The sequence below is a fragment of the Pseudorasbora parva genome, chromosome 16, assembly GCF_024679245.1.
Source record: "Pseudorasbora parva isolate DD20220531a chromosome 16, ASM2467924v1, whole genome shotgun sequence".
Taxonomy (NCBI): domain Eukaryota; kingdom Metazoa; phylum Chordata; class Actinopteri; order Cypriniformes; family Gobionidae; genus Pseudorasbora; species Pseudorasbora parva.
This window is the reverse complement of record NC_090187.1, coordinates 17,187,433-17,259,236: the sequence shown is the minus strand read 5'-3', so window position 1 is coordinate 17,259,236 and position 71,804 is coordinate 17,187,433. Positions and strand designations below refer to the sequence as shown.

At 41.8% G+C, this 71,804-nt stretch overlaps 4 protein-coding genes across 4 annotated transcripts in view; 2 read left to right on the top strand and 2 right to left on the bottom strand.

The window, feature by feature from the left end:
* LOC137043228 (extracellular calcium-sensing receptor-like) overlaps positions 1-4,265 on the bottom strand; it is an 11,293-nt gene extending 7,028 nt beyond the window's left edge. Inside the window, exons 1-5 of the mRNA XM_067419416.1 lie at positions 4,057-4,265; positions 3,603-3,891; positions 2,759-3,514; positions 2,438-2,665; positions 116-239 (exon numbers count right to left, since the gene is read on the bottom strand). Coding sequence (XP_067275517.1) covers positions 116-239; positions 2,438-2,665; positions 2,759-3,514; positions 3,603-3,891; positions 4,057-4,265 — 1,606 coding nt within the window. The remainder of the gene's footprint in view (positions 1-115; positions 240-2,437; positions 2,666-2,758; positions 3,515-3,602; positions 3,892-4,056) is intronic.
* Positions 4,266-17,231: 12,966 nt separating this feature from the next.
* LOC137043227 (extracellular calcium-sensing receptor-like) lies at positions 17,232-20,713 on the bottom strand. Its single transcript, XM_067419414.1, has 6 exons — positions 20,580-20,713; positions 20,082-20,370; positions 19,249-20,004; positions 18,934-19,155; positions 18,261-18,384; positions 17,232-18,145 (listed from the first exon to the last, which is right to left on the bottom strand). The coding sequence occupies exons 1-6, from the start codon at positions 20,711-20,713 to the stop codon at positions 17,232-17,234; spliced, it is 2,439 nt and encodes an 812-aa protein (XP_067275515.1).
* A 6,724-nt stretch (positions 20,714-27,437) lies between these two features.
* Positions 27,438-30,704, top strand: LOC137043555 (extracellular calcium-sensing receptor-like). Its single transcript, XM_067419854.1, has 6 exons — positions 27,438-27,646; positions 27,910-28,198; positions 28,275-29,027; positions 29,129-29,356; positions 29,556-29,679; positions 29,791-30,704. Exons 1-6 carry the CDS (start codon positions 27,438-27,440, stop codon positions 30,702-30,704), a joined length of 2,517 nt encoding a protein of 838 aa, XP_067275955.1.
* Positions 30,705-49,851: 19,147 nt separating this feature from the next.
* LOC137043226 (extracellular calcium-sensing receptor-like) lies at positions 49,852-53,448 on the top strand. Its single transcript, XM_067419413.1, has 6 exons — positions 49,852-50,060; positions 50,368-50,656; positions 50,815-51,570; positions 51,790-52,017; positions 52,258-52,381; positions 52,535-53,448. The coding sequence occupies exons 1-6, from the start codon at positions 49,852-49,854 to the stop codon at positions 53,446-53,448; spliced, it is 2,520 nt and encodes an 839-aa protein (XP_067275514.1).
* The last annotated feature ends 18,356 nt before the right edge of the window (positions 53,449-71,804 follow it).

Sequence of the window (71,804 nt, the reverse complement as noted above, 5' to 3'; positions counted from 1 at the left end):
TTACTCGCAGAATTCAGGCTAAGATCTCGAAGATAATTGGCTTCTAAGTGAAACCCCCATTCGTCAATCACTGACTTTACTCGGAGTGACTGAACAAAAGGGAACTAAATATTACCTGTCTCATTGCTGATTTCTCCATCTGCACATGGAATACAGTCATAGCAGCAGACAGGTCTACCGTTCTGTGCAGCCTTTCTTGTGCCTGGAGGACAGCTCTCACTGCACACAGACCTTGGCTTCTGCATTACAAAATGTACCTTGATATATGTATACATTTAATAGTAAATATTTATTTATTAGTAATAGTGATTACAGAAATGTGTGACTTATGATAATGTTTTGTGAGCTAGTGTATTTTGAATGCTGTGGAAGTTCTATTGTAGAAGTTGAGCACACACACTCACACACACACACACACACACACACACACACACACACACACACACACACATACACACACACACACACACACCCACACACACACACCCACACACACACACACACACACACACACACACACACACACACACACACACACACACACACTTACACACATTGTTGTGCCCATTAAGTTATTTAAATTTGTTTATTCTCTTTAACTCCAATTGTCATGACAAGTTTTGGATTTTGAACACAAGTTTATAAGTTTTCAAAAAATAAACTTAAAGTAATACATTGCCTTGGATATTTGTGAGTTGAAGGTTATCTTCAAGTTGAGTTTACTAATGTTTTTAAGGCAGCAAGCCAACTTTAGTTTTTTAAAATGAACTAATTGGAAATGTTTTACAGGCTTGGTTTCACAGACATGGTTTAGATTAAGCCAGGATTAGGCCTTAGTTCAATAAGGACAATTAAGTACTTGTGTTTAACCCTGTCTATCAGAAATTGATGTAATGCTAATTTTCATATTGATTCAGCATCATTCTACAATAAGCTTTACATTAGTTGATGCATTTAGGTATCATTAGGCATTAATACATTTTTAACATTTTAATACATAAATGTAATAAAGTTAAAATTAAGTTTAGTTAATGCATTATGAACAAACAATAAAATAATAATAAATAAACAGTAAATGCTATTTAAAATATTACTTATTTTATATATTGTAAGGTGTTGCTCAAAAATGTGACTCACATGTGTCAGTTAATTTCTTTCAAACCAAATTACATGGAAACAATATACAGACACAAATTTGAATAGTTTTGTGTGGTGGAAGCAGGCCTGCAGTACCCCTCTCAGAAACTGAAGCTTTAGCGCCTGAATCCCCCCCCCCCCCCACCCCCCAGTGAAAAGTCCCAGTATTGCCACCCCACTGTGTTTTCTAATGGACGCGAGGCAAACTAAACAATAAAATTACACCTCAAATATTTTTCCCCCAAAGTTAGTTTGTCATTGAAATCAGTTATCATCACGATGATTTAATTTCAAGTGTTCGTTTTTAAAATAAGTTTAGTTTTAGTAAGTTATCTGATCCTATAAATACGGAGGGTGTGACGTCATGATTGACAGCTGAGATTGACGTCTTCTCTGAGTGAAGTTTTCACTGAGGCACTAACAGACTTTTTTCAGGATTTTTGGGAGCAGATTGGAGCTTTAGCTTTAATTTCTACATTTCCATAACTGTTTATTTCACACGAACATAATTAATTATTCTGCATCTGTGAGAGTGTGGGGGGGCTTTTAATATCTCAGCTGTTCTTCTTGCTCTACTTCCTGCTCTCTACTACGCCACTCCGGTCCCAAAATCGCTACTGTGCAGACTCGGCCCCAAGATGTCAGTGCCGTGTAGGTCGCCTGAAAGCTTCAACTCGGGCAAGCGGAAACGGATGATGTCAAGTCGTCCATATTTTTTAACCATCTATGGGTGGAAGTTTTGGCATTATCTGTCCCAAACTTTCAGTGCAGAGTGCAGAGCTTTGAGCATGTTTTGACCTTTTTTTAGTTTTTCTTATTATATTTCCTTAGTTTAAACCACTTAACTGTCACTGTCCCAATAGTGAGGAACTTGGCACTCTTTTTATTTATAGCCTTTTTTCATATCACATATTTTAGTAATTAATCATACTTTTTTATTTTAATTTTTTTAATCTTTATAAAAGATCATAAAGAAGTTATGATTATAAAGAAGAATACATTTTGTGATATAAAACATTATAAACAAATAAAATTTAGATGTGATCAGTCACTAGAAAATTTTCAATTGGAGACCTGATTTTATTTTATTTTTTTACAGTGTGGTGTAATGTTTTATATTACAAAATGTATTTTAACTTCTTTATAATCAAAACTTCTTTATAATCTTTTCTAATCTTGACAAACCATATTAGAAAAGTCTCAAGGTTTAATATTTTTGTTAGATGTGATACTTGGACAGAAATGTATTAAAATAACTTTAAAAGAAACCCTGTTGGACAAACAGATTACTTGCATTTACCTCTCCCTGTCCTCCAGCCCAGATTATGTTCTCAGTGTTAAGCACAACACGTTGGTCAGGGGGCAACAAGGCATCATAGTATCCCACTGATTTAAATTGTATTGATCCATCTGAGTCCTGCTGCCAGTTAACAACTTCAAATTGTGCTACTGTGCCACCAGTGCTGTCAAACCACACACGATCTCCTGTCTTTATGGTGAAATTCACAATTTTAAGAGCCTCAACAACCTAGCAGAAAAAGGCAATTACATTATTACTGAGGCATTTTAATACATTGTTCCCTCATTTTCTCCATTTTATTTAACTCTTATAATAATTTACCTGCTGTGGTTGTATTGTCAGGCCTTTTTCACATCCTTCTTGTTCTTTGCATTTAAGAAGACTGTGTAGTGAATGAGCCACAGCATAAACTGCTTTGTAGACATTGCTTACATATCTTTGTTCAGGCACATCTTCATTGTAATTTTTTAGCAAAAGTAGATCTTCATATCTGCTGCAATTTAAGGCATATTGAGAATAATTTCCCTTACTCTGTGAACATGGTAAAGCTGTCTTCCAAAATTCTTTTATGACATATTCTGCAAACCCTTCAACATTGATTTTTCTCTCTGCAAATCCCAGTGATCCTCCAAGCACACGGAAACTGTTTGGAGTTGTCAAACTCTTTACAGTTGTCCATGACCTCACACCAATGATTTGGAGGCCTGTAATGTTCTGAATACTTAACTGATCAATAAGTAAGCCCATCTCAGGAAATGAAGCAAATGCAACAATCACTTTTGCAGTGCTCTTTTTTATTTTGTCCACCACTTTCTGTAGTTTTTCTGTCTCTGTTCGGTAGAATTTTACAGAGTACTCAACACAAATCCCCTCCTCCTTTGCTTTTTTCAGAAATATGGCCATTCCATAGTTTCCATAGTCATTGTCACTGTTCACAGCTCCCACCCAAGACCAGCCAAAGTGCTTGACTATGTATACAAGTCCTATGCTCTGATGGTAATCACTAGAAATAGTCTTGAAAAACGAGGGATGATCTTTCCTATTACTCAGACATTCACATGAGGCTGTATGACTTATCTGAGAAAAACAAAAAGGAAAATAGGAAACAGTGAAACAGTCATCAGTATGATAATTATGTCAAACATTTGGTGTTATTGCTCCTTACCACTGGAATCTTAAAAGGTCCTGTAGTTCTAGACAGAATTACTGTCGCAGAAGACTCTGTTTCTCCTATGATAGCATGTATAGGAAACTGTCCATTGCATCTGTGTCCAGGTACAAACTCCTGACCATTCATCAGTCCCATAATAGCACTCATGGTAGAGAGTCTTGAACCACAGGTATCATATATTCGATAACCAATAGAGACATTTGGGAGCAAACTTTCACTTCTGTTAATCTCCTCAATGGCAAAGATCATAATTTGTGCCATTCGAAAATCTCTCAGATACACACTGTGAAATCAAAAATTAAAAATGATTTAAAAAAAAACATTATGCTTGAAATGGCATTAATAAGTTATTCTAATAAAATTAATATATGGATATAATATATTTTAATGTTAAATGTGTTTTTGCTTTAAATACATAATCTTCTCTAATATTTCTAATACAACAAACCTGGAGCATGACAGCAGTTGTGGTTTTTTCGTAAAGTCAAATGAAGGTAATGTTTCTATGCTGTGGACTGGAAAAAGTGCTCCAATTGTTATGTCGCCATCCTTGAAAAGCAGTGGATACTGAGGATCTCCCATTATTCGGCAAACAGTTTTTCCTGCCTTCGTATGAAGTTGATGGAAGAGCAGGAGTGTGTAAAGAAAAAGAAGCATCCCAAAAATTTAAATCAGATGTGAATACCAAATACAAATGACCTGATACAGTATTTGCTCTTTTATAGACATAATTAGTATGGATGAATGATTAAGAAAACAGCCCCTAATATCATAAGTCAGAAAATCATTTCAAGGAGGGGTTGAACAAAGTCAGGCTAATTAGTCTGATTTTCTAACATTGTCAGATGGTAATATATTGTGAATATTAAAATTTTTGAGATTAGCTAATATTCAGCAAATCCTACTCAAATTATATTTTATATATGTTGCCAGTTGGCAAAATAAATAAATTGATCGTTTTACATTTGCTACATATATTTATTCAAGCTTTGTTGTTATATTCATTGATTTGAAATAAAAGGTTCAACAAACAGATAATATTCAGTATCACTCAATTTTCATCAAATGTTACACTACTCAAGTTTACCACACAGGGTCACTATAACTGTGAAAAAAACTAAAAATGAAAACTCCTTTCCATTGTCATTCTCAGAATTTCTCATTGTTACTAGTGTTAGAGCACACTTTCAAGTGAAAAACAAAATCACACAAACACGGTAATGGCACCCTACACAAAACCACTGTCAGCATTCTTATAATGTGGATTCAAAAACTATTTCACGATAGTATCCATGTCATTCACATACGTGATGAACATACAGGTCTTTCTAAAAAAAATAGCATATTGTGATAAAGTTCGTTATTTTCCATAATGTAATGATAAAAATTAAACTTTCATATATTTTAGATTCATTGCACACCAACTGAAATATTTCAGGTCTTTTATTGTTTTAATACTAATGATTTTGGCATACAGCTCATGAAAACCCAACAGATTTGCACTCTTGTTCGTAGATTTTGCATATAATCATGAAGTTTGTATGAGTCAGGGATGAAGTACGACATGTCTACCATCTAGTGGAGGGGAGGTTGAATGAAATTTGACACCATATTTGACAAAATCGCCTATTTTATTCAGTGTTTTTAATTTCAAAAGTATTTCTGAATTCAGTTAAAATAACAAAATGTAAAAAAAATGTTTTTGCCACCATGCAAAATGGTATTAATGCTTGAATAACACACCAATGTCTCCTTTCCATTAAAAATAATGGCTAGTGCGGTGGCGTGGCATCATTTTTGGAATTGCTTGAACATGTTAAACACATCTAATTATTTCTGTAATACATTTTAATTTTAATTTTGCAACTTATATAAAGTATTAGCCTACAATATACAATTTATGTTTAAATTTTATGTTAAAACTAGTGTAGGAAATAGCAAATGTAAATTATATTATTCAATTTGAATTATTATTTTGCTCCAAATGTTGCACACATGGCATGGCAAATGTAAAAGTAAATTTTGAAATGCATTGCCATTTTACATATTGCATTGCAAATTTTATATCGCTACACTTCAGCTTCCATAAATAGGGGTGAGCACAAATATATTTGATATGTAATTATTGTTCGAAAAATAAAAATAATATTGAAATTTTACTATATTGCTTCACTGGCCTAAATGCAGTGAATCCATTATAAATCCCTCTAAATCTCGCAGTTATAACTAAATCCAATGGGTGGTGCTGTGGAGCGGGTAAATAACTCGACTGTGTTTGATCACTAATGTCGTCTGCCTCGTGATGTTTGGAATTACTTAGATGAAAATGATCTTACAAAATGGAGTTACTTTTAATAAATGAATTAATGAAAGTGAGTTAAAAAAAAAAACACATCCAAACACCAGTCGAATGAGGACAGCTGTCCATCACCGCATTCACGAGTGCAGGTGAGCACAGATGTTCACTGAGTGAGAGCGCAATAACACATCATAGTAAAATGCATTTCATGGAAATCGTGATTGAGACAAGGCTTCCTTTAAGTTTTGTTGAGGGATTAAGAACAGAAAACACAAAGTGCTGTCAGAAACTTAACTTGACACCGTTATCTTTGTGTCTCTGCGTCTGTCATCGTTGCTTCTAGTTGCCAACTAACAGTACTTCAGCGAGCATTTGATTCAATGAGCGAGCCCATGGCGTGAATCACAGAATGTGACGTTGGAATCAGAACGTAAACGTTCTTGGGTGGAGGGAATATCTATATCTTACCCAGATACAGCAAATCTATTTTATGATTGGCTGTTCGGTCTCTATTTTTATTAGATTAACTGGTGCGTGGCAGGGCCGTCAGAACTCTATGGGGAACTCGCTTGATTCCTCTAATAGCGCGCAACTTAGTGTGTGTTACCCTGGCGATTTATCTGCGTGAGAAATACAAGGTGTGGCGTGTGAGCGCGTGAACGGGTTGAAATGCGTGTGTCTCACGCCCAATACGTGAGACTTGAGAGCTCTGGCAATGCTACTCCACATAGCTTTTAGCATTGTATATTTTCTGTCAGATTTTTTGACCCGAAGCTACATGAGATCACATATTGTTATATAAAACACTCGACTTATAAATTATAAAGTTATATGAAGCAAGTTTTGAATAAAACATGATTTTAATCGTATAAATTGTTGTTTTGCTGGTGTGCTAAGCTAACATGCTAGCTTGCCCTAGATGCACCTGCCACTGAGTAAATACTTAATTTTTATGAACATTTTCTAAATGTAAAACTACTGAAATGCTTATTTGGACGAAATGCATTCGATAGAGTCTCAGTGAGGGTTAAGTTTGATTTAGAAATGAGGTTTGAATAGAACAGTTTGAATAGAGAGTCGTTAGTAATTATAATGCAGACAAAAGAATAATTCGGAGTTTTTGATTGATCATCTTCAGATCTGAAATATAACATGGTCATACTTGTGGCTTTAGCTGTAGTGCATTTCTAGATTGTTACAAGGCCAACTTCAATTTTATTTTCATAAATATATTTCATACAAATAAATTTCTAATAACTTTTCAAAACTTTGAAGCTTATTATAGCTTTTGATTATAAAAAAATATTATCATTTTGACTTTACAGTAAACTGCCAGGTGTCTGCTTTCAAATGAGACCATACTTATGCTTTTAGTTCAAAGGATTCACAAACTATATTTGTTTTAGTCTGAGTATGCATTTCTTAGGATTTTTTCAAAAGTTGGAATTCAGCTTAACAGGTTAAAGAACATAGTGTAGGTGGAAAGGAGTTGCAAGAAGAAGTATGCAGTCTGAAGCAGCAAGTGTTTACTATGCAAACTTCTCTTGATGTCCTTATGCAGAGAAGCCTTCAACTTGACAGTAAGATAGTTGAACGGGAGGATGTTGCTCCTGCTCCTTCTCAGGTATGTTTAGGTTCAGCTGCACCATGCATTACTGGGGATTTGGTCAGTCAGGTTTCTGTTCCATCTAATTTGACTTGTGGCCGTGTCCTGCCTATTAAGATGATTTTCCCTCCTTTGGGGGGGTACAGGATGAGCCCGATCCACTAGTTTACTTAGAAAGATGTAAAGACTTCTTGGCTCTCAGACCAATGTCAAATAGTGAAATTCTTGCAACAATGCGTAGTGTTTTGCATGCTTCTGCCCTTGATTGGTGGGAGACGGTGAGATTCAAAATTGATACTTGGGAATGTTTTCAGCAAGCTTTTTTAGCGTTTTTTTTTGCCAGAAGATTATCAAGACGTGTTGGAGGATCAAGTACGAAATCGGTTTCAAGGGGCAAATGAAAGTGTTCGTGATTTTACCTTCTCATTTCAAGATTTGTTTAAGTGTTGGAAAAAGGAAGCTGCTGAGGATGAAGTTTTAAAAGCCCTGTTAAAAGCTATGAACCCTTGTTCCCTTTCAGTCGGTCACGTTCGACGTACGTCAGAACTGAACCGACGAATGGGATCTTACTTTAGAGACCAATCCTACTTCGAGCATCTAACACCGAGCCAATGAAATATGGCATGCGATCCACGCATTCCATGCTCCGCCCCGCGGCGCGGGTATAAAACAGGAAGTGGAATGGTAGATCAGAGATGAGAGATGAGAGTCTGCTAGTGCGGGTGATACGGCGCGTTAGTGAGAGACCGTCTGATCAGTGATCAAAAAGAGCTTGTTGGTTCGCTGAGCGTTTCCCATCCAAAACTGTTGGTTCGCTGGGCGTTACACATACACATACACATACACATACACATCACTGAGAGCTCACACAGGCTTGCAGTACGAACTGTGTGGAGCCGCGGTCATCTCCCTGAGTGCTTCAGCACACTAAAAGAGCAGCTTTCCATTCACAAAAGAGCAACACGGTTTGACCCTGCGTCTTTTTCAAGATGCCATTCAAACCGTGTGTTTCTGGGTGCGGTCGATTTTTGTCTCCGCTTGATGGGCACGTTCGTTGTCTCACTTGTCTGGGCGCACAGCACACTAAGGCTGCGTTCGTGGATGAGGCATGTTCCCATTGCGGGAATATGTCCATCGCAGTGTTACGGTCCAGACTCCAGTACCTCAGAAGAGGTGGAGCGCCATCGTGCATCCCCCGATCTAGCGGTCCTCCAGCTGCAAAGCAGAGGGCTGCTACTTTGGCTGATGACCTTGGTGGGGACCTGAGGGTGACGGTCAGGGCAAACCCGACAGGTCTCACGGCTCCTCGGGCCCCTCCCCCCTCCACTGTGCCAGTGGAGTTTTCGGAAGGGCGTGCTGACCTCCCACGTGGAGCGCCAGTCGTCTCTTTCGGGGCTCCGGCGGAGGACCAGATGTCGGTCGCTGCATCGGGGAATGACCTAATGGGCTCCGAGGATGAAGATTCGGCTGTGCTGCCCCCTTCGGGTGTTGCCCGAGTCCGACCCGGAGCTTACGGCTATGCTCACGAGGTCGTGGGTGGTGCCGTATAGCGCTCGCCTGCGATCGACTGACTCCTCCATCCTCACTACCCTCGATGGTGGTGCGGCTAAGGGCTACGAGGGGATCCCTCCAGTTGAGCGGTCGGTTGCGATGCACCTGTGTCCTAAGACCGCTGCGGACTGGAGGCTCGCCCCGCGTCTCCCCTCCCGGGCGTGTAAGTTCTCGTCCGGCTTGACGGGCTTATACAGCCTGTGGAGAGGTCCACCAGGCCAAGGCGCTCATGGAGCTGCACGAGGGTAGTTCTGACCAGGGCGTTATGCAGGAACTGCGTGCGGCGACGGACCTCGCCCTCAGGGCGGCGAAAGTCACTGCACGCTCCCTGGGTCGGGCGATGTCCACTCTGGTGGTCCAGGAATGCCACCTGTTGCTGAACCTCTGTCAGGCCGGCCTCTTTGGCCACGCCATCGAGGACTTTGCCCAGCAGTTCTTGGTGGCCAAGAAGCAGACGGAGGCCATAAAGAACATCCTGCCCCGGCGGCCCGCTTCTGCCTCCACCCAGTCGCCCAGGGCAGCCTCCCAGTCTGCTCGTCGCCGAGGGCGTCCCCCGGCGTCCGCCTCCGCCCCTGCCAAGCCCAAGCAGCAGCCTCCACCCGCAAAGCAGGGTGCCGGATGCAAGGGGGCCGCCCAACCCGTCCAGGGTCCTGCTAAGCCGGCCGGCAAGCGCAAGGGGAAGCGGCCCTGAGACGGGCAGCCCAGGGAGAAGCGGAGCTGCTCTGAGGGAGATGATGTCCGCAACCCCCCCTGAGGAGGAAAATCCTCTTCACCTCTGTGCGAAGCAGCGATGCTCATGTCTTGAGGTCAGAGATCGAGGTCCTACTGGCGAAGGACGCGATCGAGCCGGTTCCTCCAGCCGATATGAAGAAGGGGTTTTACAGCCCCTACTTCATTGTGCCCAAGAAAGGGGGTGGGTTACGACCAATCCTGGACCTGCGAGTTCTGAATCGGGCCCTGCACAAGCTCCCGTTCAGAATGTTGACGCAGAAACGCATTTGTTGTTGAAACGCAGGCTGTCCCTGTCGCCCCACGTCTTTACGAAGGTCGCGGAGGCAGCCATTGTTCCACTCAGAGAACGCGGCGTTCGGATTCTCAACTACCTCGACGATTGGCTGATTCTAGCCCAGTCGAAGGACCAGTTGTGCGAAGACAGGGACCTGGTGCTCAGTCACCTCAGCCAGTTGGGCCTTCGGGTCAACCGAGAGAAGAGCAAACTCTGTCCTACACAAAGGCTCTCTTATCTCGGCATGGAGCTGGACTCGGTCAACCGGACGGCGCGCCTCACCGAGGAGCGAGTCCAGTCGGTGTTGAACTGCTTGAATATGTTCAAGAGCAGGACAGCGGTCCCACTGAAATTCTTTCAGAGGCTCCTGGGGCATATGGCATCTGCAGCCGCGGTTACGCGCGGTTAAGCTCGGATTGCTTCATATGAGACTGCTTCAACGCTGGCTCAATGGCCGAGTCCCGAGGTGGGCGTGGCAGAGCGGTCAGTACCGGGTCCCAGTGACTCCTTACTGCCACCAAACCTTCAGCCTGTGGTCCAGCACTTCGTTTTTCCGGGCTGGGGTGCCCCTAGAACAAGTGTCCAGGCATGCTGTGCTATTCACGGATGCCTCCGCCACCGGCTGGGGGGCCACGTACAACGGGCATGCAGTTGCTGGTCTGTGGACGGGGCCGCAATTACATTGGCACATCAATTGCCTCGAGTTACTGGCAGTACACTTGCCACTCCGCCGCCTCAAGGGGGCGCTGCGTGGCAAGCATGTACTGGTCCGTAAGGACAGCACCACAGCCGTTGCGTACATCAACCGTCAGGGTGGTCTACGCTCCCTTTGTCTGCTCCAACTCGCCCGCCACCTCCTCCTGTGGAGTCAGAAGCAGCTGAGGTCGCTTCGGGCCATTCATGTCCCTGGTGCGCTGAACCAGACAGCCGACGAGCTCTCTCGTCAGCCGACACCTCCGGGAGAGTTGCGACTCCACCCCCAGGCGGTCCAGCTGATATGGGACCAGTTCGGAGCCGCACAGTTAGACCTGTTTGCCTCTCCGGACTCGACCCATTGCCAGTGGTACTATTCCCTGACCGGGGGTACCCTCGGCTCGAATGCACTGGTGCACAGCTGGCCCCGGGACCTACGCAAGTATGCGTTTCCCCCAGTGAGCCTTCTTGCACAGACTCTGTGCAAGGTCAGGGAGGTCGAGGAGCAGGTCTTGTTAGTTGCGCCGTATTGGCCCAACCGGACCTGGTTCCCAGAACTTACACTCCTCGCGACAGCCCCTCCTTGGCCGATTCCCCTGAGGAAGGACCTTCTTTCTCAGGGACGGGGCACTCTATGGCACCCGCGTCCAGACCTCTGGAATCTTCATGTCTGGTCCCTGGACGGGACGCGGAGGTTTTAGATGGACTACCACAAGCTGTCGTAGATACCATCGCTTATGCTGTCGCTGATACCACCCCTCTACGAGGCGCCTCTATGCTCTGAAGTGGAACCTGTTCGTTGAGTGGTGCGCTTCCCACCGGGAAGACCCCCGAAAGTGTTTGATTAGTGTCGTGTTTTCCTTCCTGCAAGACGGGTTGGAGCGAAGGCTGTCTCCCTCCACCCTCAAGGTATATGCTGCTGCAATAGCGGCGTACCATGATGTAGTAGAAGGTAAGTCCGTGGGGAAGCACGACCTAATCGTCAGGTTCCTCAGAGGTGCGAGGAGACTAAATCCTCCTCGTCCTACCTCGATACCCTCTTAGGTCTTGGCTCTAGTGCTCAGAGCACTTCAGAGCCCCCCGTTCGAGCCTTTGGCGTCTTGTGAGCCTAAAATCTTGTTGATGAAGACAGTGCTCCTGACGGCATTGGCCTCGATCAAGAGGGTAGGGGACCTTCATGCACTTTCGGTCAACTAATCTTGCCTAGAATTCGGGCCCGGTAACTCTCACGTTGTCCTGAGACCCCGGCCCGGATATGTGTCCAAGGTTCCTACCACTCCCTTCCGAGATCAGTTAGTGAACCTGCAAGCGCTAGTGCCAGGTTAGTGCTTATGTGTATTCCGACAACTCTCCTTCCCTGAAGGACGTGGCCCCGCAGCGTACCCTCTCTCCGAGGTAGGCACGCTTTCCCAGCGTTATCCAATAGTCATTCTGAGTGGGTCTTGCAGAAACAGCAGTGACTGTACTCCCTGCTTGGAGCGCTGACTTCCGTACCATACTAGACGGTGCAGTGTGCTCAAGCAGGACGCTGGAAGGGCCAGCATCCTGGCATTTTCCATAGGGATCCCATTCGTCGGTTCAGTTCTGAAGTACGTCGAACGTGACCAACTGAAAGGGAACGTCTCGGTTACGTATGTAACCCTCGTTCCCTGAAGGAGAGGAAACGGAGACGTACGTCCCGTCGCCAGGTGCTGTGCTTCCGCTGGGAGTCCGGTCACCTCTCGGCTCCTCAGCAGGAAAAGCGCTGATCTACCATTCCACTTCCTGTTTTATACCCGCGCCGCGGGGCAGAGCATGGAATGCGTGGATCGCATGCCAAATTTCATTGGCTCGTTGTTAGATGCTCGAAGTAGGATTGATCTCTAAAGTAAGATCCCATTCGTCGGTTCAGTTCTGACGTACGTCTCCGTTCCCTCCTTCAGGGAACGAGGGTTACATACGTAACCGAGACGTTTTGCAAGTCAGCTTTGAGGTTGTGCACAGACTGTTGAGGAACTAGTGAGGTTGGGAACTCAAATAGAAAGGTATTATAATCAGCAGAGAAAGTATAATCAGCTTCAGTTGTCTAAGAGCACTACATTTGACCAGAATTCACAGACTAGAAAAATAAAAGAGGTAGAACAAAAAGATATCTTGCCTTCAGAGCAACGAAACCCAAGCTTGATGTGTTGGAGGTGTCATGAAAATCATTCTCCAGGTTCTTGTCCTAATTTCAAGGTGGCTTTGAGTGGAAAACACTCTGGACGGCATACACAGGGTGGTAAAGAATCCCAGGGTCGTAGTCATCAACGAGGGGTAGTGTCCGCTTATGATGTGCAACGACTTGTAAAGAAAGATCCAACTAGTAGCGGACAGGACAAGCAAGTTGGCCCAGTTGTTCTTAAACAGTTGGTTGTTCCCTTAACTGTGAGGAACTGTACTGGGAAAGTGCTTGTAGATACAGGGGCAACCTACACATTATTGCATTTTGATTTATGGAATAAGATGAAAGGACCTAAAGAGCAACTTGATGCATGGCATGAAGGACCTCTTTATCTGGCTAATGGTGCTGCTACTATGCCTCTTGGTCAGAAAATGCTTGATTTTTATTTGCATGATTTGCATTTCCAAGTTCCTACAGTTGTCCTTCCAGCTCAGAAACTTGTATATTTGATGGTTCTGGGGTTAGATTTCATAGCGTTGACTGGTTTGCAGCTTAATATTAAAGATCAGTTGTACAGTTTCTCAGGGGACCTGGAAAATCGTGTTTTCCCCTTTCAGCCACCAATTACCTCAGGGGAATCTTGGAGGTTTTGTAAACCACCTGTGGATTGTAAGCCTACTGCTTCTCTTTATTCCGCTGTTCCTCTTGTCCAACTTGAGTGGTCAGTGAGTGAGTACATGGAGAACTATGTGCAGGAAAAAACTGGAGTGGAACTTGTTGAGCTTGTACAAACCAAAGTCAATGAGAGTAATTTATCAGACAAAGAGTCTCATGTTCTTTTTACTCTCTTGTATGATCACCCTGAAGTATGTACTCCTTCTCTTGGTAGGACTCATCTAGTTCAGCATAAGATCGCTGTCCGTACAGATGTGGTTGTTGCGCAAAAGCCATATAGGTTACCAGTACATAAAAAGGAAATGGTAAAGGATCAAATTGATGATATGCTTTCACGAGACATTATTCAGCCATCTCATTCTCCTTGGGCATCTCCTATTGTGCTGGTACCTAAAAAAGATGGAGGTCAGCGATTTTGTATCGATTATCAACGATTAAATGCTGTGAGCGAAAGTGATGCATTCCCTCTCCCTACTGTGGGTGAAATCTTGGAGTCACTTGCTGGAGCCAGTGTGTTTAGTACTCTTGATCTTAACAGTGGGTACTGGCAAGTGTCAATGGACCCAGACAGCATGGCTAAAACTGCCTTTGTGTCCCCTTTTGGGTTGTTTGAGTTCAAGGTTTTACCTTTTGGTTTAAAGAATGCGCCCGCCACATTTCAAAGGCTCATGAATAGGGTGTTGGCTGAATGTTTAGGACAGTGTTGTTTGGTTTATCTAGATGACAGTCATTTATTCATCAAATTTCAGTCAGAATGTACAAGATCTCCAAAGGGGTTTGAGGTGTTTGCAATAGGCTTCAATAAATTGAGGACCTCTGTCCGACAACAAAAAATTTGGAACACCCCACCTCGTCAATACTTCCTTCCTCAGCGTCTGTGCAATTGTCACAGCAGTAGCTTCTGAAATTTTGCAGGAACTGTGTAGCAGGTGGGGAGTGGTGCAAAAATTGACAACAGCATACCATCCCCAAAACAACTTCACAGAACGGGTGAATCGGACCGTTAAGGGGATGATAGCATCTTACGTGTTTGGTGAACATAATCATTGGGATCATTATTTGCCAGAGCTGAGGTATGCTATTAATTCTGCTGTTCAGGAGAGTACTGGATACTCACCAGCATAATTACTCTTGCACAGAAGGTTGAAAGGACCTTTAAAACGTGTTCTAGAACCACACCAGACCAGTCTCAGGGTTCTTAAAGATTTGCAGGAGATGGTAAAAAAGAATTTGTCTCGAGCTAAGGAGAAACAGAAATGCTTTTATGATGCCGGTAGTAGGAATGTGACTTACTCCAGGAAGGATAGGGTTTGGATGAAAGCAGATCCCCTTTCCAAGGCCTCTCAACAATTTATAGCCAAATTTGCAGCAAAATGGATTGGGCCTTATCGAATTGTAGAAAAATTAGGCCCAGTAAATTATCGGGTTGTGCGTGAGGATAATGGAGAGGACTTGCGTACAGTTCATGTATGCAATTTGAAATCTGCCTTCCCCGCTGCTGCAGAGTTTGATCGTAAGGAAAGGGAGAACGTTTTGAGAATTTTTAATGAGTCAGATGATGAGGATTTTCTAGGGTTTTAATATTGATGAAATGATGTCCTGGATTGATTAGTACTCAGTATTGTAAGGCTAAATGATTTATAAATGACTGAAATCTAAATGTAGAGTGTAGGAACTACTGTTTTATGCTGTTGTTGCTGCAGGGTGTCATGGATTGACATTTCCCTGTTGATGAGCATATATTCATAATGTTACATTATATTAGAGGATCTTTCTCCACGGGGGGGGGGGGGGGGGGGGGGTGAGAGTGTGACAGTCATGAATGATTGGTATTTTCCTATTTTGTACAGGGGGTGTCGCTGTTGAGCGTATATACCGGAAACCAGGTAGGAAGTTATTTAGTCTACTCTCTCTCTCTCTCTCTCTCTCTCTCTCTCTCTCTCTCTCTCTCTCTCTCACACACTCTCTGGCCGCTGTTGTCGTCAGACACGGGTTATTCCGGGTCACGGTAATGCAAGCGGATGGCTGTTGTGAGTATTGTTGTTGTTGTAGACCGCGTTGCAGTGAGTATTGATTGTACATATAGTGCAGTGGTTGTCTTCCTATTCTAGTGCTTACGATTCATATTTTGAGGAACATATATTTTCCTCATTGAATTTCGTAAAGCATTGGTGAGTTTGTTGGGAGAGCGTTTTTGCTTATAAATGGAGCGTTGTGAGAGAGAGCTTTTTCTAATCCGGTTGTAGAGATGTTAATTCAGGGCATTATATGTAACGTTAGTATGTTTTGAGGTAGGGTGTGGGGTTTTCGTTTGGTGTTTATTTTGGCGCTCGAGTTGCCGAATTTATTTAGTAAATATTGTGTTATGTAATGGTTTCAGGCCCAGTAGCAATTAGTGACATGAAAAGCAATTGTTTTGGATTTTGGATCCAGATGATTTTGGATTGTTTTACATCCCCGTTTTCCTCTTAAGTAACTGCCTTATTGTATTTTGCTTTATGTTTTTGTTACTGTATACAAATTGATTGTATTGTGTGTAATTATCTGATTTATCTAAGTTTTGATTTATCTGTTACTCATTTATTGCTGTGAGGTAACTAAAAAGTAAATGTTCCTGGGTTTGAATAGTTTTTTTTTTTTTTTTTTAAGTTGAATATGATGTACTGAAAAATTACTGGAATTGAAATTTGAATAGAAAACTTCTTTGAATCAACTTTCTTGTGGTTTCTGGTTTTATTTCATTTTTATAGGATAATTAATAAGGTTATACCTATTTGGTGTCTCTAATGATGTATTTAATTAAATAATTGTGGTGGTTTTTTACCCCTGGCGCCCAAATTGAACCTTTTAATGCCCAATACCGTCACAACATCCAGTCAATATTTCCCAATAAAAAGTTCTGAAAAAGAAAAAATATATAGATTTGCCATTTGTGATGCAGCAGTCAATGCACTATATGAGGTTGAATTCAAATACTGCCAAACTGCCTATACTACTTTTGAGTAGGATGTGTACTTCATAAAATGTATGAAAATTATGGAAATAAATTATTTAGGTCACTCAAACCATATGGAAATGGAGACGCTCTTATATGGTCAGCTTGGGTGTCATCCAGTAAAAAAGTTTGGTACTGTGCCTAAACAAAATCTCACTGAAAGCAATTTTTTTGATATATCAACCTAAAACTTGGAACACAACTTGTTCATATTTCTGGCTTTGATTGTCTTGTGGTTTAAGAGTAAAGCATGTTTTGTAAAATGCATATTATTATAAAATATTATAAAAATATTATAAAATATATCATTTTAAATTTTCATAAATCTAACTTGTATAACTTTTTTATTTTTTATTTTCATAATTTATTTGACTTCTACACTAATCTGCCAAGTGTCTTCTTTAAAACGAGACCAACCTGAGGCCTATATTCCAAAGCATTCTTGAACAGCCATTTAAGTTTGTATAGTGCATTTTCATGTCTATGCAAAAAAAGTTTTAAACCTGTTTTTCTCAAAATTCCGTTTTTAGAAATCATAGTGACCACCTGACTTCAGACCATGTGATGGGTTTTTTGTAGATCACATTACATATTTTGTATTTGAATAAACAATAATAATAAAAAAAACATTGCAATGGTCAAGTTAGTTTATTTCTTAGCAGGACTTAGATGTTGTTTTCCCCATCATATGTTGCTTTGTATTTTGTTCAGGCTTAAACAGGATGACATAACATTTAGGTGCAAATATGCAGAATAGTAAACTGAAGCTTGAGGCTAAAATGGCAAATATCTCCACAGCTACAGTGAATTTTCCGGGAGAACTTACATAAGCTGGAATAAATGTGATCCATACAGCACAGAAAATGAGCATACTGAATGTGATGAATTTGGCTTCATTGAAGTTATCAGGCAGTGTGCGAGCCAGAAAAGCTAGAATGAAGCACAACACAGCCAGTATGCCAATATAACCCAGCACAGCCCAGAATCCTACAGTAGAACCTAGGCTGCATTGAAGAATTATATTTTCCTTATAATATTTCATATTTTTGTGAGGAAATGGAGGGGACAATGTTAGCCAAAGAACACAGATAAGAACCTGTACAAGTGTAAAGGCAAGAACACTCAGCCGTTGTTGTGTAGGACCAAACCATTTCATGACGTTACTTCCTGGAAGTGTAGCCTTGAAGGCCATTAACACCACTATAGTTTTTCCCAGAACACAGGAGATACAGAGGACAAAAGTGATCCCAAATGCTGTGTGACGCAACATACAGGACCACTCAGTAGGCCGTCCAATGAAAGTAAGTGAACAGAGGAAACAAAGAGACAATGAGAAGAGCAGCAGGAAGCTCAGCTCTGAGTTGTTGGCTTTTACTATGGGGGTGTCCTTCTTGCTGTAAAACAGGATGGCCACCATAGCAGTTAATCCTACACCAAACACTGAGAAAAAGACTAGCACTACACCCATTACTTCTGTGAATGACAGAAACTCTACCGTTTTTAACATACATTTATTTTTCTCAACATTAGACCAGTATTCCCTTGGACACTGCTTGCAGTTATTTGAATCTGGAAAAGGAAGTTAGAATTACTAGTCAGTAACAAAAGGAAAGCAATTTTATTTATGAGCAGTAAAAGAGCAACTAACCAATTTTCTATGAGGCTGATGTGGACTGAAGATTACCTGTCTCATTGCTGATTTCTCCTTCAGCACATGGAATGCAGTCATAACAGCAGACAGGTCTACCATTCTGTGCAGCCTTCCTAGTGCCTGGAGGACAGCTCTTACTGCACACAGACCTTGGCTTCTGCATAAAAAATGGGTCACACTTTATATTAGGTGGCCTTAACTACTATTTACTTACATCCGAATATAAGTAGAGTGTACATATTGTATTGCAAAACACTTTTGCTGATATTTAGGTGGGATAAAGTGATTAGGTTAGGGATGGGTGTGGTGGTATGGGTAAGTTTAAGATTAGGTTTATGTTTATGTTTAAGGGAAGTGTCAACAGTTTAATTTTGAATGTAACTACAGAAATGAATTACAGACGTAATTACATGCAGGTTTTTTTATGTAAGTACAATGTAAAAATATGTATGCACATAATACGTATAATATATGCAGCTTGGTTAGACAACATGGTTTTGATTTGATAGAAATTTTAGTCAAAATGAGTTTGTATAATATGTATTTTATATAAAATTAAATATGTAGTACATTTTATTCATAGTACATTTAAACTTCCATAACTTTACTTTTCTTTAATAATAATAATAATAAAAAAAAAAAAACATGCTTTCAATTGTTTGTCCAAACCCAGTTGGACAATCAGATTACTTGCATTTACCTCTACCTGTCCTCCAGCCCAGATTATGGTTTCAGTGTTAAGCTTAAAGCGCTGGTCAGGTGGCAGTGAGGCATCATAGTATCCCACTGATTTAAAGATTATTGATCCATCTGAGTCCTGCTGCCAATTGACAACTTCATATTGGGCTACTGCGCCACCAGTGCTGTCAAACCACACACGGTCCCCTGTCTTTATGGTGAAATTCACCATTTTCAGAGCCTCAACTAGCTAGCAGAAAAAGGCAATGACCACATCACAGAGACATTTTAATTTATTGTTCCCTCATTTTCTCAATCTCTATTCAATTGTATGATCTTTTACCTGCAGTGGTTGTATTGTCAGGCCTTTTTCACATCCTTCTTGTTCTTTGCATTTAAGTAGACTGTGTAGTGAATGAGCCACTGCATAAACTGCTTTGTAGACGTAGCTTACATATCTTTGTTCAGGCACATCTTCATTGTAATTTTTTAGCAAAAGTAGATCTTCATATCTGCTGCAACTTAATGCATATTGAGAATAATTCCCGTTACTCTGTGAACATGGAAAAGCTGTTTTCCAAAATTCTTTTAAAACATAATCTGCAAACCCTTTAACATCGATTTTTCTCATTGCAAACCCCAGTGACCCTCCAAGCACAGGGAAACTGTTTGGAGTGATCAAACTCCTTACAGTTATCCATGACTTCACACCAATCATTTGGAGGCCTGTTATGTTCTGAATACTTAACTGATCAGCAAGTAAGCCCATCTCAGGAAGTGAAACGAATGCAACAATGACTTTTGCAGTGCTTTTTCTTATTGTGTCTACTACTTTCTGGAGTTTTTCTGACTCTGTTCGATAGAATTTTACAGAGTACTCCACACAAATCCCCTCCTCCTTGGCTATTTTCAGAAATATGGCCATTCCATAATTTCCAAATTCATTGTCACTGTTCACAGCTCCCACCCAGGACCAGCCAAAGTGCTTAACTATGTATGCAAGTGCTGTGCTTTGGTAGTAATCACTAGCCATAGTCCTGAAGAATGAGGGGTAATCTTTCCTGTTACTGAGGCATTCACATGAAGCAGAGTGACTTATCTGAAAATGAAAGCATAGGAAACAGTGATATAGTCATCTGCGATTGAATTAAACATCTACTGCTAATTGCTCTTTACCACTGGAATCTTAAAAGGTCCTGTAGTTCTTGACAAAATCACTGTTGCAGAAGACTCTGATTCGCCTATGATGGCATGTAAAGGAGCCTGTCCATTGCATTTGTGTCCTGGTACAAGCTCCTGACCATTCATCAGTCCCATAGTTGCACTCATGGTAGAGAGTCTTGAACCACAGGTGTCATGTATTCTATAACCAATCGAAACATTTGCGAGCAAACTTTCACTTCTGTTAATTTCCTCAATGGCAAATATCATGATTTGTGCCAGTCGAAAATCTCTCAGATACACACTGAAAAATTAAACATTGAATGATGAAAAAAAAAAAACATTATGCTTGAAATGCCAGTAATTCATAGATATAATCCATTTTATTTTTTAATGTGTTTTTGTTTTAAATAATCGTTTATTTGTTTTAACTAATAAGGTCATTTTCAGAAATGTGGTCAAATATGGCTCAGATAATCTTTTAATCTTTAATATGTTTCTAATATAACAAACCTGGAGCATGATAGCAGCTGAGGTTTTTGCTTAAATTCAAATGAAGGTAATGTTTCTATGCTGTGGACTGGAAAAAGTGCACCAATTGTTATGTCTCCATCCTTAGAAAACAGTGGATACTGAGGATCTCCCATTATTCGGCAAACATTGTTTCCTGCCTTCGTATGAAGTTGATGGAAGAGTAGAAGAATGTAAAGAAAGAGAAGCATCTCCAAAATGTAGCTCAACAGTGAATGCCAAATTCTAATGACCTGATCCAGTATTTGCCCTTTTATAGACCTAATTAGTATGGTTAAATGATTAAGAAACATAGCCAATAATATCATGTGTAAGGACACGAGTCAGCAGGGCTGGCGTATATTATAGGCAATCTAGGTGGTTGCCCAAGGCAACAATTGTGTTGGGTGCGCAGGCGCCCTCTAGTGTCGCCCCTTAAGCCTACTTCCCATTAATCATTAGAACAAGCGAAATAAAACATGTTTATTAACCTCTTGCCTGTCACCCCCCATTTTGGCAAGTGGGGCATTTTGACATATCCCAAATAAAAGGACTGCTGCTCACAAGTCTTTTCTGAGTAGACACATAAGTAACATATCTAGAAAGCCAACGCTTAAGAGTTTACAATTCAAGATTCTGAATAACTCAGACTATTTTTAATATGGAGATATATAGGCAAAAACATTCAAACTAAAGTGTTGGAGTGACTATTAAAGCATTTTTGTTTGTTCATCCATAGTTTGAGTCAAATATAATTTGTTAAAGGGGGAGTGAAACACTCAGTTTCAGTCAATCTCATGTCAATCTTGAGTACCTATAGAGTAGTATTGCATCCTTCATATCTCCAAAAAGTCTTTAGTTTTATCATATTTATAAAAGAAATATAGGCTGTACCGAGTCTTTCCGGAAAAAAACGCATCGTGTGGGCGGAGCTAAAGAATGAGGTCCTCAAGCGTGGAGAAACCCATCGCTATCTCAGCTAATACAGATAATGATCCACAATCAAATATGAGGCAGAAATAAATTGAACAGGAGAAATGGCAACTTCAGGCCGTCCGTCTCTGTGGTATGTACTGTATTTAGGGGCCTGTCAACATTTCTGTGTCTTTACAAGCAGTTTATGAGGACATGATTCAGTTTATGGACTATTGTATGCGACTAGACCTTAGAAGTAGCAAGCAAAACGGTTTTGCATGTCAGAGTCAGAATAGTGTAACAGTGGAGTAACCGTTAGCGCATTTGAATGACGAAGCACGCGATCGTGTCGTTTAATGATGTTAACTCACGCGACTGCTTCCAAAGCAGAACCGAACCTTTATCGCTGGGACCGCTCTGTCAAAAACACACTTCTTTGGTATGATTTGTTGAAGTCCTGTGACAGCAGTGGCGTGGAAATCCACTTTGAGACGTGACTGAAGCGATGCTCTGAAGCTTCCCGTAATTTCTGCGTTCAAATCGGTTCAAATGTAGCGCTGCCTTCCCGGAATGCTGTGCTGAAGTGTTGAAGTCCCTCGACGTCACCCATAGGAAATAAAGTGGAGCGCGGCGCGCGACATAAGTCTTCACGGAGGACTGGATCTGCAGTTCAGAGCAGTGTTTACGGCGTGCATTTCCTCTCTCTCGCTCTAGTGACGCGTGCGCGCACCCTACCGGGAGAAGAGCCCGTACGGCCCATACGGGACCTTCCGTTCTATTAACGTCAAGTGGACCCATACTCAAAAAAAACTCTCCGAAACTTGTGAGAAACCGGAAGGAGTATTTTTAACACAGAAATACTCCATCGAACGTCCAACATTAGTTTTTGAAACTTTGTCTATGTTTAGGATGGGAATCCAAGTCTTTAACAGTGTAAAAAGCTCAGTATACATGAAACAGCATTTCACCCCGCCTATAAATATCCTTGAGCATTCTTTGTAACATTTGTAACATTGTAACAATTTTTGTAAATATTTTACAATTGTATGTGCAATTTATAAGAGTGTATCAATTAAGTCATAATAATTTTTTTTTTTTTTTTATGTGTTGGAGTAACTATAAGAGCATTTTTGTTTGTATAGTTTAATAAATACCTAACAATTAGGGGGGTGGGGGGGTGGATTGCATAAAACTCAATCTCGCCTAGGGAAACCAAAGAGCTAGAGCCGGCAGGTCAAGAAGAGGCGGAACAAAGTCAAGCTAATTAGTCTTTTATTTTCCACATTGTCAGTAATATATTGTGAAATTTAATTTTCAAAATAAAATTATATTTTAATATATATTTTTAAATTGGGATTTTTTATTCCAGACTACAATTCCAGACTGGAAAAGCACACTCTGTCTGCGGGTCAGAATGGTATGCCTGCATAATGGCAGTCATGTGCAGGCATGCATGGCCCTGACCTGCTGCTGAGTATGCCTTGCGGGGCTTTAATAGCCAATGCAGAATCGGGTGAGATGGCTCGCAATAATTGGACAAAATACCTCTGAATGTTTTAACCTAGAATACTGTCTAATACATGATGGCTGTTCTGCCAAGTCCTCTTCATCAGTAAAGAACCTGTGTGTGCTCTTTGTTACCAATCTCTCATTTGAAAGCCACTTTTCTAGCATCTGTAAAACCGCATTCTTCCATCTTAAAAAATATATCATAATTACGGCACATGCTTACAATGCAAAATGCTGAACAGTTAGTTCATGTGTTCATGACATCAAGACTAGATTATTGTAATGCTCTACTGGTTGGTTGCCCTGCTCACTAAATAAACAAACTTGAGCTGGTCCAAAATGCAGTAGCTTGAGTTCTTACTAAAACCAGGAAGTATGACCATATTGTGCCCGGTTCTGTCAACACTGCACTGGTTCCCTATTAAAAACTGTATACATTTTAAAATCTTGCTAATTAGCTACTTACAAAGCACTCAATGGTTTAGCTGCACAGTACTAGGCTAGAGAGAGGCAACTTGAAGACAGCTACTGTGTAAGTGTTTGTAACTCTTCTCATTTGATTGTTTGCTCAGCTGTTGTTAGATAAGTTTGTTTGTGTAGTATATTGTCGTGTTTTAGTAGTTGTGGTGTAGTCTCGCGGTGTGTGGGGAGCTAACGTTGGTTGTCACGTGGCTCAACAAGCTTGTTGGGGGCGTTCCCAGCTGCTTTCAATTATGATACTCAGGTGAGTATAAATAGAGTGATAATCCGCGGCAGCGGAAGCTGTAGCCCTTGTGTGAAGCCCTCCTCATGTGAAGACCGATGAGTGTAAAGACATCAACTCTTCCCTGTGCAAGACCGATGAGTGTAAAGGCAAGGCAAGGCAAGTTTGTCTGTATAGCACATTTCATACCCAATGGCAATTCTAAGTGCTTTACATAGAAATTAATTAAAAGAGTGGTAACATATGCATGAGAAAAAAGAATACCATGTGGACGAATAAAGAATTAAAAACAAACATAGTCCAAACAGTTGTAAAGATAATAATAATAATAATAATAATAATAATACAAATAAAATGACAAAATAAAACAAAATAAAATAAAACAAAATAAAATAAAATAAAATGGTCAGATCTACAATAGTGGTCTGATATAAAAGTAAACCATTCTTCAGTTTACAGCCTACATACAATTTACCATCTTTATTAGAACACCTCTCTTTCATTTCTTTCTCAACACGTTCATAACATCCATTTTAATCACTATTCCCTGATTTTTACTCAGGAACCTTCTTTGTTAAACCCATTTTTACTCATCATACCCTCCACAGATTTGCACATACTCGAACATTGTCAAACTTATTTCCATCAAACCCAGATTTCACTCATCATATTTAACTCAAATGAACATATAAAATAATAACCAAAGATTATTTTTCTTACCCAATTGGCTGATTATTTGTCTTATTTTAAGCAAAAACTCTCTTAGTTTTGAGTTATTTGTTCCCAAAACAAGACAAATACTTTTGCTTGATATTTTTTTATTTATATTTTGGCAAGAAACAAGACAAACATACTAAGAAAGAAAAAGCATTTTTTGCAGTGTGAGTCTGTGTCGTTTGACATCGTATTTTACTCTCCATGTCCAAATGAGAAAGACGTTTTGCAAAGGTCACAAAAAGCTCTCTTTTTTGAACACCTTTCAGTCACAAATATAAATTTTTCCAGTATTTCTTGTACCCACTCCTTCTCTTTTTAATTGATGATTGCGGAGCCTAAAGACTCATTTTTCGAATAGGAAAGTGCGCATCTAAAAAGTTGTAAGTGTCTCTGGTATGCACGTGCGTGCGCTGTCATGACAACAACGAAAAAGTTGACAACAGCAGTTCAACTAAGGGGTGGGTGGGGCAACAGTAGCATGCTGAACTGTCAAGTAATGTTGGTTTGGCTGCCTGAGGCACGAGGATATAGAGCGACCAACTTCTTTTTGAGCAAGCATTAATTATGCGTGACAGTCTCAATTTCCGGGACGCATGAATTTTGCATCAAACGCTGTTCGTACACGCGCTATGCGGGACGGGTGGTCACCCTACACCAAATCCTCCTGTCCACTCTTAACCCTCTGGTGCTCTTCAGTAATTTCGGACCGAAACATTTTCTGTTTTAAAATTGAAAAGATCACAGCTTCTTCGGAATGATATGAAACTTGGTGACTTTTTTAGCATTGGGTATGTAAACACACAGAAAATTGGGGTCATGATTCGAGCATGCTAACTGGTCGTAAAAAAAAAAAAAAAGCAGTGTTCATTGTCTTCGGTCATAAATGACCGACCATAGAAAATAAATAGGAAATTGGCAAAAACACAACAATTCTCTGAATATTTGTGTGTACAATATACAAATCGGCCACAAAGCTGAAAAAAAGTACACAGCAGTATAGGGATGACACTCTATTACATCAATAGTGTGATAGACACATCCACTCACACACGCAAACACACACACTTATATACAAAGACACACACATGAAAAACTGAACCTATGAACCACATTTTGAATTATTAAAAATCACATCTTCGTCAGAATGATATGAAACTTGGTGAATTTTCTAACATCAGGTATGTAAAAACACACTAAAATTGAGGGCATGATTTGAGCATGCTAATAGGTTATACAAAAAAAATACTCCCACTTGTGCTCTTCGGTCAAAAATGACCACCATAGGAAATTAATGGGAAATCTGCAAAAACAGAAATTCACAGAAAAAAAATCACCATTTCTAACAAAAACTATAAAAACAGTAACTTTAACTATAAAAATAGTATTTGATATTTTTTAAATATGTATTCAAATCCATGTAAAAAAAAATGTATTAAATGTGTTGAAAAGTGAACTAGGGAATTCACAAGTCCCTCCATAGAGACCTCTAGTGGATTACACCCATGGTTGCATAATTTCTTAAATAATTCCAATAAATCCAGAGGGCGCTAATCTGTCTTAAAAAAAAATTTTTTTTTGAAGGCCTAGTCTCTATTTTAACTTAAAATACTGCAAAATATATTATAAAAATGTTATATATATATATATATATATATATATATATATATATATATATATATATATATATATATATATATATATAATAAAAATAGACAATAATTATTGCATAAGTATTTAAAAATATAAGAATATGTTAAAAAACTGCAAAAAGTTTGCTCCACATTGTCTGTGTGCTGATTTGTGGAGAAAATTAAAAAAGTATATTGCGGAGGAAATTGTTGGAGAGACAACAGGAGCAAGGATTGTGTTCTGCAAAGAGAGTTTGAGGTAAACAAATAATTTTGCAATGTGCTGCAGCTGCGGCGGGATGTGCAAATGTTTGGGCTTTGTTTCCATTTGATAGAATTGTAAATATATCTATGAAAATACTGATATTCTGGTCTATGTCTCCTCTCTGAACCTCCCGCTGCCCTGTATCTCCCTCTCTTATTGGCTGTCGGTCATTTCCGATGTAATTTTCAGTCAGAACTCCTTTTACACACCAGGTCCAGATATTAAGCATGCCAAATATTGCGCGGGTGTTGGCGACTTGTCGGCGATTCTCTCTGATCATGTCTTTGATAATTCATACTGTGCGTTTGTCACTTGCGTGCACGAGCACCGATTTTCCTATAATCTCGGGCATTTGTCAGCGATTTCGCAAAAACTGTCAGCAAGTCAAAATCGGGGGCTAAAATCGGGTAGTGTGAACTCGGCTTTATGCTCACCAAGTCTGCATTTATTTAATCATACAGTAAAACAGTAATATTGTAAAATATTATTACAATAAAAAAAGGTTTATAAAACATTTAATAATTGCCTTTTATTCATGTTATTTATGTGATAACATTTTCAGTATCATTACTCCAGTCTTTAGTGCACATGTTCCTTCAGAAACCATTTTAATATGCTGATTTGCTGCTCTCAAAACGACATTAATTATTATTATTGCACAGGAATAAATTACATTTTAAAATATTTTCAAACAGAAATCAGGTATTTGAATTACATTTTTTTTAACAATATTACTGTTTTTACATTTTTTATTTTATTTTATTAAATGCATCCTTTGTGAGCATGAGACTTTCCAAAAAAATAAATTGTAGTTTCCAAACTTTTGACAGGTACTGAACAACAAAAGCATAATGCAAATACATATTTGAGTATGTATAAATCATAGCCTAGTGCTCAAATAAAACTGAATATTCCGATATTTAATATAAATATAAGTTTTACAATATCAGACCATCAAATTAGCATGACTTATTTCCACTCCTACTGGATCTGACGCATGTTGTGCCCTATGAGATCACATTCTCAACCATTCATCCATATTAATTCGATTAATTATGTCTATAAAATGGCAAATACATCAGGTAGTTTGCATTTGATGGTGGCAGTGGAGAGCAATCTTTGGGATGCTTCTCTTTCTTTATGCACTCCTGCTTTTACATCAGCTTCATACAAAGGCAGGAAACACTATATGCCGATTTATGGGAGACCCTAATTATCCACTGATTTCCAAAAATGGAGACATAACAATTGGAGCACTTTTTCCTGTCCACAGCACAGAGACATTACCTTCATTTGAATTTACCAAAAAACCTCGACCTCTATCATGCTCCAGGTTTGATATTAGAGCAGAATATGCTTTTTTTTTTTAAAGTAAAAGTCAAATGAATGTTTAATTTAAAAGCAAATAAAAAATGAATAATGGATTATAATCAAACATTTGTTTTATAACAGCGAGTATTATAATTTTACGATTTTTCAAGCATGAATATGTAAACTGAAAATAGCTTAATGCAATTAATATAATTCCCTTCTTCACCTTATCATTTTGGTAATTTAGCTTATATTTAGCCTACTTTTTAATATTTCATTTCACAGTGTGAATCTGAGAGATTTTCGACTGGCACAAATCATGATATTTGCCATTGAAGAAATTAACAGCATTGAGAGTTTGCTCCCAAATGTTTCTATTGGTTATCGAATCTATGATACCTGTGGTTCAAGACTGTCTACCATGAGTGCAATTATGGGACTGATGAATGGCCAAATGTGTGGAACAGGAGACAGATGGAATGGACAGTCACCTATACATGCTATAATAGGAGATTCAGAGTCTTCTGCTACAGTGATTCTGTCCAGAACTACAGGACCTTTTCAAATTCCAGTGGTAAAGAGCAAAAACATAAATGTTTGACACAATCTGTGAATACTATGTCACTGTTTTTCTGTGTTTTCGTTTTCAGATAAGTCACTCTGCTTCATGTGAATGCCTCAGTAATAAAAAAGATTACCCTTCATTCTTCAGGACTACAGCTAGTGATTACCACCAGAGCACAGCACTTGCATACATAGTCAAGCATTTAGGCTGGTCCTGGGTGGGAGCTGTGAGCAGCGACAATGACTATGGAAACAATGGAATGGGCATATTTCTTAAAATGGCACAGGAAGAGGGGATTTGTGTGGAGTACTCTGTAAAATTCTACCGAACAGAGACAGAAAAACTCCAGAAAGTGGTACATATAATTAAAAAAAGCACAGCGAAAGTGATTGTTGCATTTGTTTCATTTCTTGAGATGGGCTTACTTATTGATCAGTTAAGTGTTCAGAACATTACAGGCCTCCAAATGATTGGTGTCAAGTCATGGATAACTTCAGAGAATTACATCACTTCAAACAGTTTTCATGTGATGGGAGGGTCACTGGGGTTTGCATTGAGAAAAATTAATATTGAAGGGTTTTCAGATTATGTTATAAAATCATTCTGGGACACAGCCTTCCCATGCTCACAAATTGAAGGGAATTCTTCTCAATATGCATTAAGTTGCAGGATATATGATAATCTACTTGTGCTGAAAAATTATAATGAAGATGTTGCTGAACACAGATATACAAGCAATGTATACAATGCAGTTTATGCAGTGGCTCATTCACTACACAGTTTGCTCAAGTGCAAAGAACAAGTTTGTGAGAAAGGCCTGTCGTTACAACCACAACAGGTAAATATAAAATAGATGAACAGAAAGGGAGAAAAAGAGTACAATAATATGTATAATAAATAGTGTGTTAAAACAATAACACAACTTAATTTTTTCATTAGGTGGTTGAGGCTCTGAAAAAAGTAAATTTCACAGTAAAATTTGGAGATAATGTGTGGTTTGATCGCACTGGTTCCACAGTAGCTCAATATGAAGTTGTGAACTGGCAGCAGGACTCTGATGGATCATTCCAGTTTAAATCAGTGGGATACTATGACACTTCACTACCTCCTCATCAGCGATTTGTGCTCAATACTGAACACATAATTTGGGCTGGAGGAAAGCGGGAGGTAAATAACCTATAAAACAGTGCTTTTTTAAATTGAGGGAACACTGAATATCAAATAAATACTTATACTGGCCTTGATGAAAGATATAAAATACTGAAAAATGAAAGATTATATAGGTACATTTATTATAAACAAAACATTGCCTATTCTGAAAGCTCTGCAACTATTCAAAGTGCAACAAAAATGTTCCCCATTGTAGAAGCCAAGGTCTGTGTGCAGTGAGAGCTGTCCTCCAGGCACTAGGAAGGCTGCACAGAAAGGAAGACCAGTCTGCTGTTATGACTGCATTCCATGTGCTGATGGAGAAATCAGTAATGAGACCGGTAATCTTCAGTTTTTCTCACATTATTTTCCCTCTTACTTTGCAGTTTCTTGGCAAATAAGTTCAATTCAATACTTTTGTCTCTAACTAGTCATCACAACTTCCTTCCCAGATTCAATTAACTGCAAGCAGTGTCCAGAAGAATACTGGTCTAATGCTGAGAAAAATGAATGTGTGTTAAAGGCTGTAGAGTTTCTGTCATTTACAGAAGTAATGGGCATAGTGCTAGTCTTTTTCTCCCTGTTTGGAGTAGGATTAACTGCACTGATGGCAATCCTGTTCTACAGCAAGAAGGACACCCCCATAGTAAAAGCCAACAACTCAGAGCTGAGCTTCCTGCTGCTCTTCTCATTGACTCTGTGTTTTCTCTGTTCACTTACTTTCATTGGTCAGCCCACTGAGTGGTCCTGTATGTTGCGTCACACAGTGTTTGGGATCACTTTTGTCCTCTGTATCTCCTGTGTTTTGGGAAAAACTATAGTGGTGTTAATGGCATTTAAGGCTACACTTCCAGGAAGTAATGTAATGAAATTGTTTGGGCCTTCACAACAACGACTCAGTGTTCTTGCCTTTACACTTATACAGGTTCTTATCTGTGTTATTTGGCTAACAATATCCCCTCCCTTTCCTTACAAAAATATGAAATATTACAAGGAAAAGATCATTCTTGAGTGCAGCCTGGGTTCTACTATAGGATTCTGGGCTGTGCTGGGTTATATTGGCCTACTGGCTGTGTTGTGCTTCATTCTGGCTTTTCTGGCTCGTAGACTGCCTGATAACTTCAATGAAGCAAAACTTATAACATTCAGTATGCTCATATTCTGTGCTGTTTGGGTCACATTTATTCCAGCTTATGTCAGTTCCCCTGGAAAATTTACTGTAGCTGTGGAGATATTTGCAATTTTAGCCTCAAGCTTTGGTTTACTGTTCTGTATATTTGCAACTAAATGCTATATTATCCTGTATAAGCCTGAACAAAATACAAAACAACATGTGATGGGAAAAACACCACCCAAGTCCTATTGAGAATTAAACAATGTTAGTGTATCTTGTTGTTGGTGGTGCAATAAAAAAAAGAAGAAGAAAAAAAAATCATCAAATGTGTTGAACATTAATTAAAGAACACATTTTGTGAGAAGCACATTTATAAAAGTAGTTTGTTTGTTTTTTTGTTAAAAAATTGAAAAGTGAAAAGGGGAGTCTATTACCCCACACTCATGAAAAAAAGTCACACCAGTATGGGGGACAAAAGGTTTCAAGTATTGATACAGATACTTTAGCTCAAATAAATAAACAATAAATACATTGCAATTAATTCCATATTGCAATGTATTTTCTGTTTATTTATTTGAAAATTGATTTATTTGACCCCCCCCCAGTAGTAGTAGTGAAATATAAATTGTAAATGTATAATCTACCAGAGTAACAAATAAAACAAAATTATGTCTTATTTCTGCATTTATGGCAAAAAACCTCTAAGTGAGATCAGATGGTAAACTGTCAAATTAGAGATGTCTTTGCGTTCGACAACAAACTATAAGTCTGGTTATCAAAACCAAGCCTACAGTGATAGTTTATTCAATAAGGTTACGTTCCCTTTCGGGGAACTCGAGCTGCGTCGAAACGCTGTGAGAACGCCTCTGCGTTAATGCGTCGTGAAGCACCTGTAGAACCATTCCATCGGGAGATCGATCGTCGCCGACGTGATGACGTCGCCGACGTGATGACGTCATCAACCGGAGACTATAAAAGGTCCGCGAACATAAACAGGAACTAGCTTCTGAGCCTTCAGCAAGCGATCTATGTGAACCTGTCTGTCTATTTGGTGTTTTTGTCTGTCTATATCCAGAGATTTTCCACCCTTTTGTTAAATATTGCAGTATATATTAACAAACAAAGAGAAAATAAAATAGATAGAGTAAAATGGCGAGTGAAAGCAGCTTTAAGAGGTGTGTTCATCCCTGCCCACGCTACATCACAAGCGGGGATACACACTCTCTTTGTGTAGCCTGCTTGGGAGCGCAGCATGCCCAGGCAGCCCTCGAGGGGGCTGCGTGCGAGCACTGTGAGCGTATGCCACTGAGAACGCTGCGCTCCCGCCGGGCACTCTTCGAGGAGGGTGCCTCGGCTCGTGTTCCCCGCGGCTCTGGTCCCGCTGCTGCCGAGGCAGGGCGGTGGCTTCAGTCGTGGGGTTCACACATGGACTTTACAGAGGGGTTTGAGACGGGCCCAGCCTTATCTCAGCCCTCACCTGTATCGTCCAGTGTCTCGTCTCGGGGTTTGGAAGCCCGCTCTGCGGTCTCTTCCTCCCTGGGCGGGGCACCGGTGCTCCAACTATCCAGCTCTGAGGAGGTGGACGTTGAGAGCATCGCGACTGAAGACTCGCCACTTCAGTCACCCGCTAGTGAGTTGAGGTTCTCACGAGAGCTGTGGCCAGGTTAAATATAAAAATAAGGAATGACTGGCTGGCTGAAATATCTGAATCCCATCGAAATCAGAGAAAACGAAATTAGATGAGCGATTCCTGCCCTCTCGTGCAAAGCATCAACGTCCTGCCATTCTTCCCTGACCTGCACACCGAGGTGTCTAGGTCATGGAGGAAACAAGCGGTATCATATAGAGTGTTCAGCCCACATACATCTGCATATAGTAATATATTTGGGCTGAGACACTATGGTTATGGGGCGATGCCGAAGATCGAAGAGACGCTTGCGAGCTATCTCTCGCCTTCAGCTGCATCGTCCCTGGCATTTCCCCTCCGAAGGAAATCGGTGCTTACCTCAGCACACGGTACCCGTCTTCCTTCGGTGCCCACAGGGGGCCGCGCTGCTAACCCCGCCGCAATGTCAGGGCGCAGAGGGTCTCCGCGGGCCACCTGAGGGTGGTCCGCCCCCTCCTCGGAGGGCATGCGAGCAGTCAGGTCAGGTGTTCCCTGCCGGTTCGCCGTTTCAGGGCACTGCACTCGCTGCTCAAATTACACCAGAGGCCAGCCTCGAGAGGCTGGTTCCCTTAGTTTCCCCTCCGTGGTGAAGATGGTGCTTACCTCAGCATACGGTACCCGTCTTCCTTCGGTACCCTCAAGGGGCCGCGCTGCCAACCCCGCCGCAATGTCGGGGCGCAGAGGGTCTCCGCGGGCCACCTGAGGGTGGTCCGCCCCCTCCTCGGAGGGCAGGGGAAACAAAAGGACGCTGAGGGTAGTCCCCTCCGAAGGGAAACGGTGTTTACCTCTGCCTACGGTACCCGTTGTCCTGCAGCGCCCTCTGGGGGCCGCGCTGCCAACCCCGCCGCAATGCCGGGGCGCAGACGGTCCCCGCGGGCCACTCGAGGGTGGTCCGCTCCCCCTTCGGGGGGCTCCCGAGCAGTCAAGTCAGTCGTTCCCTGCCGGTCCGCCGCTTCAGGGCACTGTGCTTGTTGCTCAAAATACACCAGAGGCCAGCCTCGAGAGGCTGGTTCCCTTAGTAGATTTTCTAGACGAGTGGAAACGTCTATCAAATATATCTCAGTGGGTCCTGCAGATAATAGAAAAGGGGTACGCCATTCAGTTCAGAAGTCGGCCACCTCCTTTCTGCGTTGTCCTACCTACAGAGGTGGGCCCGGAGCAGGCTCTGGTAATGGCACAGGAAGTAGAGACACTCCTGCAAAAAGGGGCTATAGAGAGGGTTCCCCCTCCCAGCAGGGAGTCTGGCTTTTACAGCCGTTACTTCATCGTGCCGAAGAAGGATGGGGGCTTACGCCCGATATTAGATCTGCGGCTATTGAATCGCTCGGTGGCCAAGCTCAAATTCAAGATGCTTACACTCAGACAGATTGTAGCGCAGGTCAAATCGGAGGATTGGTTTGTCACCATAGACCTCAAAGATGCGTATTTTCATGTCTCCATCCTTCCACATCACAGGAAGTTCCTGAGGTTTGCCTTCGGGGGAGAGGCATACCAATATCGTGTACTTCCCTTCGGTCTAGCACTGTCACCCCGCACGTTCACCAAGTGTGTGGATGCAGCTCTGGCGCCGCTGCGTCTACAGGGCATCCGCATACTGAACTATATCGACGACTGGCTGATTCTAGCGAATACAGAGCAGATGGCGGTTCAGCATCGAGATGCTGTTCTCGCCCATATGTCGAAGCTGGGGTTGAGGCTGAACGCCAAGAAGAGTGTGCTTTCTCCTGCTCAGAGAACCACTTTTCTAGGTGTGAACTGGGACTCGGTAATTATGCGGGCGCAATTATCGCCAACACGCATAGCATCGATCCTGGCAGCCGCCAAAGAACAGAAGCTAGGCCGAGCCGTCACTGTGAAACGGTTCCAGAAACTGTTAGGTCTCATGGCAGCAGCGTCCAACGTGATACCTTTTGGCCTACTGTACATGAGGCCACTGCAGTGGTGGCTCAAAACAAAAGGGTTCTCCCCGAGGGGAAATCCGCTCCGCACGATCAAAGTCACGCGGCGATGCCTACGTGCTCTGGTCATGTGGAAAAACCCGGGGTTTTTATCTCAGGGTCCCGTGTTGGGGGCTCATGTTCGTCGCGTAACGCTAACGACAGATGCCTCTCTCACGGGCTGGGGGGCGACCACTCATGGGTCTATGGCAGGAACATCAGCGGCACTGGCACATAAATCGGCTAGAGATGCTCGCAGTGTTTCTTGCATTGAAACAGTTCCTGCCCGACCTCAGGGGCCACCACGTACTAGTCAGGACAGACAACACGTCCGTGGTCGCCTATATAAATCACCAGGGGGGTCTGAGGTCTCGTCCGTTGGACAAATTGGCACATCGGATCCTCCTGTGGGCCCAAGGGAAATTGCTGTCAATCAGGGCAGTATATATCCCGGGGGCCCTGAATCAGGAAGCAGACAGCCTGTTGAGACAGGGGCCGAGGCCCGGGGAATGGAGACTCCACCCAGAGGTGGTGGAGCTCCTATGGAAGGTTTATGGGAAAGCAGAGATAGACGTGTTTGCTTCGGCGGAGAATTCTCACTGCCCGCAGTGGTTTTCTCTGACCCATCCGGCCCCGCTGGGGCTGGATGCCATGGTACAGGAGTGGCCGAGGCTGCCTCTGTACGCCTTCCCCCCGATTGTCTTGCTTCCAGGAGTTCTGGAGAGGGTACGCCGGGACGGGGCCCAGGTACTTCTAGTGGCTCCGAACTGGCCGACCCGAGTATGGTTTTCGGACCTGATATCTCTCCTGGAAGGCTCTCCGATGGAGATTCCGACCAGGAGGGATCTACTCTCTCAGGCGGGCGGGAGATTCCTGCACCCACGCCCGGAGATGTGGAAACTGTGGGCCTGGCCTCTGAGGGGGCTAGGCTCATAGAGGAAGGTCTCTCGGCCGAGGTCGTAGAGACCATCCTACACTCCAGAGCTCCGTCCACAAGGAAGCTGTACGCTTTGAAATGGAGACTTTTCTCAGCATGGTGCAGAGAACGCCAGTGGGACCCAGTTAACTGCCCGGTTGGTACAGTGCTGGAGTTCCTGCAGGCAAGGTTCTCGGCAGGGTTGACCCCCTCCACACTAAAGGTGTACGTGGTGGCCTTGGGTGCCTTCCACGTCCCTTTCAGTGGAGTGTCTTTGGGAAGACACCCTCTAATTACACGCTTCCTTCGTGGCACTTTAAGGTTGAGGCCTGTGATGCACTCGAGGGTCCCAGCATGGGACTTAGCCATTGTTTTACGGGGCTTGTCCGAGCCTCCATTCGAACCCTTGGAGGAGTTTTCGGATAAGTTCCTTACCCTCAAGACGGTATTCCTTTTGGCTATTTCATCCCTAAAGAGAATAGGAGATATTCAGTCCCTGTCTGTAGGGCCCTCATGTTTAGAGTTTGCGCCTGGGATGGTGAAAGCATTTCTGCATCCCAGGCCGGGTTATGTCCCCAAGGTTCCTACGAGCCCACGGGGCCCCGTCACTCTTCAGGCGTTCTGTCCTCCTCCTTTCACGACGTCAGACCAGGAAAGATTGAATCTGCTGTGCCCTGTCAGGGCGCTAGATACTTATGTCCACAGAGCTGCCCTGTGGAGGAAAACTGATCAGCTGTTTGTCTGTTTCGGGCCCCCTAAGAAAGGGGCCCCAGTATCTAAGCCGAGGATGAGCAAGTGGGTGGTCGAGGCCATCTCACTTGCTTATGAGGCGGCCGGGCAGCAGTCTCCACTGGCTGTCCGGGCGCATTCAACCAGGGGTATGGCTGCTTCAAAAGCACTTTTGTCGGGGGCTTCCCTCCACGATATTTGTAACGCGGCCGGATGGTCGTCTCCTTTACTTTCGTCAGGTTCTATGAACTAGACCTGGCATCTACAGTTGGGGCACAGGTACTCTCGTAACCGTGTGCGCTTCGGCTTCACACATACGAGACACTTGGTCCTATGGCGATGTGGGTATAAGCGTTCTCACAGCGTTTCGACGCAGCTCGAGTTCCCCGAAAGGGAACGTCTCAGGTTACGTATGTAACCCTAGTTCCCTGAGGGAACGAGACGCTGCGTCGCTCTGCCATACTCCCGGCGTGTCCGTGATCACTTACTTCAGGCTTTATCAGAAGCTAGTTCCTGTTTGTGTTCGCGGACCTTTTATAGTCTCCGGTTGATGACGTCATCACGTCGGCGACGTCATCACGTCGGCGACGATCGATCTCCCGATGGAATGGTTCTACAGGTGCTTCACGACGCATTAACGCAGAGGCGTTCTCACAGCGTTTCGACGCAGCGTCTCGTTCCCTCAGGGAACTAGGGTTACATACGTAACCTGAGACGTTTTTCACCACTGAAAATAAAAAGATTGTAATTTTGGCTTTTGTAAATGTGACTCATATAATGCATTTAATGTCAAATAACCTGAAAAAAAGCAACGTTCCACAGGCTTTATGTTCACAGCTGCTGTGCTTCAGTTAACAATATGCAAGATGAGATGTGTAAGTTAACTAACTAAACAGATGTGTTACGATAGAAGTTAAACAAGCGACAGAAACATATCAGTTATGCGAACTCACTGCTTACAAAAATAGCAGCATTTAATGAGCCATCAATACACTGATGTCGATGCTGTAGCCTACTTTAAGACTACTCAGAGCGCATTAACATGTTAGTTTACTTCAGCAATCTCATAACACTGAGCACTTCAGCTTACTTAGTTCATTGTGAAGCCCCGATTAAATGGGTGCATGTTACTTTAAACCCCATGAGATTACCTTGCATCCGTGAGGAGAAAGATAGAAGCTAATTTGCTGTGCAATCAGTTCTGTTCAAAACTATTATTAATGATAGCCCGTGCATAATATTTCCAAGGCATTATATGGTTAGTTTACGACACAACATGCCACAACCATGATGACCGATCGCGTTGCACGAGCAGGTGCTGCGTCCCATACGCGTGCATGTGCTCTGATCACGCTTGCACAAAAATGAGAAAGAGAAAAATACTACACCCAGTTTCCATCGACAAGCATAACCATATCCCTGCGATGAATGCTGATGTAGTTATGACGCCAGAATGGTGATGAAGAACGCAGCCGTATCTTTGATAACGTGCCCAGTAGTCCTCCGTGAAAGTGATTGTCTGATCTGAACGCGAGATTGCTCGCCTTAAGGAACGAGCGACTTTGCCGCGACAGCCTGAGGAACAAAATGATAGGCTGACATGGAACGCCACTGTATTGTACATTGCTACTTTATAGTAGGGCCTTCGATCAACCACTACGAGACGTTAGGATCGTCAACTAAGGCCGGAGATACACTGCAAGCGTGGCGTTTTCTGCTGCGTGTCAGCCGCGGGGCGGCTGCCTGGCGTTTTCTCTTTCTTTGCACAGCAGAAGCGTGTCTGACGCGGCGCTGCTGCTGCTATTGATGTACATGTTAAATATAAATATATTGCCAATTGATACAGCAAAGACAATGTCGGCAGTAGCCTATTGGCCATACATATGGTATTGACGGCACAATATTTCGTTCTGTATTGACAGGTTTAATATTTCAAAATCGATAATTATGTTGTTTTTTATTATTACAAGTAGGCCTATATCTGCATGTATGTTCACCTACAGACTTTCAAACATGAAAATGTCATTTATTAATATGTATTCGTGTCAAAATGGCATATAAACATGCTATTTTGCCTAGAAACGCTTCCAACACGCTCGCGTGTCGTGCTAAAAATAGGCGTCTCTTCTATTTGAAGCACGCACGCGTTTTCCGCGCGGCTGACGCAGGCAGTATGCAAGCTCTAACCGGTTAACATGGGAGCCTAAATAAAAACGGACACGCCACGCAGCCGAGACGCTCACGGCACGCTTGCAGTGTGTCCCCGGCCTAACTGTCGCGTGAGCATCTGCCATGATTGGAGTGTCAGCATGCGGTGAATAGTCGCATCGGCATCTGCCTATTGTCACATCGGCATCTGTGAACTCAAACATGTGTAAGTATAACCTTTATACAGAAAATATGAAGAAGTGATTGGACAGAGATTAGGTTAATAAGTGACAAAGTGATTAAGTCTTCCTGGCAGAATTAAGCTGAAGCTTCCATTATTGTGTAATATTTTTACAATGTAAAATATATTTTTTTTCTATTTGAATACATTAAAAAATATATATTCCTGTGATCAAAGCTAAATTTCTCCTCATTACTGCAGTCTCGAGAGTCACATAATCCTTTAGAAATCATTGTAATATGAGGATTTGATGTCAATAAACATTTATGATTATTATCAGTGTTGAAAACGTCTCGGTTACGTATGTAACCCTAGTTCCCTGAGGGAACGAGACGCTGCGTCGAAACGCTGTGAGAACGCCTCTGCGTTAATGCGTCGTGAAGCGCCTGTAGAACCATTCCATCGGAAAATCGATCGATCGTCGGCGTGATGACGTCATCGACCGGAAGCTATAAAGCGTCCGTGAAAACAAACAGGAACTAGCTTCTGATAAAGCCTGAAGTAAGTGATCATGGGCACGCCGGGAGTATGGCAGAGCGACGCAGCGTCTCGTTCCCTCAGGGAACTAGGGTTACTTACGTAACCAAGACGTCCCCTTTCGGGGAACTCGAGCTGCGTCGAAACGCTGTGAGAACGCTTATACCCACATCGCCGTAGGACCAAGTGCCTCGTATGTGTGAAGCCGAAGCGCACACGATTACGAGAGTACCTGCGCCCCAACAGTAGATGCCAGATCTAACTCGTAGAATCTGACAAAAGTCAGCGGAGACAACCAGCCTGCCGCGTTACAAATATCATGGAGGGAAGCTCCCGACAGAAGTGCTTTAGAAGCAGCCATACCCCTGGTAGAGTGCGCCCGGACAGCCAGTGGAGATGGCTGCCCGGCCGCCTCATAAGCAAGTGAGATGGCCTCGACCACCCACTTGCTCATCCTTTGCTTAGATACTGGAGACCCCTTCTTAGGGGCTCCGAAACAGACGAACAATTGATCAGTCTTTCTCCACAAAGCAGCTCTGTGGACATACGTATCTAACGCCCTAACAGGGCACAGCAGATTTAGTCTTTCCTGGTCTGACGTCATGAAAGGAGGAGGACAGAAGGCTTGGAGAGTAATGGGGCCCCGTGGGCTTGTAGGAACCTTGGGGATGTAACCCAGCCTGGGATGCAGAAAAGCCTTTACCATCCCAGGCGCAAACTCTAGGCATGAGGGCCCTACCGACAGGGACTGAATATTTCCTATTCTTTTGAGAGATGAGATGGCCAAAAGAAAGATAGTTTTGAGGGTGAGGAACTTATCCAAAACCTTCTCTAAGGGTTCAAACGGAGGCTCAGACAAGCCCCGCAAGACAATGGCCAAGTCCCATGCTGGGACCCTCGAGTGCATAACCGGCCTCAACCTTAAGGTACCACGGAGGAAACGTGTAATCAGAGGGTGTCTTCCCAAAGACACTCCACCCAAAGGGACGTGGAAGGCACCCAAGGCCGCCACGTAAACCTTTATTGTGGAGGGGGTCAACCCTGCCGAGAACCTTGCCTGCAGGAACTCCAGCACTGTACCAACCGGGCAGTTAACTGGGTCCAACTGGCGTTCTCTGCATCATGCTGAGAAAAGTTTACATTTCAAAGCGTACAGCTTCCTCGTGGACAGAGCTTTGGAGTGAAGGATGGTCTCAACGACCTCGGCCGAGAGACACTCCTCTATGAGCCTGGCCCCCTCAGAGGCCAAGCCCATAGTTTCCACATCTCCAGGCGTGGGTGCAGGAATCTCCTGCCCGCCTGAGAGAGTAGATCCCTCCTGGTCGGAATCTCCATCGGAGAGCCTTCCAGGAGAGATATCAGGTCCGAAAACCATATTCTGGTTGGCCAGTACGGAGCCACTAGAAGTTCTTGGGCCCCGTCCCGGCCTACCCTCTCCAGAACTCCTGGAAGCAAGACAATCGGGGGGAATGCGTACAGGGGTAGCCTCGGCCACTCCTGTACCATGGACAGAGAAAACCACTGCGGGCAGTGAGAATTCTCCGCCGAAGCAAATAGATCTATCTCTGCCTTCCCATATACCTTCCATAGGAGCTCCACCACCTCTGGGTGGAGTCTCCATTCCCCGGGCCTTGTCCCCTGCCTCGACAGACTGTCTGCTTCCTGATTCAGGACCACCGGGATATATACTGCCCTGATTGACAGCAATTTCCCTTGGGCCCACAGGAGGATCCGATGTGCCAGTTTGTCCAGTGGACGGGACCTCAGACCCCCCTGATGATTTATATAGGCGACCACCGATGTGTTGTCTGTCCTGACTAACACATGGTGGCCCCTGAGGTCGGGCAGAAACTGTTTCAATGCCAGAAACACTGCGAGCATCTCTAGACGATTTATGTGCCAGTGCCGCTGATGCTAAATCAGCGGACGAACGCAACTCTGATACAATATCTCCCCCCACGACATCACTACTGTCCAGATTGCCATCGTGTGCAGGCATGCAGCCGCCTGACCCGCTGCCGAGTACGCTTTGCCCACCAGCGCCGACGTTGTTTTTAGAGGTCTGGTGGGCAAAGTCGGGGCCTTAAGGGACGTTGCCGAGGAAGGCGAGAGATGGCTCGCGAGCGTCTCTTCGACCTTCGGCATCGCCCCATAACCGTACTGTTTCAGCCCTGCGATGTTATTATAGACCGAGGTCTGCGGGCTGAACACACGATATGAAGCCGGTCTCTTCATTGATCTTGCCACCTCAGTGTGCAAATAATGGAAGAACGGCAGGCCCCGCCTTTGAGGTTCTGAAGCACGAGAAGGCAGGAATCTCTCGTCTAGTTTGCTCACACGCTTTCTTCCTGCCTCATATCTTTCAGTTGGCCAGTCGATGTTAAGCATGGCCACTGCTCGCGTCAGAACCTCAACGAGCTCCTCGCATGCAGGGGACTGAAGTGGCGAGTCTTCAGTCTCGATGCTTTCAACGTCCACCTCCTCGGAGCTGGACAGTTGAAGCACCGGCGACTCTCTCGGGGGGGGAAGAAACCGCCATGCGTGCTTCCATGCCCCGAGAAGAGCCGCTGGATGGTGCAGGTGAGGGCAGAGATAAGGCAGCGCCCGTCTCTAACCCCTCTGCAACATCCAATTTTGATCCCCACGACTGCAGCCTCCGCTCCGCCTCGGCGGCAGCGGGACCAGAGCCGCGGGGAACACGAGCCGAGGCACCCTCCTCAAAGAGGGGTTCTCACAGCGTTTCGACGCAGCTCAAGTTCCCCGAAAGGGAACAGTTTTCTCAGGATAATTTTATGAATAGAAGGTTCAAAAGAACAGCATTTATCTGAAATATAAAGCTGTTGCAACATTTTAAATGTTATACTGTCACTTGATCAATTTAATGCATCCTTGCTGAATAAAATCTGTATTCATTTATTTAAATTCTTTCTAAAATATATATATTTTTTAAAACTTTCTATTCATCAAATAATTATATATCCTTCACTCTCATATGAGGATTCACTGTTCAAGAAGCATTTATGATTATTATCAATGTTGAAAGCAGTTATATATATATATATATATATATATATATATATATATATATATATATATATATATATATATATATAACTGCTTTCAACATTGATAATAATCATAAATGCTTCTTGAACAGTGAATCCTCATATGAGAGTGAAGGATCATGTGACACTGACACTGAGTAATGATGATAAATTAAGTTTTGATTACAGGAATAAATTACACTTTACAGGTCCTTCTTAAAAAAATAGCATATTGTGATAAAGTTCATTATTTTCCATAATGTAATGATACAAATTTAACTTTCATATATTTTAAATTCATTGCACACTAACTGAAATATTGCAGGTCTTTTATTGTTTTAATACTGATGATTTTGGCATACAGCTCATGAAAACCCAAAATCTCAAAAAATTATCATATCATGAAAAGGTTCTCTAAACGAGCTATTAACCTAACACTCTGAATCAACTAATTAACTCTAAACACCTGCACAAGATTCCTGAGGCTTTTAAAAACTCCCAGTCTGGTTAATTACTCAAAACCGCAATCATGGGTAAGACTGCCGATCTGACTGCTGTCCAGAAGGCCATCATTGACACTCTCATGCGAGAGTGTAAGACACAGAAACAAATTTCTGAATGAATAGGCTGTTCCCAGAGTGCTGTATCAAGGCACCTCAGTGGGAAGTCTGTGGGAAGGAAAAAGTGTGGCAAAAAAACGCTGCACAATTGTGGAGAAGGACCGATTCCAGACCTTGGGGGACCTGCATAAGCAGTGGACTGAGTCTGGAGTAGAAACATCCAGAGCCACCGTGCACAGGCGTGTGCAGGAAATGGGCTGCAGGTGCCACATTCCCCAGGTCAAGCCACTTTTGGACTACAGAGAAGCAGCACTGGACTGTTGCTCAGTGGTCCAAAGTACTTTTTTCGGATGAAAGCAAATTTTGCGTCATTCGGAAATCAAGGTGCCAGAGTCTGGAGGAAGACTGGGGAGAAAGAAATGCCAAAGTGCCTGAAGTTTTATCAAGGGCAAGGTCAATGCAGCTAGCTATCAGGAGATTTTGGAGCACTTCATGCTTCCATTTGCTGAAAAGCTTTAAGGAGATTTCAGCACGACCTGACACCTGCTCACAGTGCCAAAACCACTGGTAAATGGTTTACTGATCATGGTATTACTGTGCTCATTTGGCCTGCCAACTCTCCTGACCTGAACCCCATAGAGAATCTGTGGGATATTGTGAAGAGAAAGTTGAGAGACGCAAGACCCAACACTCTGGATGAGTTTAAGGCCGCTATCGAAGCATCCTGGGCCTCCATAACACCTCAGCAGTGCCACAGGCTGATTGCCTCCATGCCACGCCGCATTGAAGCAGTCATTTCTGCAAAAGGATTCCCGACCAAGTATTGAGTGCATAACTGAACATAATTATTTGAAGGTTGACTTTTTTTGTATTAAAGACACTTTTCTTTTATTGGTCGGATGAAATATGCTAATTTTTTTTAGATTTTTTTAGAGATTTTTTGAGAAAAGGTTTTCATGAGCTGTATGCAGTAATCATCAGTATTAAAACAGTAAAATACCTGAAATATTTCAGTTGGTGTGCAATGAATCTAAAATATATGAAAGTTAAATTTTTATCATTATATTATGGAAAATAATGGAAAATAATGAACGAGTTGTGCAGGTCCTGGAACAGACCATACTCGGCGCGTGTTTCCAACCCCCCAGTATTGGATTATTCTAACGTGCTGGGGGCGTGGGCGTCTGGTCATGAGACGATGCCGCGGGTGGAAGATGCTCTCGCTAGCTATCTAGCGATGTCCACCTCTGTAGTTCAGAAACGCCCCCTGGCTTGCCTTGCTGAGATGTGAGTGGTCGTCAAAGTATGCTTCACGATGCTCCCAAGGTGGCCATTTCGGCGACAATTTTGAGAACTGAGCCCAGCAGTTTTTAGCAGTTGGTAGCAGGCTGGGCTGCCCCTCAGTCTGCTTGTCGCCAAGGGCGTCACCCTGCAAAAAAAACAAAACCCTCGGCACAGTCTGCTCTACTGTGTTCGCTGCAGGGAGACAACCAGTGGTACCCAAATTCTCAAATTAAAATAAAAAAGCAGTTCCTCTATCTCTGGATCCTCAGGGGGCTTGGAGAGTTGTGGCCGGCCAAACGCTGGACCACACTCATCCTCCTCCTCTTTCACTAGCAGGCAGCAGCACATTCACACCCCACTGTGGGCCGCCTCCACGAGACAGTCGCCCCAAGCCGGTGCCTGTATTCCACCTCGCTGCCCCACGGTGGGTATGCCGGTGGTCCTGATGATCCCACTTGTTTGGCCTCTGCGAGCCTGGTTAGAGCTCCCAGTCCGTCCCGTTGGTTCATTCGGGCCATCAGGCTCGGCTATGTGATTTAATTCGCCCGGCGTCCCCCCAGGTTCACTTCACCTCAGTGAAAGCTGTAGATGCCCATGTCCTGTGTGCAGAGGTCACAGTCCTACTGGCAAAGGAGGCGAGAGAGCCGGTCCCTCCAGCCGATATGAAGACAGGCTTCTACAGCCCATCTTCATTGTACCCAAGAAAACCAGTGGGCTATGGCCAGTCTTGGACCTGCGAGTTCTGAATCGGAGCCTTCACAGGTTACCGTTCAAGATGCTCACGCAGAAAGACATTTTCGAGTGCATGCTTACATAATATTCAGTAATATTATTGACTGACACTATTGGATAAAAACTGAACTGAGCTGGAGGATGACATCATTATTTTCCTGTTTATCATCATAAAGCTGCTTTGAAACAATCTGCATTGTATAAATTGATATATAAATTAAGTTGACTTAACTCTAGTGTTTCCAAGGCTTCACTTCCAGGAAGTGATGTCAGAAATAATGTTAAGCAGAACAATGACAATATCTCTTCCATTTCAAACAAAAATATGACAATTTATAAGAAAAATATTATTTTTGAGTGCAGTCTGGGTTGCACTAAATTGTCTGGGCTGTTTTGGGTTATATTAGCTGACTGGCTGTCTTGTGCTTCATTCTTGCTTTTCTGGATTGCACACCACCCCCACACTTCATCAAGCCAAATTCATCACATTCAGCATGCTTATATTTTATTCTTATTGTTAATTGTTTGGATCACCTTTTTATTCCAGCTTATGTCAGTTCTTCTGGAAAATGCATTTATACTCAAGCTTTAGTTTACTATTATAATGTGCTGCTTACATGTTATATCGTCCTGCTTAAGCCTGAAGAAAATACATAGCAACATATAATGGGAACACATCTATTACCTATTGACAAATAAAACATGTCTATATTAATATTGTGGTGTTTTTTATTATTTGCAAGAAAGTGTGTTTGTTTCTGCAGACCATAGGGAGTGCATTGACATAAGCAGAAACTCAGGTCTGTGACACAGAACGGGTTTCAACTTGGCTGATGAAATGCTTCTGTTGCATGTACTCGCCTGAGAAGACATTTTTGGTATCTCCACAAACATGGAAAGACAATAACAATAAACCCATTAATTAAAGCACAGCTGGAAGATATACCATATTAGTGTCATAAGTATCAAGGGGGTTAAACTGTTCTGAACAACAAAGTAAATGAACAAAACACATGATGTAACTATCTATTAAAGGAGGTGTGAATATTGAGTTTTTTATGTTTGGTCTCTGAAATTTCAAGTATTATATTAAAATAAAACTGATGCCTGAATAAGGTGTAAAACAATAATAAATAAATAAATACATAAATAAATAAATAAACAAATAAAAAGAATGAAACTGTGAAGATGAAAAGAATACAAAAAAGTTTTTAAATCACATTTATGTCTTCCAAAGTATATACACTATGTTGAATTTAGATGTGTAGTTCAGATACAGATAGGTCAGCAGTTTCCTGCAGTGATTAAAGCTGCATAAAAACTAACTGGACAGATCTTATTTGGACAGGACAGTAAAAAGAATTGACAGCACCAGGCAACACTCTGAGTCGGGCCAGAGTCGGCCACCTGAGAAAGGTGGCAGGTCGGCCACCTGGCCACCTGAGTCGGGCCAGACCACTCCGCCTTGCTGCCCCACCCCGGGTGCGTCTGTGGTGCCATTGGTCCCGCTTGTTTGTTCTCTGGGGGGCTGGCTAGGTCTCCCCAGGCCGTCTCGCTGGCTCATCCGTGCCATCAAACTCAATTCAGTTAACTCGCTGGCCAATATGAAAATATGAAATCAGGGTTCTACAGCCCCTACTTCATTGTACCCAAGAAAGGTGGTAGGTTAAAGCCAGTCTTGGACCTGCGCATTCGGAATCGGAAACTTCACAAGCTCCCGTTCAAAATTTTAACGCAGAAACGCATTTTTGAATGCATCTATCCCCGAGATTGGTTCGCAGCGATCGACCTGAAGAATGCGTACTTTTATGTTTCCATTTTCCCTTGACACAGACTGTAGCATTCTAGGGGAGGGCATATCAATCCAATATCCTGCCCTTCGGCCTCGCCCTGGCGCCAAGGAGTTCACAAAGTGTATGGATGCTCCTCTGGCCCCGTTAAAGCTCCAAGGAATCCATATACCCATTTACCTGGATGATTGGCTCATACTGGCCCACTCCAGGGAGTTGGTGATTAGTCACAGAGATGTTGCTCTTCAGCACATTCAATCCCTTGGCTTGAGAGTAAACACCGACAAGTGTGTTCTCCCCCTAGCTCAGCAGAACAACTTCTTAGGGGTTTGCCTGGATTACGTTCTGATGCAGGCCCGTTTGGATCCTGCCCGGATTTCCAGTCTCATGACATATTAGGCCTGATTCAGGCTTGGCCATCATGTTTCTGTGGGTATTTGACGCAGGCTCCTGGGTCTCATGGCTGCAGCTTCCCCGGTGCTTCCCCTGGGACTGCTCCATGAGTCCCTTCCTCTGGTGAATGAAGCTCTTAGGTGCCCGATCAACAGGATCGGCCCTTTACCTACTGAAGGTGTCAGTATGGCGGGACCATCTCTTTCTTTAGAGGGGGGTCAGCATGGGGGCTGTTTTCCATCACCAAATAATTATGATAGACGCCTCTCTGAGCGGCTGGGGTGCGGTTTTCGAGGGCAGACCAGCATGCAGAGTCTGGGTGGGGTGGGGGGGGGTCTCTCTTGGCACATAAACTGCCTAGAGCTGAGAGCTGTCTCCCTGGCCATTCGGCACTTTCTCCCCTCAGGGGACACCATGATATCATCAGGACAGAGAACATGGCAGTGGTGTCTCATGTGAATCGCCAAGGAGGTTCACAGTCACGCACCCTGGAGAGGCATGCGCACCATCTCCTCCTGTGGGCACAGGACAAACTCCTGTCCCTGAGCGAATACAAAACTTGAACCTCACATCAGAAGGCAGAAGCTAAGGTCTGAACCTTCAAACTGTATCTCAGATTTGGGAAGTATTCGACAGAGCAAAAGTGGACCTCTTTGCCTCAGAAGAGTCGTCCCAGAGCCAGTTCTGTTTCTCTCTAAGCTCCCCACCGCTATTGGTGAAAGACGAGTTTGTGCACCCATTATCCAGACTGAAACATTATGCATTTCAGCCCATCAAGCTGATTCAGGCATTTCTTTTCCAGTATGATGGAGAGCGGAGTCAGTCTCCTGCTTGTGGCCCCTTTCTGGCTGTCCCAGACTTGGTTCTCGGAGATGATTCTCCTTCTGGACTATCCCCCTGGGAGATTCCAGTCAGAGACGACCTACTGTCTTAGCTTTAGGGCAGGATTTGACATCTCTGCCCAGAAATTTGGAAGCTGTGGGTATGGCCCATCAAGGGCCATCAGCTCTAGATGCTGGTCTTCCTGCTGTTGTTCAGAAGACTATTGCGAGTGCGAGGGCTTCTTCCACTAGGAGACTCTACTCCAAGTCATGGTGCCTATCTCATGCGGTGGACCCAGTTAGCTGCCGGGTGGGTTCAGTACTGGAGGTCCTGCAGGAGAAGTTTGCCGCTGGAGCAGCAGTCATAGTGCTATATGTCAAGTCTAGTCCTATATGCGAGGGGTTAGGTGCATGAGGCCAGCGGGGGACAGACGTGTCTGCGCACCCATGGCCCAGACTGAAACTATATGCATCTCTTCTCAAGCTTAGCTTGGCATGTGTGGTATATTATTCCCAGTGCATCATAGCTATGCAGCGTTGAGTGAACCTATGAAAGAGAACATCTCGGGTTACTGGTGTAACCCATGTTCTCTGATTAGGAAACAAGATTCTTCGTTCGCTGCCAAGCTCCTTGCACTGCTGACAGGCCTCCCTTTTCGGCTGAGAAATCTGAGGAGCAGATGGCGCACGCTAGTATAGTATGGCGACGTAAGAGCGTCAGGGCGGTGCCCGCTCCATCAGCCAGTTAAATGTTGTGATTCTATAAGGGCTTCAGACAATCAGCGCACCCAGAGGGCGTCCCAGTGCGTCATAGAAAAATACGCAGCGACTCATTCCCTATTCAGAGAACATGGGTTACTCCAGTAACCCGAGACATTTTTTCCAATTGTTAAAACACTATTTCTGAAATCTTGCTCCATTTTCTGAAAACATGAAACACAAAACCACATCCTCAAGCACTAATTACAAAACTTTGGACTCCTTTGGCAAAATTAAACTTTCACTTCAAAACTGTTTTACCTGTGATCAAAATCAAACACTGCTCTCACACCATAAACAAAGTGATCAAAATGATATACATTATCAGTCAGTCAGTAAACAATACACTAAAAATTGAAAACACAGTGTTGTGGATTTGTGGTAACACCATCAACACCAACGGTGGCAGCACGCCCACTAGACTGAACAGTGAATACCAAGATCACACAGTATGGCCCACCCTTCTTTCCCATGTGGAACTTATTTGCATACTTTAAACAGTTAGAGGTCTTTAAAGTATACCAATGCATTTCTCACTTTCCAAACCACCATCAGAAAACCCTTGGCAATATTCGAAACAACTAGACCCCAAACACGATGGGAAACGATTAAACTGTCATCAGTTTGTTCATTTGTTCATTAACAGCTGATTCTGTTTAAGATGTTGCATTACAAATAGCTGTCAATGAGAATATGTATCTGAATAAGTATGAAATGGATGTGTGTAGATGTGTGACATCAGTCTTAGGGTTTCCAAAAATAGTTATGAATGGATTTGGATGAAAACTGGATTTGGATGAATCATTGTGATTTTTCTTTGTTTCACCACTATAGCTGAGGTCCTGAGGAATTTTCATGGCAGTCACAGAACAGAACGTTAGGGAGCAGTTTCTAGATGGGTGAAGGGCAGACACTGCATGTGAACCAATGAGAAGTCCTGTCCTTCCTGGGCTTGGTACCAGATGTTTATTGGCCTCTAAGAGGTGTCTGTCCTAGCCTTTTTATCTGATGGTGTTGGACAGTTTGTGTTAGTCCACCAAGATCCAAACAAAATGTAGCAAACCTTTGTCCACTGTTATGGGCAGAGAGGGGTCCAGCCATAAACTGGGCCCTGGAATGTGCTGTCCACTACATATGGTAAAATATATTACAAGGACCTTGTGTACAACAAAATACATTTTATGAATTAGAATGTTTAAACAATTACAATAAATTACTTGCTTTATAAAAACCTACATGGCCTCCTTGAAAACACAGAAAAGCATATACAGTATAAACTTGTGTGAGTGTCTATGCAGTAACATAAATATTTACTAATTCAAAAGTATACTTTCAAGTAACCAAGTTGACTATATATACAGCTCTGGAAAAATTAAGAGACCACTTAACATTGATTTCTCAATTACCAGGGTATTCTCACAAATATGCGTATAAATAGTACGAGTGTGCAATGTCGTGGAATATATACGCCAAAACGCATTTTGGCGTGTCTATGGCACGCTGTTTTTCGCGTGTATATCACATGCATTTTATGGCGTATTATACATACAAACCCCCCACCCCACCACCCTAAACCTACCCAAGAGCGTGCCATATATACGCCCCACTACCCTAAACCTACCCAAGAGCGTGTCATATATACGCCATAAAGTGCGTATCATATGCACGCGAAAAACAGCGTATCATATGCACGCCAAAATGAGTTTTGGCGTATACATTCCACGACATTGCACACTCGTACTATTTATACGCATTTATGAGGGATCGGGTTGCAATTACATACCCTTTGAGGTCATTGGGTACATTGTTAATCATTCATCCATACTAATTATGTCTATAAAAGTGCAAATACTGTGTCAAGTAATTTGCATTTGGCAGCCACAGCTGAGCTCAATGGTTAGAATGCTTTTCTTTCTTTACATATCCCTGGTTTTTCATCAACTTCATACCAAGGCGGGAAACACTCTTTGTCGAATGATGGGAGAACCTAAGTCACCACTGCTTTTCAGGAATGGAGACATAACCATTGGAGCACTTTTTGCCATACGCAGTAAAGAAATATTACCTTCATTTCAGTTTACACGAAAACCTCAGCTTCTGTCATGCTCCAGGTTTGTTACATTGGAAGCATTATATTAGATAATGTTTTTTTAAAACAAACAAAGATATTTTAAATGACATCTCAAATGCATTATATCTATACAATTATTTTATAACAGCAAACTATTATACTATCTGTAATATAGAGTATGTGAATTTCTTTCTTTTACGCTGACACACTTTTAATTTATATATTTTGAATTGTATTATTAATATTAGTGATGTTATTATTTAGTCATTTATTTTTTATTTAGTTATTTAGTTATTATTTAGTATTTAGTCACTATTTATCATTATAATTATGTAATGTTTTCACAGTGTGAATTTAAGAGATTTTAGGATGGCTCAAATTATGATTTTTGCCATTGAAGAGATTAATAGAAGTGAAAGTTTGCTTCCAAATGTTTCTATTGGCTACCGGATTTATGATACCTGTGGTTCAAGACTGTCTGCTATGAGTGCCACTATGGGACTGATGAATGGACCAGAGTTTTCAGCAGAGTACAGCTGTAAAGGACAGTCTCCGATACATGCAATCATTGGGGAAACTGAGTCGTCTGCCACTGTGATTCTGTCCAGAACTACAGGACCTTTTAAAATTCCAGTGGTAAGGTGTAGTGACACCAGATGTTTATCAAAGTCCCAACATTATAACTGTGTCACTGTTTGTTTATTAATTTTCCTTTCCTTTCCTTTCCTTTCCTTTCCTTTCCTTTCCTTTCCTTTCCTTTCCTTTCCTTTCCTTTCCTTTCCTTTCTTTACCAGATAAGTCACTCAGCCTCATGTGAATGTCTCAGTAATAGGAAAGATTACCCTTCATTCTTCAGGACTATTGCTAGTGATTACCACCAAGGCAGAGCACTGGCATACATAGTCAAGCAATTAGGTTGGTCTTGGGTGGGAGCTGTGAATAGTGACAATGACTATGGAAATAATGTTATGGCCATATTTCTGAATACAGCTCAGAAGGAAGGGATTTGTGTGGAGTACTCTGTGAAATTCTACCGAACAGAGACTGAAAAACTGAACAAAGTGGTTGACACAATTAAAAAAAGCACAGCAAAAGTGATTGTTGCTTTTGTTTCACTTATTGAAATGGGCTTACTTATTGATCAGCTAAGTATTCAAAATATTACAGGCTTTCAGTTGATTGGAGGGGAAGGTTGGGTAACTGCAAAGAGTTTGATCACTCCAAAAAGTTTTCATGTGATGGGAGGGTCACTGGGGTTTGCATATAGAAAAGTCGATATTGAAGAGTTTTCAGATTATGTTATAAAAGCATTCTGGGACACAGCTTTTCCATGCTCACAGAGTGAGTTAAATTCTTCTCAGTATGCATTAAGCTGCAGCAAATATCAAGATCTACTTACACTTAAAAGAAACAATGAAGATGTGCCTGAACAAAGATATGCAAGCAATGTCTACAAAGCAGTTTATGCAGTGGCTCATTCACTACATAGTCTTTTGAAGTGCAAAGAACAAGAAGGCTGTGAGAAAGGTCTGACAATAAAACCAAAACAGGTAAAAAAAAAAAAAAAAAAAAAATATATATATATATATATATATATATATATATATATATATATATATATATATGTATATATATATATATATATATATATATATATATATATATATATATATATATATATATATATATATATATATATATATAATGTGTGTGTGTTAATATGTGTTAATAGTCCCTGCCTTAAAAATAATGTACCTCTTTTTCACCAGGTGGTTGAAGCACTAAAAAAAGTAAATTTCACTGTAAAGTTTGGAGATCATGTGTGGTTTGACAGCACTGGTGGTACAGTAGCCAATTATGAAGTCGTGAATTGGCAGCAGGACTCAAATGAATCATTCCAGTTTAAGCCAGTGGGTTACTTTGATGCCTCACTTCCCCTTGACCAAAGCTTTATGCTTAGCACCAAAAATATTATTTGGGCTGGAGGACAGCTGGAGGTAAATGACATGAATCTTTTTGTACTAGAGATTGTGTTTAAATTATAGTAAATGTAATATCAGTTTTATTGATATAAGTTTAGGGCACAACATTATCAAAAATAAAAATAAAAATCCATTTGCATTATTTTCTGCTTTAACCATGCAATATTCTGCACTCCATAATATTGAAAAATGAATGTTCATTTTCTGTTTCAGAGTCAGTATAAATAACTATGTTAAATGTATTTTGCTATGTAGAAGCCAAGGTCCGTATGCAGTGAGAGCTGTCCCCCAGGTACTAGGAAGGCTGCACAGAAAGGAAGACCTGTCTGCTGTTATGACTGTATTTCATGTGCTGACGGAGAAATCAGTAATGAGACAGGTAATCTTCAGTCCATCTCACAGTTTCAAAGAAAATTCATTAGTTGCTTTTTTTGTGTTCTTCTTTTGCTGTTCAGGATGCAGTATCTTGTCAAAGGAGTTCATAAATGAAAACATTTTCCTCTAACTACAATGATCACAACTTCCTTTCCAGATTCAATTAACTGCAAGCAGTGTCCAGGGGAATACTGGTCTAATGCTGAGAAAAATAAATGTGTGTTAAAGGCTGTAGAGTTTCTGTCATTCAAAGAAGTTATGGGTATAGTGCTAGTCATTTTCTCACTGTTAGGAGTAGGATTAACTGTGCTGGTGGCCATCCTGTTTTACAGCAAGAAGGACACCCCCATAGTAAAAGCCAACAACTCAGAGCTGAGCTTCCTGCTGCTCTTCTCATTGACTCTGTGTTTCCTCTGTTCACTTACTTTCATTGGTCGGCCCACTGAGTGGTCCTGTATGTTGCGTCACACAGCATTTGGAATCACTTTTGTTCTCTGTATTTCCTGTGTTCTGGGTAAAACATTAGTGGTGTTAATGGCCTTCAAGGCTACTCTTCCGGGAAGTAATGTAATGAAATGGTTTGGGCCTGCACAACAACGATTCAGTGTCCTTGCCTTTACACTTATACAGGTTCTTATCTGTGTGCTTTGGCTAACAATATCCCCTCCATTTCCCTACAAAAACATGAAATATTACAAGGAAAAAATCATTCTGGAGTGCAGCCTGGGTTCCACTTTAAGTTTCTGGGCTATTCTGGGTTATTTTGGCTTGCTTGGTGTCTTGTGTTTCATTTTGGCTTTTCTGGCTCGCACACTGCCTGATAACTTCAATGAAGCCAAATTCATCACATTCAGTATGTTAATATTCTGTGCTGTTTGGATCACATTTATTCCAGCTTATGTCAGTTCTCCTGGAAAATTCACTGTAGCTGTAGAGATATTTGCGATTTTAGCCTCAAGCTTTGGTTTACTTTTCTGCATATTTGCACCTAAATGTTATATCATTCTATATAAGCCTGAGCAAAATACAAAGAAACGCATGATGGGAAAAACAACATCTAAGTCCTCCTGATAAATAAATAAAGTGTATATTAACACTGCAAAATGTTTGAGTTTTTTCTTTTATGTTTTTTTCTTTATTCAAAGAACAAAAAAATAAATAAAATCAAACTCACAAGAAAACCAGACTTTTATTTTAAACTTAATATAATGCAGTGGTGAATGCAACTGAATGCAGTTCATAAATACAAAATATACAAATATTTAACAATTCTGGTTAAACTATATATTTTGTTGAAACGCTGAAAATTCTAAATCTGCTGATGTTATCTGTAAACATTGTCATAACATTAAAGGGTTACTTCAGCCGATTCGCATATGGCTTTGTATCAGTAGAAACCCTGGAGTATATTCAAATGCTTGTGCTTTTCCCCCTCATATCCCCCTGAGACAAGAGATTTATGCATTTTATTTCTGGAAAAATTCCTGGAATGTTTGGCCGAAGGCTAAAGACTACAGCCAGCAGATGGAGCCATTTCCGCATGTTTTGAACCCACGCATGGGGGATGGGAGATTAAACTTAGGGATCAGCTCCCAGCTACAGGCACTCATTTAAACGGAGTTATGGTGAGCAATGTAAGACTTTTAACTTCTCAAATTCATTTCTATGAAAGTAAAGCTTGCAAAGGCATGAACTGAAACATGAACTCGCATTGTGAATGTATGCCGCGAGTGTAGTCGCGATTACCTCAGCTCTAATCACAAGAGCTCATCAGCTCATTTATCTCACTCCTGCAGTTAGTGCTCAGTGCTGTGATACTCGCGCGGTGACCCACTCATTATATTGAACAGACACGTTCAGTTTTTAATTGTAGTGTCTTCTTCAACTCAGTCACAGTAATCCAGTAGGTGGCTTTGGGAATAGCCTCACAGGGCAGCGAAGCATTCTGGGAATTGTAGTCTTTCATCCTCATGAGACAAAAATACATGTTCTGTCTTGTCTCAGTCTAGAAGGCACCAAATTCAAAAATATTTTCACATTTCTACTACATTGATGACCCAGTTTAAATACAGATTCATCTTCCCAGCGCTGAAGTACACCTTTAACAATGCCTGTGTATGTAACAATGCCTGTGTATGTAACAATGTAACAATGCCATTTAACAATGCCTTGACAAAAATGTAGCTGTCAAAGTGTTTGATTAAGTTGCAATATCTTGATTGTTGACTGATGTGAATAAATAAATGAAGAATAAAGTGTGAAAATATAAAGGGTTCCACTCAATAGCAAGCGGTGCAAGTGTGTGCTGAATAACAGAATAAGTATAATATATGTTTATGGTTCCTATAATCTTCTACTATTTTGAAATTAGGCTGACCAGTAGGGGTGCAACGGATTGCAATTGATCCGTGATCCGAACGGATCATGACCCATGGTTCGGCACGCACGTGACCGACGTATTTATTGCGCTTTTTTTTTTTAACAGGAGAAGCACAGTGTTTCCCACATAGACTAATTTGTGGCGGCCCGCCACAGAATCAAAACACCGGCCGCCACATATTGATTCATCATTCATTAATTTTTACGACGCATGCATATTTGTTCAGCTGATTTTCCTAGCTCCCCCTCCATCTTTGCGCCTCTCTTACTCACTCACTCACTCGCACACACTCGGTGCGTTTCATGCGACCATAAGTTTTAAACAAATTTTGTTGCATTTTGGCGCATTTAGTGTAGCATAATAGTTAAAACCAGAGCCGCTGAATAAAAGAGTTGCGACACGCGTTTATCTCATGGCAGCGTGCCTGGTCACGGCGCTCTCAATAATGCTTTATGTATGTTTCTGTCGATGGATACCCGTGCTGGCTTCAACAACGCTAATAAAAGAAAAACATCTCTCTCTATCATCTCTCTCTTACCAGGTGGGAACGGTCCAGGAAAATGTACGTGAGAGATTTCATGCCTCTTTGGGATGGAACCACGAGGCGTCGCTCACTCGCAGAACGCAAGCTTCTGGAGAGTGTGTAAGTCTGAACAAGCGAGTTTAGGTATATTGGTGCAGATCCAGTGGTTGCTTTGTAGGCGAGAACCAGTGCCTTGAATTTGATGCGAGCAGCCATTGGCAACCAGTGCAGTCTGATGAAGAGAGGCGTGACATGCGCTCTCTTCGGCTCATTAAAGACCACGCTCGCCGCTGCATTCTGAATCAGCTGCAAGGGTTTGATAGTGCATGCTGGAAGGCCAGCTAGAAGAGCATTACAATAGTCCAGTCTGGAGAGAACAAGAGCTTGAACCAGGAGTTGTGCATCCTGTTCTGATAGGAAGGGTCGAATATTTCTAATACTGTATAAAGCAAATCTGCAGGACCGGGCTGTTGCAGTAATGTGGTCAGTGAAGTTTGAATGGTCATCAATCATGTAGGAATATGTATATTCCAGCAGTGAGTCGACACAAAAAAAGCATTCCAGAAATCCCCTCTCCGAAACCTGAACCGATCGTAAAACTAATCAAGGATGCCTCAACTGGCCCAGAGACAACAGCTCTCCCCTTTTACCTGTGTTATCTCAAAACCAGCACAAGGACAAGATAAGTCACATGACATGTTTCCTCTTTGTTCTACAAGCGTAACAGCGGGTAGAACCTCATGAAGAAGGGACTCATTTATTACCGACAGGCATAAATTCAAATCGTTATCGGGACACAGAGTCGCTAAAAGCTTTACCAAGGCTCGAAGACACCATCCAGGACACCTCGTCGTGCCCCTCCTTTCTCGACCCGCGCATTCCAAAGGCTCTTTGAACATCACACAAAGACCTCACACCAATGCAGACATGAGGAATTGACTTACACCATAGATTCAATAACAATTACTCCACCTAACGGCGACTTAAACATATACCAAGGTATTACATATATTTTAATGTAACTGGTCAAGTTTCTCTGTACGCGAGACGTGTTACATATGAATCTTTACTATCTTCTACTCCCATCATGGGAATAGCAAGCTGTTTGATGTCTATGTGATGGATAAATGATTCTCGTCATTTTGATGCAATGTAAATTTGTGTAAAATGTACTGTGATCACAATAGGAAAGTTGGGTCCTTAAAAGTGTTTAATCAGACATTACACTAATGCTATGCATGAACAGGAGAAGTGGGCAGGACACCCACCCACAACAATATCTCATTGGCCGGAGACGCCCCCAAGGAGGGACTTGGGGCCTGTTTAAAACTCCCGGGCAACAAGATATCTTTTTTTTTTTTTTTTTTTTTTCGTGCTTAACTGACTGCCATGGTTTTGCTGTGACTTCTGCTTTGATCTTGCAGGCCTTTCCTGCCTGCACGCAGCGTCCTCAGCGCTACCAAGAGCTCTTCATCATCACCACACTCCAAAACTCTGTCTGTACCTCGCCGAAGAAAACTTCCTGGAGTCCGCGCAGTCGCGCCACAGAGATGCCCGTCGTGTAGCAAACAGCTAACGCCATCCAGGATCCTGCTTTTCACCCCGCAAAACCAACTATTTGTCCCTCTGACCACAACAACTGACCACCAGCCGAGCAACGCCGTACTAAGAGGAACCCATGCTCGTAAGAGCATTCAAACGTAAGTACATGACTCTTCATTCTGGCTGAACTGGTAAATATCGTATCTAAGCGAGCAAACTAAGGTTGACCTGCTAGTATATTGATTCTCAGGTTGTGGCTAAGAAATCATTGGGACTTCACCCCTTTCCATTAACAAACCTCCCTTTCCCAGTAACTGTATGAATGTGTGTTTTTGTTAGTTTCTGTGTGTTTAGAATAGTCCAATAAACTTTTGTTTACCTTTTTCATCTATACAAGTGTCTTTGGCTATGTGTTTATAAGTTACTGCCTCAAACTGAAACGGCCGTTTCACACCGCAAGCTTGAGCGGCGCGTGAGCAGCGTGTATTTTTTTTGGCGCCCATCTTAATCAATGAGTGCATTCACACCGGGAGCAGGAGCAGCGCGTGAGCGTGAGCGTCAAGCAGGAGAGATGCGGGGGTTTCGACTGCGAGCCTATTTTTGCTGCGCTGCTGACGCTCCTGACGCTCAATTAAAGTGAAAGCACACTTTTAAAGGACAAAATAAATGTGATTTCACACAAAAAGTGCCTAAAATGCACACAGGAAGAACGTGTAGTGTATTTGAACAATAACTGGAGTATGTCAGAAAAGAAAACGAAGAATAAAAATATCTGTGGAAGATTTTAGCAATTTAAACTTGTTTTGATTATTCAGTTTGGGTGAAAGTATGGTAATGATTATAAAAAATAAAGTGAACTAGCCAGAAAATATAACAAACTTTCGTTTAGTGTAGTATTTAATACTCACACAGGTAAAGGCTCTCGGTCTGCAGCTGCAGTCACGGCGAAAGCACACTATTGATGGACAAAATAAATATAATATCACAAAAGCGCTCAAAATGCACACAAGAAGCACATGTGGTGTGTTTTAACAATAACTGGAGTTTGTAATTAAAGAAAACGAAGAATAAAAATCATCTGTAGAAGATTTACCCATTTAAACTTGTTTTAATTATTCAGTTTGGGCGAAAGTATTATAAAAAGTAAAGTAAACTAGCCAGAAAATATAATAATTTATTTTAGTTTAGTATTTTATACTCGGCTCTATCAATGACTACGTTTACATGGACAGCAGTAATCTAATTATTGACCTTATTCTAAATAAGACAATATTCTGATTAAGGTGTTTACATGAGTTGCTTTTAGAGTACTCCGTTCATGTTCCCGTTTTACATGTGATAGAACATAGATCGATTTATGGCACGTCATTACGTCCCCATGCAACGCTATGTTCTCCAACATCCAATCATAGCGTGACTTTGGCAGGTGTGTTAATTTTATGGGCTCAGTAAACCCGCTAACTTCACCTGCGGGTGTCGCTGTTGGACAGTGTTACTTTACATTAAGAAGTATAACAAAACATGCGTTTTTATAATGTTTTATATCTACGTTGATTTATTTTTTTAATATTATGTATTGCCTCTTTTTGGTTTTTTTGAAGAGACACTGCCCCTCTTTCCTCCTTATTGACAGCCTACGTTTAGAATAATAGCTTTGATTAATTATGATAAAGGTTTAAAATCGAGACTCTTTGGATTGTTTTTCCTGCCGTCGAGCCACAGGCGTTCACTGAATGACCCATCTGGTTTGCGATTACAGATACAAACTTATTATATTTTACTTTTACAATGAGCATAATAATTACAACAAAGATAAAAATAGAGAGAGAGGACGCAGTGTTCACGACTGACAGATCCGTAAAAGATAAACGCGACTTTTCCACCATTTGTTACTGTTTTGTACACGTTGTTATATTAAGTATAATTCCAATTTTGTTTTATTGGCCACAATATTATCGATGATTGTTGAAAGGGGCACTTTTGATAAATTTTCAAAAAGGGCAGAGGCTCCAACCCACAAAGCCTCCCCTCTGCACTCCCCTGTTGTGCGTAACGTTATGTGTCCTGTCACAAAATGCGGTGAAATCTCCGACATGACATTAATAGTTAGATTAAGGTGTGTACATGTCTCTGACTACGTTTAAATGGACATCAGTAATCTAATTATTGACCTTATTCTAAATAAGACAATATTCTGATTAAGGTGTTTACATGAGTTGCTTTTAGAGTACTCCGTTCATGTTCCCGTTTTACATGTGATAGAACATAGATCGATTATGGCACGTCATTACGTCCCCATGACACGCTATGTTCTCCAACATCCAATCATAGCGTGACTTTGGCAGGTGTGTTAATTTTATGGGCTCAGTAAACCCGCTAACTTCACCTGCGGGGGTCGCTGTTGGACAGTGTTACTTTACATTAAGAAGTATAACAAAACATGCGTTTTTTATAATGTTTTATATCTACATTTACGTTGATTTATTTTTTTAATATTATGTATTGCCTCTTTTTGTTTTTTTTGAAGAGACACTGCCCCTCTTTCCTCCTTATTGACAGCCTACATTTAGAATAATAGCTTTGATTAATTATGAAAAAGGTTTAAAAATCATGACTCTTTGGATTGTTTTTCCTGCCGTCGAGCCACAGGCGTTCACTGAATGACCCATCTGGTTTGCGATTACAGATACAAACTTATTGTATTTTACTTTTACAATGAGCATAATAATTACAACAAAAATAAAAATAGAGAGAGAGGACGCAGTGTTCACAATGAACAGTCAAGTAAAACACACACCGCCCATAGCAACGACGTTTATGGCAACGACTTTTCAGACTGACAGATCCGTAAAAGATAAACGCGACTTTTCCACCATTTGTTACTGTTTTGTACAAGTTGTTATATTAAGTATAATTCCAATTTTGTTTTATTGGCCACAATATTATCGATGATTGTTGAAAGGGGCACTTTTGATTAATTTTCAAAAAGGGCAGAGGCTCCAACCCAAGAGCCTCCCCTCTGCACTCCCCTGTTGTGCGAAACGTTATGTGTCCTGACACAAAATGCGGTGAAATCTCCGACATGACATTAATAGTTAGATTAAGGTGTGTCTCTGATAATGCGACTAAAATAGGCATACTCCACATGTCTTAATCCGATTTATGTGTAGTTAGATTATGACTTTAATCAGATTAAGGTAATTAGAAATCGCTGTCTACATGCTAGCCTCTTAATCAGAGTATTGTCTTAATCAGATTAATATCGGAGTATTGTTGTCCATGTAAACGTAGTCTCTGATAATGCGACTAAAATAGGCATACTCCACATGTCTTAATCCGATTTATGTGTAGTTAGATTATGACTTTAATCAGATTAAGGTAATTAGAAATCGCTGTCTACATGGTAGCCTCTTAATCAGAGTATTGTCTTAATCAGACTAATATCGGAGTATTGTTGTCCATGTAAACGTAGTCATTGTGGGAGCGGCTGCTGTGACGCTCAGGGCCGGCGCTCCGCACACGCACATCACGCACTGCGCGTAGGGCACCAAGTGCTTGGGGGGGCACCAAAAAATCTGGGTCGTGAAAAAATCATCACAATAGGCTAGCCTACTAGTATAAATAACACATAAAATATTTCTAAAAGCATGTTAATATACAAATGCAATACAAAAGTAATATAGGCTGTTATGAAGGACTGTCATGTGTACATAATAATGTACTATGATTGTTTAAAATCATAGTTTACCGCGAACTGAAAGTATTAGTAGCATAGATCCTTATCTATCGCAATCGTGCATAGAAAATTCTAATGGAGAACGAGTATTCCTCTGTACTATAATTATTATAAGACATGTTTACATATATTTACCATGAGTGCTATATTCTTTGTTGTACATTCGCGAGCTAAATGTGTATGCCGTAAATGCACCGTTGTGTTGTTTACATAAAGGCAGCCGGAATGGCGCTAATGACGTTACGGCCGGGAGTTCGAGCCCCGCTCAGAACAGGATTCTTACATGATGATAAAATAAGCCTACATGACAATTTATAGGCTAGTTAGTGCGGATTTCATTTCTTGTGTAACAGTTTAGTACTTTGTACTGTTATTTGTCCATTGTTATCATAATTACACATCATTTATGTGTACTGCTATTGGCATCATTTTGTATATTGTTATTTACCAATTTGTATGTATATTTTCAGAACCACAAACTTGCCCCGACTTATGGTGGAGAATAAATGTTACAGAAGAAACATCAGAGTCCTTATTGCATTCTAACTGGATGTGCCATAGTGATTGCAACCAATTACAACCAGACAATTTAAGTACTTCAAAACATAGGCCTAGACCAAATTAGTCGAGAAAAAGTTGAATCTCTGTGCCAGACTCCCTCTGGTTTTCAGTAGAATCCCTGAATATTTTGTCTTGTGGTTATCAATGGGGACGTGGCTCAGAAACTGTCATATGATGACCTGATAGCTGATTTTGCAGCTAGGAAATGTAGACGTGTGCCTCTGTAGGGCCTCTGACAACTGATGGTAGTGAAAATGTTTAATATAGTTCTATAGAATAGCAGAATGGACTCTTTATAGAGATGTAGTCCCTCTGTTGAGTAATTTGTACTGTGCAGTTATGCATGGTTATTAGCAGTTTAAAACGTGCACTTTAAAATTCATACTTTATAAAATTCATAGACTTATTCTATTTACACAAAACTTTTTTTTTTGCACTTTTAACTTTCTGTGTTTACATTGTTCAGTTTCAATTATTCATTTGCAGCAGTTATTTTGGAAGTAAAGAGAACCTAAATAAGAAATTCTGAATGGTAGTTATTTCTTTGGTGGGTGGGTGTTTGTTTGGGGTGGGGAGGATAGGGTAGGGTGGGTTGGTTGGTGGGGTGTTGGGGGGGGGGGGTACCGCCAAGCATTTGTGCTTAGGGCACCCAAATGGCTAGCACCGGCCCTGGTGACGCTGCACCAACGCTTCCAGTGTGAATACTCTCGCGAATCTGCAGCTGCAGTCACGGTGTAGTTACGCTTGAATTGCTGCTCACGCTTGCGGTGTGAAACAGGCGTAATTCAATACCCCTTTGAGTTATTTGATCTGAATCAGTTCCTTACAATAACAACTCCAAGGTTCCTGGCTGTCTTGGATGGAGTTATGGTTGATGAACCAAGCTGAATGGAGAAATTTTGATGAAGTGCTGGGTTGGTTGAGACAACAAGTAATTCTGTCTTTACAAGATTGAGTTGAAGGTGATGCTCCTTCATCCAGTCAGAAATGTCTATCAGACAGGCAGCGATACGAACACTGACTGTAGGATCATCTGGTTGAATTGAGAAGTAGAGTTGAGTGTCATCAGCATAGCATTGATAGGAGAATAAATGTTTCTGGATGACAGAGCCTAATGATGACATGTAGATGGAGAAGAGAAGTGGTCCAACACTGAGCCCTAGGGAACCCCAGTAGCTAGATGATGTGACTTAGATACTTCACCTCTCCATGATACCCTGTAGGACCTACCAGAGAGGTAAGACCTGAACCACTGGAGAGCAGTTCCTGAGGTACCCATCTTCATAAGTGTTGACAGGAAGATCTGGTGGTTAACTGTATCAAAAGCAGCAGACAGATCCAGCATGAAGAGCACTGAGGATTTGGAAGCTGCTTTTGCCAGTCTCAGTGCCTCAGTTACCGAGAGCAAGGCAGTCTCAGTCGAGTGGCCGCTTTTGAAGCCGGATTAGTTGTTGTCCAGGAGGTTGTTCTGTTCAAGAAACATAGTGAGTTGATTAGGGTTGGGCATCGTTTTGATTTGAACGATTCTGATTCCGATTCCGATTCTTACTTTCGATTCCGGTTCTTTTCGATTCTCGATTCCGATTCTTTGAGGGGTGGAGTCAAAACATGTCACATCGATATTCAATGCTATTTTAAGTACCACGGGGGAAAAACGCTGCATATACTGTCAATTAGATATTTTTTATATAACTATTTTTTTTGTCTGTCTTTTGAAAGTCTAGGCAATCAAAAAGTTCTTCTGAAGAGATCACATTATGATAAAGTTTTTAAGCTTTTTCTCCTATATTAACATTGATCAATTACTATTAAAATTCTCTCACAAATATTTGCTAACTCAATGTATTTTTTACAACGGGGTAATTGTGTTGCAATAACTTACACACAGCACAATTAAGCTTGATTTCGAATGGTAAATTGAATTTAAAAAGACGACTAAACAGTAATTAAATAAGAACAAATAAACATTACAAAAAAAGCAAAAATAAATAAAAATAGAATAAATAAAATAGAATAAAATATATAAATGAAATAGACTGCTTTATTTTTTCAGGTAGGTCTAATATTCAGGTAAAAAACTGAATTAAAAAACGCAAAGTGGCTAATTAAATTTAAAATAACATTGGATAATGTTTTTTGCAAAAAAATAAATAGTTTCATATAAAACCATTAAAGTTGATCAGTCAAGAGCAGTGTGATTGTTTGTCTTTTTGTAGTTTGACTTTGAATATCAAATGACTGCTGTCCCGTTAAGAACTGCCACACTCATGGATCCTGAACACTGTTCCTGTTACTCATTCTTCATTTCTTCCTGAATTGTTTACGACTGTGTTTACATTAATACTCGTCAAAATGTGCACTGAGAATTTGGTTGATTGTATTTGACCAATAATAAGCTGGAAAAAGAAGCAAATATTTGCACTTGTATGTCAGAGGGGGCTTTATTACAGTATGTGTGTGTGTGCTTCAGACGTGAGCTTGAAATCTGAGGGATTCGTAAAATTATGTGCAATCCCGTGCGAAATTCAGACCGATCACACACACTAACACGCTGTCGCAAGGAAAAGTCCAGCAGAACGCGCATTCGCCATGTTCAGAGGGATAACCGGGCTGAAGAAACTGAGCAGGCTATCGTATCTTTTCAGATATTTCAGTATCGATATTTTTGACAACACTAGTTGCACTGTGCCGACCTAGGCTTTTTAAAAGTGAAATAAATCCACACTTCAGAGCACCGTTTACCGGGCTTTCATGGCTAAAAGAACAAGCGGGCACGCAAGCACTGGAAATCAGGTTGCCATGGAAACCAAAACTTGCGCGTTTGGAACCGATGATCGGAACCGAAAACAAATTGGAATTCCAATGGAATCGTTATTTTTTAAATGGTTCCAAGTTGGATCCGGTTCTCGATGCCCAACCCTAGAGTTGATTGAACACAACTCGCTCAAGTGTCTTTGCAATGAAAGGCAGAAGGGATACCGGTCTGTAGTTTTCTAAAAGTGCTGGATTCAGAGAGGGTTTCTTAAGCAGTGGGGTTACCCGAGCCTGCTTAAATGCTGTGGGAAAGTTTCCTGTGTGAAGAGAAGTGTTGACAATGTGAGTGAGTGCAGTAGTGATTGAAGAATTAATGGCCTGAAGGAGGTGAGTGGGCATAGGATCAAGTGGACAGGTAGTAGGGTTATTGGAAAGGATGAGTTTAGAAATATCTGCCTCTGAGAGCAGAGAGAAGGATGGAAGTGTGTTTGTGTTAATTGTTGAGATGTGCATGTCAGTTTGTGGTGAGGAGAACTTGGTTGCTGATGAGAGATGTTTTGTTTGTGAAAAATTATGCAAAGTGATCAGCTGTAAGAGTTGATGAAGGAGGGGGAGGAGGAGGAGGACAAAGAAGAGAGGAGAATGTTTTAAAGATTGTGCGAGAATCAGAGTATTTGTTGATTTTGTTGTGGTAGTATGTTGTTTTAGCAGTGGAGACATTTGTAGAGAAAGAAGAGAGAAGAGACTGATACAAGGTTATGTCCATAGAGTTTAGATTTCAGCCATTTCCTCTCTTTAGCCCCGAGTCCAAAGCAATGTTTCCGGAGAGCATCAGACAGCCAGTGGGCAGATGGGGTAGGGCGGGCTGGTCTGGATGAAAGGGGGGGGGGAATTGTCTAAGGAGGATGTTAGAGTGGAGCAAAGAGTGTCAGTAGCACTTTTAGTGTCCAGTACTGAGAACTGAGCAGGTGGAGGGAGTGAAAATGAAACTGTAGTGGATAGGCGAGAGGGAGAGAGTGAGCGTAGATTACGCCAAAAGCTAATCTGTGTAGGAGTGTGTGTTGTGTCAGGAGTCAGGAGTCAGTATGAGGTTAAGAGTGATGAGAAAGTGGTCTGAGGTGTGTAATGGAGTAACTAAAGTGTTGTCCGTGAAGCAGTTGCATATGTAGACAAGGTCTAATTGATTACCTGATTTGTGAGTAGCCGTAGTAGATACTAACTTAAGGTCAAATGAAGTCAGTAGAGTGGTGAAGTCTGTGGCTAGGTGTTTATCAAGATGGATGTTGAAGTCACCAAGCAGAATCAGAGGAGTGCCGTCTTCAGGGAAGCTAGAAAGTAACACATCCAACTCCTCCACAAAGTTACCGAGGTGACCTGGAGAACGATAGACCACTACAAGATGGATTTTAACAGGGTGAGTAATAGTGATTGAGTGCAATTGAAATGAACTGGCCGAGAGAGAGATGGTAAGGGATAAAATTTTCAATCATTTGAGATAAGCAAACCAGTACCCCCACCCCTTCCAATTGGTCGAGGTGTGTGAAAAAGTAAAATTAGATGAGAGGGCTGCAGGAGTGGCAGTGTCCTCTGGTTTGATCCAGGTCTCCGTTAGGGCCATGAGGCTTAGCTGAGAATGAGTCCCAAAAGATGAAATAAAGTCTGCTTTGTCTACAGTAGACTGGCAATTCCAGAGACCAATTCCATAACCAAATTATTAGGATTGCGGCGTCTCGCACGTACAGAGCGTGATTTACGAGTGCTAGTAGTAATAGTAGAGATTTAAAAGCAGAAATAAGAACAAATACATAGATAAATAGAATACATAGAAATAAGAAAAGTGAACACAAATAATGAAAAGGAAACTCAAATAATTAAAAGGAAAATTATACTTAAGTGCCTTGTCGGGGTCCTTGCATGGGAGGAGTTGCACAGGGAAGAGTTGAAGTCTTTACACTCGGTCTTCACACGAGGGCTTCTGCTGCCGCGGACTATCAAGCTATTTATACTCACCTGAGTATCGTTATTGAAAGCAGCTGGCCATGCTCCCAACAAACGCGTTCACTCACAAACAAGGCAATGACCAAACAAATGCTAACTCCCCCACACACACACTGTGAGAATACACCAAAACTACTAATACACACCACTGCATTACACAGACACACTTATCCGACAACAAATGAACAAACAATCAAATGAGAAAAGTAACAAACACTTACAGAGTAGTTGTCTGTCAGTCAATTGATGCTTCACCTCTAGCCTAATGCTACAAACACACGAGGCTTTTATACCTCGCTGGCCACGGCCCCAACAAACGTGTTCACTCACAAACGTGGCAATGACCAAAAAATGCTTCACAAATGCTAATTCCCCCCACACACACACCGCGAGAATACACCAAAACTACTAATACACACCACTGCACTACAACAAACACACTTATCCAACAACAAATGAACAAACAATCAAATGAGAAAAGTTACAAACACTTACAGAGTACTGTAGTTGTCTATCAGTCAATCGATGCTTCACCTCTAGCATAGGATACAGATACGGATGTTATGATGCCTGCCCTATTAAAAAAAAAGTATACTAAGTATACTTGAGGCCATGCAGACTCATTTTCAGTATACTTGAAGTGTGTTAATGACTAGTTATTAAGTGTGCTGTTTTGACACAACTAATTTTGTACTAAGTACATTTTTAGTTGTAATTAAATTGTGTTAAAGCACAACTTTAAGTGTATTTAGTGTACTTTTGTGTGCTAAATTGGAACAACTTTAAGTATACTTAGTACACTTTTAGTATAGTGACTAATTACATGCTTAGTGATATTAAATGTGCTTTATTTGTATTATAAGTATATTTTATTTGTGTTAAGTATATTTTATTTGTATTATAAGTATACTTTATTCGTGCTATAGTACACTTTATTTGTATTATAAGTACACATTGTGTTATAGCATACTTTATTTGTGTATGAATTCAGAACACACAAGCAAAATACTATGAATATAATATATATTTTATTTACCTTGACTCATTCAATGAACAAAAAATATACACTTTTTTCACCCAGTTAGGTTGCCCATTATTGTTTATTTGAGGGTCCCATGTGGGCCACATTTGGGCTATATTTAGAATTATAACGTTTTATTGTTTGCAGTTGGTTTTGTTTTTGTACAATTATGGGTACAATTAACAGCCTAACCCTAACAACTGATTACATTTATTGCATTTTAAGTATTTCATAAGTTTATATATAACTTCTTAATTTTTCCATTTTATTTTTTAAAATGTTTTGTTGATTGTTTTTCACGGTTCAGGATCCCCGGGATATGGACAGCACGAAAGGACCTCAGGCGCTTCTGACTCCATAATACGAGTTGGCAGGCGAGTTGGGACATGCGGCGGGAGCGTAGACCCCTCTGGTGTTTGATGTACGCTACAACGCCGTGTTGTCCGACCTGACTAGTACGTGTTGACCCTTCAGCAATGCTAGGAAGCGGTGCAGGGTGACCGTACTGCCAGCAACTCGAGGCAATTGACATGCAGGCGGCGCTGGCTCTCTGTCCAGGAGCCCGTGGCCGCACGTCCATTGCACATGGCACCCCAACCCGTAGTGGAAGCATCTGTTGACACAACAACATGCCTGGAAACTCGTTCTAAGGGCACACCTGCCCGTAGAAACTGAGGTTCGACCACTGGGTGAGTGTCTGTCTGCAGGCCTGAGTCACTGAGACCTGGAGCGTGCCAGACTGCCATGCCCATCTCGGGACTCGATCGCGAAGCCAGTGCTGAATTGGTCTCATATGAAGCAATCCGAGTGGGGTGACCGCAGCTGTGGATGCCATATGCCCCAGGAGTCTCGGAAATAGTTTCAGTGGAACCGTGCTCTTGCCCTCAATCTGGCGAAGGCAAATCAGCAGTGACTGTGCGCGCTCTTTTTGTAAGCTGCGCGCACATGGCGACCTAGTCGATCTCCATATCGAGAAAAGAAATCCTCTGCACGGGGCAGAGTTGTTCTTCTCCCAGTTGACCCGAAGGCCCAGATGGTCTAAGTGGTGGAGAACCAGGTCTCTGTGTTCGCACACCCGCTCCCGAGAGTGGCCCAGTATGAGCCAGTCGTCAAGATAGTTCAGGACGCGAACCCCGTGCTGCCTAAGTGGCGCAAGGGCTGCCTCGCCAATCTTCCTGAAGACACGAGGGGACAGAGCTAGCCCGAATGGGAGTACAGCATACTGATATGCCTGTCCCTCGAACGCAAACCACAGGAACGGTCTGTGTTGCGGAAGGATGGACACATGGAAGTACGCATCCTTCAGGTCAATCGCTGCAAACCAATCGTATGGACGAACGCATTCAAAAAGACGTTTCGCAGTCAACATCCCGAACGGAAGGCTGAGAAGGGATCGGTTCAGGACGCCAAGGTCCAGGATTGGCCGTAACCCACCGGATTCTTCGGTACAATGAAGTAAGGGCTGTAGAAGCCGGACTTCATCTCGGCTGGAGGGACGAGCTCGATCGCGGCCTTCGCCAGTAGGGTAGCGATCTTCGCACGCATGACAGGGGCATCGAGCCCTACCATGGTGATCCGGACACCCCGGAAGCAGGGAGGAGCTCGCGCGAACTGAACCGCGTAGCCGAGCCTGATGATCCACGCAACCCAGTGGGACAGTCCCGGCAGCTGAAGCCACGCTCCCAGGGAGTGTACCAACTGGGTCATTCGGAGCACCGGCGTACCCTCGGTGAGGCAGCGAGGCAGTATTCCCGGCCCAGACTCGGGTGGTATAGCGGCCCGGTGTCGGGGCATTGGTAACAACTGCTAAAAATGACAATGCAACTTAAAGGGGGGGTGAAACACTCAGTTTCAGTCAGTGTCATGTCATTCTTGAGTACCTATAGAGTAGCATTGCATCCTGCATATCTCCGAAAAGTCTTTATTTTTTTATAATTATATAAGAAAGATGCGCTGTTCCGAGTCTTTCCGAAAAAAGCAAAGCGGGTGGGGGCGTATCGTGTGAGCGGAGCTAAATAATGACGTGTGCGCGCCGCTGCTATTGTGTTGAGTGCGTCGTAAAGCTGTGTCATCCCTAACAGTGGGAAAAAACTTTATTCAAAATAAAAATATGGCTTTTAATCAGATACAGCCATACATCTATGATCCGGAATAAGACCCAGAGGCTGAAGTTGAACAGGAGCAGCAGCAAAAAACGACTAGAGCAGGATGTCTCTATGTGGTACAAGTTATACACTATATATAATATATATATACAATATACTATATATACAACTATATAATATGCTTAGCGACTTGTGTTATTTACAAATTTATACTTGAATTATATCGTCGTATTTTTGTCTTTGAAGGTGTACATGTGGGAAGTGCAGTTGTGCACGTGTGTGTGTGTGTTTACGCGTGGTTTGTGTAGACAATTGTAACGTTAGTAAGCGGACTGGTTTTGCACGGCAGGCTAGTGTTTACATAGAAAGACATGGAAAAGTAGCGCATTTGAATGAAGAAGCGCGCTTATTTAGTTCAACATATTTCCCCATTTTTGTGTATTGTTGTTTGGAGTGCTTTTACAATACACAAACATAAAGTTACACTTTATGTAGTATATAGTGGCCAGCTAAACAAATGTACACGCACTACACATCGCATGCTCCATTGATCAATTAACTATACGTGATCATGTTTGGGCTACTTGATGGGCATAGGCAAAAACACAAACATTTGAATCAGTCTTACTTACCGCCTGCGGTTCTAACGTTGGGACCTTTATCGTTGGGACTGCTCCATCCTTCAGCATTAGGCGATCGGAAAATCCGGCCTTGAGCTGGGCCTTGTTTATGAAACAGTCGGCACCAAAATGCAGTGAACAGACATAAACCTTTGCGCAACTCAGTTGCTGATCCGGAAATGCAAATTACATCCACTGTTGCCTTAACTCTGGTTTTTTTGGCAATCTGTACAGGACTGTCTTGGTCTGGCAACCAAAAACGCACTTTTTTGGTGACATTGTTAATTTCTTGAAGTCACATCACCTGTGCAGCGCAGCCTACGAGCCCCGCTTTGATGGGCGTAGCCTGTTGCTTTCGCTCTCTCTCTCACGCTCTTCCGGTAGAATTGTCCGTACGGCCCATACAAGGAAATTCCGACCTTTTAACGTCAAGTGGACCCATGATCTCAAAAAACTTGCCGAAACGTATGACTAACCGGAAGTAGTATTTTTGACAAAGAAATACTCCCATCAAACGTCCACCTTAACTTTTGAAACTTTGTCTATGTTTAGTATGGGATTCCAAGTCTTTAACAATGTAAAAAGATCAGTTGCATGAAACAGCATTTCACCCCCCCTTTAATGGGCAAAAATTAAATTAAAATTGTAGTAGCAATATAACATTAAAATTATATTTTGAGCCACTAATCTCACTCAAACCTCTAAACCTACACATAAAAATTTAAAAAATAAATAAAGAAATAAAGAAAAACATAACTAACAAAAGTGTAATCACAATCATTTCTTTATTGTGAAAATGCCAAAAGCGGTACCAGCAGTCTGAGTGACGATGTGTTGCAGTGACAGTCCTCTCTGGTGATATAGTTTTGTATGAGGTAACGTTACAGAGAACAATTTAAGTTATTTAATTTAAACTTAATCTCATTCGTTTCTCATTCACCACAGACTTTAAACGAAAACACGACTTGTCACAATCTGTGACGAAGCAGGTGAGAGCCAATGAGCGTTTGATATCACTGCCGTAAAACGCAATGTTTGAATTCCCAACGAGCGCGGGATTTGTTTACGGTCGCTGTTGAAGAGAAAGATGAAGAACGCTGCATAAAGAAGTTCCTCGTATGGATTCTAAAGATGTGGATTACACCAAACTAATTAAATTAGTGTCTTTTGTGAAGTTATGTTGCGTTTTGGTGTACTTTCTAGTCATTGTGGCCCATGGCAAGCAAAATAAGTATTACATGATAAATAATATTTAAATTATTACAGAAATCTTATTCATTTTAGGGTTTTAAGGTGTAGTTTGTTTAATGTAAATCCTTTGAACTGAGTGTGCAGCAGAATGTGTATTGCTTTTAATGTTTTATGTATTAGATTAATGTAGAACCACACTTTACATAAAAATACACATAACTGCTAAACAATAAGAACTTATCTTTATATAATAAAGGCATTTATATATAATGTTTTTAAACAATGTGTATTCATTTGAGCTCTTTGCAAACCTATAATTACAATTACAATTACAAAATAGATACAATTTTGAAAGAACCGGTGTAATGCGTTCAGGAGAAGTACAAGTGAGCACACGAGTGCCAGAATTTTGAATATACTGAAGCTTGCTCAACAATTTAGCTGGAAGTCCAGAGAACAACCCTAGTGAAAAAAAGTATGCTAAGTTGCGGCCAGACTAATTTTCAGTATACTTCAAGTGTGTTAATGACTAGTTAACTTTAAGTGTGCTATTTTGACACAACTAAGTATATTTAAGTTGTAATTAAATTGTGTTAAAGCACAACTTTAAGTGTATTTAGTGTAATTCTGTGTGCTAAATTGGAACAACTTTAAGTATACTTAGTACACTTTAAGTCTAGTGACTAATTACATGCTTAGTGATATTAAATGTGCTTTATTTGTATTATAAGTATATTTTATTTGTATTATAAGTACACTTTATTCGTGTTATAGTGCACTTTATTTGTATTATAAGTACACTTTGTGGTATAGTATACTTTATTTGTATTATAGGTATACTTTATTTGTGTTATAGCATACTTTATTTGTGTTTTAAGTAAATTACAAATTAATTACCAGTATATTCAGAACACACAAGCAATATACTATGAATATAATATATATTTTATTTACCTTGACTTATTCAAATGACTAAAAATATACACTTTGTAGTCA

What these genes read in the sequence shown, in the direction of transcription:
- LOC137043227 (XM_067419414.1), bottom strand. Translation starts at nt 20,713, where the DNA reads ATGGGAGATCCTCAGTATCCACTGTTTTCTAAGGATGGAGACATAACA. An exon ending in TGACAATACAACCACTGCAG is followed by an intron (nt 19,156 to 19,248) that starts GTAAAAGATCAT and finishes TTTTTCTGCTAG; the next exon opens with CTAGTTGAGGCTCTGAAAAT. An exon ending in AGAAATCAGCAATGAGACAG is followed by an intron (nt 18,146 to 18,260) that starts GTAATCTTCAGT and finishes TTCCTTTTCCAG; the next exon opens with ATTCAAATAACTGCAAGCAG.
- LOC137043555 (XM_067419854.1), top strand. Translation starts at nt 27,438, where the DNA reads ATGCTTCTCTTTCTTTATGCACTCCTGCTTTTACATCAGCTTCATACA. An exon ending in GGGCTGGAGGAAAGCGGGAG is followed by an intron (nt 29,357 to 29,555) that starts GTAAATAACCTA and finishes TCCCCATTGTAG; the next exon opens with AAGCCAAGGTCTGTGTGCAG. An exon ending in AGAAATCAGTAATGAGACCG is followed by an intron (nt 29,680 to 29,790) that starts GTAATCTTCAGT and finishes CTTCCTTCCCAG; the next exon opens with ATTCAATTAACTGCAAGCAG.
- LOC137043226 (XM_067419413.1), top strand. Translation starts at nt 49,852, where the DNA reads ATGCTTTTCTTTCTTTACATATCCCTGGTTTTTCATCAACTTCATACC. An exon ending in GGGCTGGAGGACAGCTGGAG is followed by an intron (nt 52,018 to 52,257) that starts GTAAATGACATG and finishes TTTGCTATGTAG; the next exon opens with AAGCCAAGGTCCGTATGCAG. An exon ending in AGAAATCAGTAATGAGACAG is followed by an intron (nt 52,382 to 52,534) that starts GTAATCTTCAGT and finishes CTTCCTTTCCAG; the next exon opens with ATTCAATTAACTGCAAGCAG.